The sequence below is a fragment of the Nyctereutes procyonoides genome, unplaced genomic scaffold, assembly GCF_905146905.1.
Source record: "Nyctereutes procyonoides isolate TBG_1078 unplaced genomic scaffold, NYPRO_anot_genome, whole genome shotgun sequence".
Classification (NCBI taxonomy): Eukaryota; Metazoa; Chordata; class Mammalia; order Carnivora; family Canidae; genus Nyctereutes; species Nyctereutes procyonoides.
This window is the reverse complement of record NW_026575136.1, coordinates 17,369,206-17,441,294: the sequence shown is the minus strand read 5'-3', so window position 1 is coordinate 17,441,294 and position 72,089 is coordinate 17,369,206.

Below are 72,089 nucleotides of genomic sequence, written 5' to 3'. Positions count from 1 at the left end.
TATGTGAATTTTCATAACATGGCCATGGTTGATCTAACATAAAAATGGGATTATTAGGAATCTGATGGGTGTATTTTCCAGGGTCTTTTTAGCACCCTACTGCGTATCTCTACCTCAGGAGCATGGAACTAGACTGGGTGTAGGGTCTATAGAGTGCTCTAGTTCTATCAAAGGTTTGGAGCTAAAAACAAAACAAAACAAAACAAAACAAAACAAAACAAAAAAAGGTTTGGAGCTAAGAGACAGACTTGGAGCCAGCCATGCATCTTGGCTCCTCAAAAGTTGTTTTTATTGTGTTCAACTATGAACCTGCCTGAATCAAATAATAAGAAAAGAAAAATCAGTAATTATTTCTGGTGATGCAATTTATCAAATAGCACTAAACTAATTTCTTATCAAAACCCAGTTCACTGGGCTTGAAGAGGCAAGCACACTTTATCATTTATAAAATGAGTATAATCACAGCTGTTTCCTCTATGACCACATGATAATTAAAAAATATATATATAGATATAGATATAGATATCTGTTAGGTACAGGGAAAGCCAAGAGGAACTGTATCAATTCAAGTTGGTGATGGGAGGTTACTGTCCTTAATGCCACCAGTCTTGTAGTAGATTCCAGGTGAGACATTTTCAGCATTAACTATAAACAAGGAGAGTTAAAGGACATACACGTTCCCCTTTTCAAGAAATACCTTGAACAATGGGGCTGGCGATTTAAAGGGCTAGACTATTGGCCTACGCCTGAATAGAGCCACTTCAGGCAAAAGGCCTTCAACAGATGCTCCTTTGTCAGGATGAGGGGCCAAAGCTTCTTTCCAGATCAATTGTGATACTCCAACCCCTGAGGGCATCTCCACAAAACTTTAGGTATCCCAGTGACAAGAGGTGGCTATTGTGCCTCTAATGACTGTGAGGTTTAGGAAATAAAAGGCCTTGGGGAGCAGGGGCAGATTTGCTGTGAAGTGTCCCTTGGCTTAGACACATGAAAGGGAAATTGACTGACCAAGGGAAAGAGGGAGAAAAAAAACAACAGATGTGTGTTCCTTGGCTGAGGGTTACCCAATATCAGTTTTTTCTCATCTTTAGGAACCCCTTACCCCACTAAATTTCTGGGAAATCAATTGTCTCTCAAAGGCAGAAGAATGTAAAGTACTTAGCAATTTCTAGTACTTACTAGGCAGAGGAGGGCCCCTTCTAATTAGGAGGCCAAAGTTATTCACACGCGTAGTAGAAGTGATCCAAATGGAATGTCCCTCTTGTACAGAGGTGCCCCGTACTTCCTTCTTGCTAGCTCTGAACACCCTGGGGAAACTGGGACAGTCGGTCTCCTCACTCCTAGAGAACAGCTGCTTCCTGTCAAATTAATACCCAGGCCAAGGACAGCCTCTTTTCAAAGTCTACAGATGTCTGTGCATTCACTTGACGTGATTAAGAAAGAAAAGATACCAATAAACACACAAGCCTCCTTCAACCTCAACTGCCTTCCCTCAAAACCAGCTGTGGCACAGTCAGGATTTCTGTTGCTCCAAGAAAGAGCCATTTTACACAGCAAACTCAAGTGTAAGACATGGAATTTCCATGGGGAGAAAACAGCAAAAACAACAAAACAAAACAAAACAAAACAAAACAAAACAGGCAGTGCCAACTGCCTACAGAAAGTCTCCCTCTGGTCTCACACTGTCTACTCTTTCAAACTCAAGTTGAAAGTGATGCTTTGTGTTCCAAGTTTTAGAACTGTGGAACACATCTGAACACCTGCTGGTGCCGTGAAATCTACATTTTCACCTGTTGAATGTGTAAAGTAGATAAACGCAAATTAAAAATCACCACTTCGTGTCATTTTCCATGCTCAGTGCAGATTTGATGGGCAACTCAGCAATCCTGGGCTCCTAATGAATATGCTTGCTTAATTCTATAAAGCCCAGCTCTTCACACGGAGAGCTTAGTTCCACCTCTTCTATTAAAATTTATCTACTGCTGACATCTGAATATCTTTCTTAAGGACACAGGGGACTAAAGCACACACTTTAGATCCTAAGCTCAGAAGTTTGGGTGTTCTGATTCCATGCCCAGCTACATGGCTTTTGATAAATTACTCTACCTACCGGTACCTTTCATCTTTCCATTCAAAAGAAGTGGATATAAAAAGTGTCTCCCTACCTAGCAGGAATTCAATGAGAGTATACTGAGAACATTCTGTTTGAAGGGAAGACACTAAGAATCTTAGGGGAATAATGTAATTAAATAGAAAGACTTTACATCTAGTAGGCTGATAATACAGTACAGTTAAGCAGGCCAAACAAATGTACATAAAAAATACAAAGTGACAAATAAAATATTAATATTTTCATAGAAATTAAAGTCATAAATGCTAAAGAGGTACCATTCTAAAAGCTGACTGGCTTGTTCTGAAGGGAAGCTGTAAAGACTAAACGCTGAATGGTGGAAAGGCACGCTTCCAAAGGTATCAGATGACCGATGTCTCTATGCGGAAATTCCCATGTTTGCTTATGATGTTTTCCACCTGGTTTATGCCGAGGGCTTAGAGCAGAAACTATCTTTCCTTCTGCTGCTTGGATTACACCCTCAGCACTTAATTCAGTCCCTGGCACAGGGTACACAATTGAAAAATACACCTGAGACCGTGATGTTAATGATTAATGGGTCTGAATTCAAATCTCAAGATCTAAATTCTTGAATCAGTACTTAGTTGTGAGCCCTTGGACTGGTTGCTTAACCTGTTTAAGTCTTGATCCCCTGTGACAGAGACAGTCATAGCATCTAAATGAGTTAATATTATAGAGTTTTTAGCACAGCCCCCACTCATAGTGGTGCTCAATATACGTGCAAACAATTATTACGCTCATGTCCCTAAACAAGGCATCAACCCCTCTACCAATCTGATCCTTCTCCAAGGCTCCTTATCTCTGATTTCATTGTTCCTGATTACCCACTCCCAAAACATGGCCAGCACAGCAGGAAATGGTGTTAATTCAGAAAGTCAGCAGAAGATGCCACTGTGGTTTGCACTGGAAGACACTCAAGAAGACGGGATACCTGAGGTCAGAGTCAAACACAACAAAGAATCCCAGAAGCAGGGGACCAAGCTCCACTCACCTTGTTCTTGTGTTGTTAGGATTATATTAAAAGAGATGACATATATAAAGCTTAATATGGCAGCTAGTGCAGATCTGACCATCTGGAAATGTGGCTACTATTCTAAGTATGTTTATGATTATGATTACTCTATGCTGTAAGTACAAAAGAAGGGTGTGACAATCATAGCAGGAGACAGGCCTCAGCTGGGTTTCTTGAGAATCTGTGGCTCTACCATGAGGTATGGGAGAAGAAAAGGAAGCCCAGGGCCTTCTTCAGAGCTATAATTAGAGATTGCCATAAATAGCCAGGAGAGACTGAAGAGGTTGTTTCTATGATTCATTCATTCATTCATTCATTCATTCATTCAATAATTTCAGTGCTTACTCTGTGCCAGTAACTGTTCAGGTACCTAGGAGACAGCAAGTAACAAAACAGACATGGATTCCTAGGATAAGAGAGCTTACATTTTAGTGGAGAGAAATAGGCAAAAAAAATAATTTTAAAAATAATACATTAAACATGTAGTATGCTAGATCGCTTCAGTCCTCAGAAGAAAAACCAAGGAAGGGGAGTAGAGATGTGGAGGAGGATTGGGAGTTTGGGAAAGTAGGTCCAGGACAGCCTCACAGAGAAAGTGACATTAGAGCAAAGACTGGAAAGTAGGGAGAAGCACATCCTGTTGTAATATCAGGCAAGGAGCATAACAGGCAAAAAGAAATCAAATACAAAAGCCTAGGGTTGAAATTAGGCCAATGTGTCTGGAGTGTGTCAGCGTGTCAGGAGCAGAATTGCCTGAGTGAGAATCACAGGAGATGGGCTCAGTAATAAAGTGGGAGCACAGATCTGCGGCATCTTTATGGCAATGGAAGGACTGTGGTAGTTACAGACTGAGATGGGAGGCTATTAGAGGGTTTTGAACAGGGAAATGATAGGACCCGGCTTGCAGAAAAACAAGGTAACTCCAGTTCCTCTGTTGAATATACTATAGTGGGTCAGTCAAAACCAGAAGTGAACTGCCATGATTCTGGTAAGAGATGATGGTGGTACTGGCTAGGGTGGAACAAGGCCTGAAAAGTATTCTATGTATAACTTGAAACTACAACCAGTGATGTGTTGACAGATTAGATACGGAGTGGGGAAAAAAGTGGAGTTGAGAATGACATCAAAGTTTTGGCCTGAGCAACTGAAAGGGGAGAGTTTCCCCTCACTCAGAGAAGACTGCAGGAGGAGCATGCTCAGAAGGGAAGGAGAGCAGGTGTTCCGTTTTGAACTTAGACTGATGGCATCAATTAGACATTCAAGTGGGCATGTGGGAAAAGAGCTTAGAGTTCGGAGGAGTGGGTCTGAGCTAGAGATAAAAACAGGCATGTCTTTAGAGTGTAGCTGAAGTCATGAGATGGGATGAGATCACCAAATGAGTAAAGATGGCTAGAGAAGAGATCCAAGGCTGAATCTTGAAGTACCACCATGCTAGAGATCAGAAAGATGAACTATAAACTAACAAGTACCCAATGAGGAGGAGGAGAGCTAGAAGAGTATTACCATGGAAGGCCGGTGAAGAAAGCGCTCAAAGAAAGGGGGAGTGATTTGCTGGATCAGATGTGTGGAGAGGCTAGCCAAGAGGACAACTGAGACTTGAACATTGGGTTTAGCCTCATGTAGGTCACTGAAGACACTAGCAGTTTTGATGCAAAGAATGGGGCAAATTCTGACAGGTTGGTTTGAGAAAAAACAAATAAAAGCAAAAAAGACAAAGGAGAGGAGTTAGAGATGATGATGATGAAGAAGAAGAAGACGAAGACGATGATGACGACGGAGAAGAAGAAACTTCTTTAAGAAGTTTTGATGCACAGAGGAAAAGAGAAATAGGTGACATCTAGAGAGAGAAATGGGATCAAAAGAAGATGATTTTTATTTTATTAGCATGGTAAGATACCAGCAGGCTGAATGTTGGTAAGAATCATCTAGTAGAAAGGGTAAGTTGGTGATACGACAGTGATCACAGCTGTGGGTAAAGGCTAATATAAGGTTTTGATGTTATGAACCTTTTATAACCACAGGGTAAGAAGAGATTATGACTAATTTATGGGATACTTCAAGGTTAAGAGAGTTAAACCACATTCATCGATGTGCGAATCCCATAGTACAGCACAGCAGAAGTTGTTATGTCTTAACTTCCCTTTTCATTTTTAAGGCTCGAGTACCATAATTATTCTAGCCAAAAGCAATAGTAAGAAGGACAATTAAGTCCTTTTATTTTTAATACTCCCTCATCCCTTTCAGGAGTGAGGGGATTTTAAATAGCATACTAGGCTAATGTTATTCTAAAATATTATAAGTTTCCTTACAAGGAATTAAAACAACAAACAAACAAACAAACCAGTATGTAACCAGAAACCTATTAGAGCAAAGATTAATAAGTAAAGGCAATTTAAAATCTTATGTCAGCCCTTTGATATCAAAGAATAAAGTCAGGACATTTCAGTGAAGCATAATTTCTTTATCCTGAGTGAACTACTATTGTTGGGTCCTTAAATTATGTAAACCTGGGTCAAGATGGGGCCCATGTTAAGCATAGGTGAGGAGGTAAGAAAAGAAAATGTTCAAGAGAAGATCTCATAAACGCTCACTGTTTCCTTGGTATTTCAAGCTGATCACAAGGGCTAAGGAGCTTCTGTTTTGATAAGAAGCCTAAGGATTCTGGAAAGAAGAAAACCCAGAAAAAAAAAAAAGAAAAAAGAAAAAAGAAAACCCAGGCTCTGCAGCCTAAGATTCAACAGCCTAGAATAGAGTACAGGACATTCTGTCTAAGTCATGTTATCCAGGAAGTTCAAGGAGTCTCCTGAAATGAAGTCATACACTTGAAGTATGCTAGGTAAGTGGCCCTTACTCAATATAAAAAGTTCATGGGATAAAGTGGTGTCAGGATACGGCTGGTGGTGGAGATGCCCTAGGAGGAGCCATGGTGCCATGGAGATCCTGGGGTAGGGGGAGGGTCTTAGCTGATGTGGGGTATGAAGCAGAATAAAACCCTGGGGTTATGGAGAGCACTCTGGCTTAACCAAGATCCTGACCATCAAGGACATGGAGAATAGGCTTCTGTAAATGGTGTAGACTCGTCCTTGTCAGTGACACCATGTGGCATTATCCAAAGGCTGTAGCAGAAGTGAACAGACAAGGGTACGGATCTTTCCAAGGTTAACGTTTTGAACCAAGACAGGCCATTTTTGCCCTGAATTATTTGTTTCTTCCCTCCCTCCTTCCCTCCTTCCTTTCTCCGTCTTTATTTCTTTTTGAACAGTTGAGATTTGGGAGTGGGAAATATCTTTAAGAGGTTACCTTAGATTTCCTAGTGATAGTTTCCTGGGGGCTGAATAAATAGTATTCAGTTATATGTATAAACAGACAGATATAATGATATATATGTGAATATACACATACACACACACACACACATATATATATAAATATATAAAACGGTAATATATTAAATAGATGGGTGTGGTTATATTTATCTCTCGGTGAAATAGGTCACATGAACTATAATTAACTGAATATTTTCAGTAAAAAGTAGATTTATCAGTAAACTCAAGGCGGATTCCAAAACTAAATGTGATACCTGAAACCATAAACATCCTAGCAGAGAACATAAGCAGTGATTTCTCTGACATTGACCATAAAAACTTTTAGATAGGTCCCCTAAGGCAAGGGAAACAAAAGCAAAAATAAACTTTTGGGACTACACCAAATAATTTTTAAAAATTACATGGCAAAGGAAACCATCAACAGAACAAAAAGGCAACCTACTGAAGGGAGAAGATTTTTCCAAGTGAGATATCCAAAAAGGGTGAATATCCAAAATATATCAAGAACCTAACAACTCAGGGATCCCTGGGTGGTTCAGCGGTTTAGCGCCTGCCTTCGGCCCAGGATGTGATCCTGGAGTCCTGGGATCGAGTCCCACATCAGGCTCCCCGCATGGAGCCTGCTTCTCCCACTGCCCGTGTCTCAGCCTCTCTCTCTGTGTCTCTCATGAATAAATAAATAAAATCTTAAGAAAAAAAAAAAACTTAACAACTCAACAGCAGAGCTAGAAACAATCTGATTTAAAAAAGGGCAGAGGGCTTGAATAGGACTTTTCCAAAAAAGACACATAGATAGCTAACAGGCATATGGAAAAATGCTCAACATCAATTTTCATCAGGGAAATGCAAATGAAAACCATAATGAGATATCACCTTGCACTTGTCAGAATGGCCAAAATCAAACTGACAAAAAATAACAAGGATATAGACAAAAGAAAACTTTGTTGCTGGGAATGTAAACTGGTACAGCAATTCTGGAAAACAGTATGGAAGTTGCTCACAAAATTAAAAATAGAAAAACTATATGACTCAATAATTCTACTACTGAATATTTATCCAAAAATACAAAGACACTAATTCAGAGAGACACATGCACCTCTGTGTTTATTGCAGCATTATTTACATCAGATAAGATACGGAAGCAAAGCAAGTGTCCATCAATAGACAAGTAGATAAGGAAGCTGTGGCATGCCCACACACCGCACATGCACGCGCACACAGAGGACTATTACACAGCCATAAAATGGATGAGATCCCGCCATTTGCTACAACACAGATGGACCTAGGGGGTGTTATGCTGAGTGAAATAAAGCAGAATGAGAAATACAAATACTATATGATTTCACTCATATGTGGGATCCTAAAAACAAAACAAATGAATAAACAGCGACACCTGGGTGGCTCAGGGGTTGAGCACCTGCCTTTGGCTCAGGGCGTGACCCCAGGGTCCTGGGATCGAGTCCCCCATCGGGCTCCCCACGTGGAGCCTGCTTCTCCCTCGACTGTGTCTCTGCTTCTCTCTGTGTCTCATAAGTAAATAAATAAAATATTTTTTTAAAAAATGAATAAACGCAACAAAAAGCAGAATCAGACCTATAAATACAGAGAACAAAATGACGGTTGGGGTGGGGGAGAAAGGGAAAAAAGGTGAAGGGGAGTAGGAGATCCATGCTTCCAGTGACTGAGAATGAATCAGGAATAAAAGGCACAACGCAGAGAAAACAGACCACGATTCCGTGCCAGTGCCGTGGGGGGACGGCTGCTAGCTCCTTTGGTGGTGAGTCTAGAGAAGCTGAATTGCGATTTGTACACCTGAAACTAACATAACATTGTAAGTCGATGATGCTCAAATTAAAAAATTAGGAACAAAAACTGAATGCATTAAAATCCCCATTTAAACAATATCTCTTCGCTTTCTCTTCATTATCACGGTCTTAGGCACATGTTTAATTCAGTCCTCTGACCATTTAATGATACATACTCTGAGGATGTTGTTAGTAGATGTCAGTACATTTATGATTATGAAATAAAATTCCTATGAAATATAACAGAATTAAAAAAATAAAATAAAAATCAACAAAGGTATCTAAATATTTGAATCTTCTTTTCTCTGTTGGTGACTCCCGGTGCCCACCATCTCTAAATTTTGCGCAGTAGTTATATTTGACATATTGCAAAGTTTTAGTATATGGCAAAAAGGTATTTTCCGTGTACTGCTACATCAAATAACTGGGTAACGAATTCTAAAAAAGGACCAAATGCAGTATCTTCATTTCCTGTAGCTTTATGAGACATTGCTCTAGGTGAGGCGTCTGTCCTTTGTGATTTCTCTATAACTATTCTATTGCATTAAATTCCAGTCTTTCGTCTTCCGCCTTTCTTCTGGTACCTCATTTTTAAATCAAAAATTTCATTGATGAATTTTTTAAAAGCACAGTTAGTAATTACAAATGCTTCCAACTACAAAAGTGAAGAGCCTTTTGTGACAAAGAGAGCCAGAAATGAAAAGCTAGTACAAAAAAGCCCCCCATGTGTTGCATTTCCATAAAGTGCAGTATAATAGGGATTCTATTCAATACAAATCAGTGAGGAAATCCTGTTTTTTTTTTTTTTTTAAAGAAGTTTGAAAAATGAAAATGCCAGATAAATTCTCTCTGGGAATAATACTCTTGGGAGCTACTTTTATCCATCAGAAAGATCTGAGACTCAATATTAGGCAACAGCAAAATCTGTCTCTGGATGTATGATTTAAGGCTGGTCACCTACACTCTGAAGCGGCTTCCCTGTAAAATAAGGAGTGACATCAGCTAGTTCTTGAGTCAAGTTAAGGTCTGGGATTCTATGTCATAGACATAATCAAAATACTACCATCAGCTACAAAGAACTTTTCAATATCCTCTACTTGGCTTCCACGTTTATCTCTTCAAACAACAGATCAAAACCACGTCATACGTTGCAGCCTTTTAAAGGTTAGATAGGAAAGGCTGATTTTTTAAGAAAAAGGAGTATCATGAGACTTCAAATTGTGTCGTATAAACACTTCACCTCACACATAATGTAGCTGGTCCACTAACAAAGTTTTCATTAAAATATCCGGTGTGGTGAATGATCGTCACCGTATCTCAAATGCGTGCTGGAGCGAGGGGCTAGTGTCCTCCGTTACCATCCCAGGCAACAACGCTCTCACCTATTTTACATGATGGCAACAGAAAATTTGCAATATTCCTTAATATATACCTGGGTACCTATTTGAGATGAATGATGAAGAACGTAGTATGATGTATAGCTATTGCTCAAAAACGCAAATAATAGCAGTAGTAGTTAACATTATTACAAAATTAATGTAGTCTATTATTAATGTTCCCATCAATACCATAATATAATAGATCACTCATTTAAATCTGAAGCCTGAGTCTTAAGGATAAATCCTCCAGGAGTATTTAAAGCTTTATATCCTTATATAAATATTATCTTCAGAAACGAACGTCAATAATATATTTAAATAAATATAAGCTGGGCCTGTATTCTCAACAAAGAACAAGAAACAGAGCGGCAATTCTCTTACACGTTATATCAGAAAAGAGCCAGTAGGAGAAGCTTACAGAACAATTTGCACAAAGATCCTGATCGAAGCTACTAATTTGGATCACGTCAGGTGATTTTAATGACAAGTCTAGCTATAAGAGCAAAACTAGTTTTTACAGATAAATACTGAATGATGGCCCAATCCGAGGGCCAGTGCTGCGTGTGTGCGTGTGTACAATGAATCTGTGGGCATTGGTGTGCACGCAGACACCTGCCACTTCCCCTCTGTCAACAAAACATATGACTAGCCCCAAATAAGAGAGCAGCGAAGGTCTTGTAGAACCCGACATACTGCATCAGCTCAGGTTTCAGTATTTCAAATTATTCCCTAGAATTAATTCACTAAATAACCCAGGCAGTCGAAGCACAGATCCATTAGGCTCAGCAGAACACATTCTTTAAATGTTAGTGTTGTACAATGAATATTTGATAAGTACATCATTAATAAACCTTGCGCGACGTAACTGGTATGTGGCTGTTTCGTGGCAATCCCAAATGATGGAGCACAAGGCATCTCCCTGTCCCTCAATCACACAGGTCGCCCCTACACCACACGATGGGCACGATTGGAAAGGCAAAATCTGATCTTCATTAGCGGCTGCCCATAAAAGATTTTCATTACAAGACAGATGATTATGGCCTGGCTTTATTAATTAAGCATGCATTTCTGCAGATCAAAGTAATTGAATAAAATGGGCAGTAGCTTTTAAACTACACAAAATATTAATGTTGCAGAAATAGATTCCACTTTTATTCCATGTCTTTAATCTCCTATTATTTTGAGAATGTACAGCAACTGACAGTGTTGCTCAATACTCCTGAGCTTCCTATAGAAGAATATTTTCTTCCGACACCCCACTTTGTGGCTGTCACAGGAAACTTCTTCATCTTTCCTCTCATTCAATCACCTTAAACTCAGCCTGAACGTATTCCCAACCTTGAAAGTGCGTAAGCCCAGCACAGGGACAGGTCACTGTACTCATACTAACAGAAATTAAGTAACTTGTTGAATCTCGAAAGCGAATCGGTGGCCACTGAACGGGTCACTAGAAATCCTTTATTCTCTTGTCACTGAATCACACATAGGAAGTGAGCTAAGCATTCATGCTCAAACATTTCAAGCCTTTATTTTGAGGTCAGGAAGTATGCTTGGAATACGTTCCCTTTCTTGCTCTGTTTTCAGCAAGAAAAAAGACTTCTTGGAATATTAGCTTAAAAAAAAAAAAACACTAGGAGAGGAATCCCTGGAGTTTTTTCTCACTATGACTTTTTTTTTCATATGCACGTTATTTTGGAGCAAAAAGAACCCTAAAACGACATCAGTAAATTTTATAGTGCAATGAAAAAAAAAACACTTTCCAGATAGTTTGATACACTGGTTTTCAGGAAAGCACTCCAGTCCTTAGGGCTCAGAAATCATCCAAGGATAACTTTGTTAACAGAGTCAGAATGTGTGCGTGTGATATGCACCCACCAGGATGTGCCTGAGGTCAACTCTAACATATCAGAGACTAGATGGCAAGGAGTCAGCTTTTAGTTCCTAATTCTGCTATGTACCATTTTCATATTGTAATCATTTGCAGAAATAATTACACTGTTAAGTTAATTCCTTCTATTGACTATGGTCACTATATAGAGTTCATCAACTTACTGTATTAATGTAACAGGAAGTTCAATCCTCACCTTGTCTATAATACTTTAATTTGCAATGTTATTAGTTTCATTTATTGGTAATGACTTTGATCCTTTATGATTACGCTCCTGAGTCTCCAGCAAGCCTTGCAATGGAAGCCTCAGCAAACATTTAGCTTTGAAGGTGACGTTTTAATTTCATTTTCTAATATTTTTTAAGGGCCCCGACACGAACTCTGGCCATAATATTTCTAATCCCCATGAAGAGAAAAAGCGTTCCGTAGTTTATTGTCTGCACTCCCATCGTAATAGCAGAGCTGCTGGCATTAGAGTGCCAGAGAACACTATTCCTACATGAACTAAAAACACCACCACTGGACTATTCAAATGATTCATTTTGCATTTATGCAATTATTTCCAAGTAGGCTTCACTCTACTTTATTTATCTCCGTTCTTTCCTATTGTAACGTTGACCATTAAACTCATACTATGAATGTAACATAGGACAGAAAGTTAAAATTCCTTATTAGGTTATTAAGTCATGTCATGATTTTTATGCTCCTTCTGATTCGTTTTTAAAAACTCAGATCACTAATACAGATGGAGAGATTGTTCCAATTCCATTTATTTATTTATTTATTTATTTATTTATTTATTTATTTATTTATTTTTGTTTTGCTTTTCAAATATGGGAACCTCCATCGACACGTTTCAAAGTATTCTTTCTCTCAGCATTCTAGCTGAGCTCTCTTTGGTTCACATCACCTGTAGCCATCCTACTCCGGGTCCCTGGGTCCTTCCTGAAGACCTACGACTATCTTGAGGAGTTTTCTCTTTCTCTGCCAAGCTCCACACAGGTCAGACTCTGTCATTAACCAGCCACTTGACCTGCAGCACACCCCTTTGTCTCTATGAATAATGGTTTCTGCCAATGCAAAATGAGCTGCTTGGCAGGGACTCTGGGGTTCTAAGTGAGTCAGACCCGGCCTGTGGCCTTTAATTCTCTGTGTGAAATCACCACCCAGGTACAAATCAGGACTTTCAGGGAAACAGTTGAGCATGGCTGGGCTGGAATTCCAACCTGTCTACTTAGTAGTTCTGCGGTCTTGGGCACCTGGTTAACCTCCACGTGCCAATGTTTCCCCAACAGTAAATGGGGTTATTGGTTCCTGTTCCACAGGATTCATGGTGAGGATTAAAATTAGCAAATACATTTGAGGTTCAGAGACAGCGAGGGGCAGCCAGCATTCACTGAATGTTAACCAGTTTTGAAAAGACTACAGTACCACCCCCCTACTTCCTACAGTACCTACCCCTCCACTTCCTACAGTACCTACCCCCCAACTTCCATAGGTAAGTTAAAAACAAAGTTCTGACCTTTCCATATGGTGACTATTAGATTTTAGTTGAAATAATAAAAGATTCAATCTTTTTTTTTTTTTTTTAAGTCAACTTTTTATTTTCCTGTTCCAGCTCTGCTCGTGTTCTACTAAAGCAGAACTTCCTGGGGCACTTGGGTGGCTCGGTTAGGAATCCGACTCTTGATTTTGGCTCAGGTCATGATCTCAGGGTTGTGAGACCCGGCCCAGCACCAGGCTCTGCACTAAGTGCACACTAAGCGCAGAGCCTGCTTAAGATTCTTTCTCTCCCTCTGCCCCTCCCCACCTGCCTCTCTCTCTAAAAACACAAGAAACAAAAAACAAACAAAACTCAAAATCTGCTGAGCACACACTATGTCACATCAGCGTCCTGCAAATCAGCGACAGGTGAGCTGTACCTGCGTGCCATCCCACTGATCTAATTTTCTGCGTGTGTGGTGCTATGAATCACCATTTTGAGCACTTGGATTCTTTTATTTTCTTTTCTTTTTTCTTTTCTTTCTTTTTTAGTTTCCAAGGTAGGTTTTATTGGTATAAAACTAAAATAAGGTGAGGTAATTGTCAGCTATATAGAACTAGGTGAAGAAAAGTATTTTCTCTTAGAATTTCTTCACTTAGGAGAAAAAGAAAATTTTTTTCCCTTATAAAGTAATAAAATATTGATTAGTCTTGGCAATTATTTGACTAAGCAACTTCAGGGCACTAGAATAAAAATAGTTATTTAATTTTTATCAAATAAGTAAAAAGTCAGTAATTTGTTACAGTTTCTGAAAAAATAGGCAAACTGTAAAGCAGAGAAAGATTTCTCAAGCTATCCATGTATTTTTCTCCTTCATTAAGGGAGAAAAAAAATGTCTTCATGATTTTGAGCACGTGGATTCTTATTGCAAAACCTAATACTGGGAACACTGGTGGCCCACGTTTGCCCATCCATGGAAAGGTGACCCTCAGATGTAAAAGATGTAAAAGAATCTGTCTCTTTGCCTCAATCTGGGTAGAGAATTAGGGGCAAAAAGAAAAGGGTGAGGATGACGGATCATTCCACCCATTCAGTAGACACGGAGACACCGCAAACATGTTTATGAGTGAACAATACAGGCCAAGAAGATTGAAGAAGTTACTTTCAAATATTTAGGAAGTAAGAGACTTACAATGGGATAAAAAAACATGCAATGCACATTACAGCGATAGTATTTTATTAGTGCTGTGAATATGTCTGAAGTTAAAATACAGTAGAGTTTTATTTGTATAATATGAATGGAATATATTTCCAACTAGAGCAAATTTTCCAGATAATTGCACTTCATTGAGCTAAATCTCAAGACTTTTGAACATTTATCTACCATTTGGTTTTGTTTAGGTGTCTGGCACAACGTTAGTGGAGTCCTTGTGGAAACAGCTCATCGGCATCTTCTGCTTAGAGGATTAGTAGAATAAACCAGATAACTGTGTCTCCTTGGCTCCCTATAAACCCAAACCAAGGCAGGCACAGGAGATGGCTTCAGAGCTGGCAAGCCATGGGGTAACTGGCGAATTATGCCATTGCCAGTTTTGAAAAGACGAACCAGAGAAACAGCATCCCCGTTCTTTGAATTTTAACAGAAAAACCCAGAGAGAATAAGATAGAAGCAAGAGTTCAAAAGGAATGGGGGCTCTGAGAGCAGGGTCCAAAGGGGTGATGGCAGGCCAAAATGACGGAGGATCAGGATCAGAAAGAAACAGAGATATCACCTAAAATAAAGGCACCGGGACCCACCCAGGAGATAGATGCAATGGTCAGCCCATGGGCTGGCTCGGTCCCTAAGCACTTTTCCTTTACCTGCAACCTGTAATCCCCAGGTACACGTGCCATGCATGCACGCAAATGCATACACACAAACACGCACACACGCACACTTCTCTCTTAGGATGTCTGTAGAGACTCTACTACTTGCAACCAAAAGAGCTTGAGTACAACACCAGCTTTACAGAAATGGATTATAAACTATGTCTTCTTAGTGAACAGAGCACAGTAAACCTGCTCGAACCTTCCTGGATGGCCCAGGGCCACCCTGCCTGACAACCACGGCAAGGTGGTATAACAGGGTGAGGCCTTCTGGGCTGTGGGTGCGTGTGCTCTTTGCCTCCTCCCCAAATGGCCTCGGAGGGGAGGGGATGCTTTCCGAAGCCCTGGCTTCCTTTCTGTGGTTTTCAATCTCCTCCATTACCATAAATCTACTCGCTTCTAACAGCTTTCTTCTTAACTTTCTGCTTCTCGTCTCCTGGAGGCTGGGAAACAAGATAACCAAGCTTGATAGATTTCTGTGTGAAGGAAGAGGACAGCTCACGTCCCCTAGGTCACCGCCTCGAAGTATGATCTCCATATGCGGCAAATCCTGGCGCACGGGAGAAGGGGGAGACACAAATGTTGGGTCCGGGGGCTACCCTGAGAAGCTGCCCACCAATTCCCTCCCAGGGATTCGATCCCTGCCTCACAACAGTCCCACACTAAACACACTAAACAGCCCCACACTAAAATTCTCATGATGCCCATGGTTATTTCAGTGAAAGATGCTGCCTCCCAAAGCTTTAATAATGGAGCAAATTATTTTTATATATTCATGTTTACTTAAAACTGATTGCAAAAGCAAAATAAGTACATTCAGATCATATTTGTAAACTAAAATCAGATAACCAAATAGTTTCCTTGAACTTTTAAAATAATTTTAATTTTTTTGTTGTTTAGGGTCCTGGGATCCATCCAGCCTGCTCAGCAAGGAGCCTGCTTCCCCCCACTCCAGCCCCTGCTCATGCCCTCTCCTCATCTCTCTCTCAAATAGATAAATAAAATCTTAAAAAAATAGGGGTGCCCAGGTGGCTCAGTTAGGGTCCACCTTCAGCTCAGGTCATAATCCCAGGGTCCTGGGATCAAGCCCCGCATCGAGCTCTCTGCTCAGCGGGGAGCCTGCTGCTCCCTCTCCCTCTGCTGTTCCCCTGCTTGTGCTCTCTCTCTCTCTCACTCTGTGAAAATAAATCAATAAAATCTTTTAGAAAATCTTTAAAAAAATAAAACAGATATTTATTGAGTAACTATTACGTTCCAACAATAAGTTAGGCTCAGGGGATGTACTGGTGAACAAAACAAAATTCCTGTCTTTATGAGGCTTATGTTATAATACTACAGGCAATGCTGCTGTACCCTGGGTAGCTCACTAAAACACATCTGGACAGACTGAGTAGATTTTCTCTGAGGCAACATTTCCCCAAATAATCTTATTTATCGTTCAAAACAGGACACTTCTGAGAATCAAAATAACGTCGTGAATAATTACATAGGGTCATTGGACATATGGCGGAACCTTTGAGGGAAACCAGATAGATGGTCAATGTCTGGCACATAGTAGATGCTCAATAAGCTTTACTAAAGAGGCTAGAAAGGTGTGACTCAAAATGACCATCCAAATAAATTATTAATGGAAACAGCGATTATTCCTTGACTAACTTTTTATTCTATCATCCACATAAGCAAATTTAATCAAATCTTAGTTACTTCCTACCTGTCTTACCATAAAAATGATTAAATAACATGGCTGTTGGCCAACACTCTTGAAAGATCACTTAGGAAAATTACATGGACTGAAGGCAGTTCTATTCTATCAAAGGCTCGGTTAGAGGCAAGCTTGTTTCTGAAATTGTTCTGTCTCCCATAACTTCCTTTTCCCAGCTGAATATTAACCCTTCAGGTACGGTTATTCATTTTAACACGTTGCATTTATCAGAGCACCGTCCTGAATAAGGCTATAATTGGAATAAAAAGCTTTCTCCCAACGGCTCTTCCTTTAAAGCTTTGCCAGCCAGGTGTCATTATTTCAAAGCTCTTGCCCTTTCCTCTAAACTAGAAGCAAATGCTACAGTACTGTCACTTCTTGCTGCTTTTGACTCAGAATTATATTATAACTCAGAATTTACCTACACTAAATCATGAAGATAACACTGTTCTAAGGATTCTTTTTTTTTTTTTTTAAAGATTTTATTTATTTATCCATGAGAGGCACAGAGAGAGGTAGAGACACAGGCAGAGGGAGAAGCAGGCTCCATGCAGGGAGCCCAACGCGGGACTCGATCCCAGGTCTCCAGGATCACGCCCTGGGCCGATGGCAGATGCTCAACCACTGAGCCACCCAGGCGTCTCCATTCTAAGGATTCTTAAGTTAGCACTCAGAAATAGGTTTCAAAATGTCCACAAATTCCTGAAATTGAATCTTGTTTATAAGTACGCACATATACACATGTATTTCCCCCACCAAAGGAGATTCCATAACTTCTATCTAATTTTCAAAGGCCTCTGAGATTAAGGCTATCATTCTAGGGAAACTAGCCACATTGCTTGCTCCATTTACTTCCCATGAGACGATTCTCTGAATTCATTTCAGTGCATTTGGAAAATTACCAGGGTCATCATCGAGGGTTACAGGCAAGGACATGAGATGGGAAGGTAAATTCACGAAGAGGTATGGCATTCAGAATAACCTGGATCTCCACTACATAATACTGCATATAAGAAGTATGCTAACTCCATTCTGCTGCCACCATTCTGATCTGAACACTCAGTTTCCCATTTATAAATGTCTATTGAGGGACACCTGGGTGGCTCAGGTCATGATCCTGGCATCCTGGAATCGAGTCCCACATCGGGTTCCCTGCAGGGAACCTGCTTCTCCCTCTGCCTGTGTCTCTGCCTCTCTCTGTGTGTCTCTCATGAATAAATAAATAAAATCTTTAAAAATAAATAAATAAGTGTCTATTGAAATGTAGCCTTCTCTTCCTCCCCTCCTCTACTATCACCACCCATCTTTTAGTCAGTTCTGGGCAGATAAATCTTAAAAAACTTCACTTCCCCAAAGTCTTAAGAAGCCTGCAAACATCTCCATTTCCCTTGAATAAAATTCAAAATTCTTCACCAGTCATTAAAAACTTCCCATAAGCTTACCTAATGTGATTTCCTCTCATCAGTCTTCTATATAAAAGTTCACTCTCTATCCACCTAAATATTTTAATTCTAAGTTTCCACCAGTATATCCTAACAATCCTCAGACTCAAAGATCCTCCAATCTGATGAGCTTGAGCCATCAAGCTCTTCAAGGGTCGAGATGAGTAAAACCTCCTCTGTGAGAGCTGCTCCAGCCACCTGGCCTGCCCCGCTGTTCTGCACCTTTCAACTTGTGATGTAAGTACCGACTGCCCCAGACCCATTTACTTAACACATGCTGCCTTTTATATAAATCCTTTTAAATTTATGCCAAGTCTTCCCAGCTATGCTGAAGAGTTCTTGAAGGCAAAAGCCATCTTATACCTCTTTGATTCCCTTACCATCTTTAGCACTGACTATTTGTTGATGTTGTTTGATGACAATATCAAAGGGTTTGAGGAGACAGAGTATTACAGACCAAAATGAAGGTGATCTTTATTATGAACAAGTCATTTTTGCCTTTTTTTTTTTTTTTTAAATCCTTAGGCACTATAAGGTGTCCCTAGTGTCTCTTCCATCTGTGAGAAATATTTTGTTTTCATGGGAAGACTCGTCTTCCTTTAAAAGGTCCCTTTAAGAATATGGAGAAGAGAATTGCTTCAAAATTGTTCTGAGGCTATTACTGTGGAAGAGCGTAACTCTCTCAGAACTACTCAGACAGAACTGAGGATGGGAACTGGCAAACCGTGCTCCTGAGAATACAACACAAAAATCAATCAATTGAATTCAAATGTCTCTCTGGGCATTATGCTGAATCTAATATAACCCTACAATTTAAAATTGGAGATAAGGGTCTGCTTTACTCACCTCAAAATGAACTGCTGCGGAGATAAGGAATCTCCGTGAGGCTGGTAAGTTTGCTCTGGCACCCTTTTCACCTAATGATAGCAGTACATATATAGGAAAATGATTCCATGACACCTGTATGTAAATTGTCACAATGGCATATCAAAAGATAGTGCTCTGGAAGGAAAATGCTAGATGAGATTATCAGGACACATGAATATAAATCAGCCATATAGAAAGCAGAAAGACAGTGTCATACCCATGATATGAAACCCTACAAAAAGTGTTCTTTAAAATTATCTGCAAAACAAGAAAAGCAGTATTTCAGATACACGTATGTTAAGAAGAGCCAATAAAATACAAGGCCAAAACCAAGGAAGGATCCAATATGATCTGAAGAGGAGGTTGATGGAGTTATTGAAGTCAGAAAAAAAAAAAAAGAAAGAAAAATAGAAAGCAAGAAATTTTGTTTGGCACTGTAGGTTTGGAGGATCATACAGGTTGTAGATAAGCAGTAAACACTTTCAAACATCCTAAAAAATGTTATCATCTTTCGTCTTTTTAAAGATCTATTTATTTATTTGAGGGGGGTAGAGAGTGAGCTTGAGTAGGGGGAGGGGCTGAGAGAGAATCATCAAAAAGACTCTCCACCGAGCACAGCGAGGTGGGGCTCAATCTCATGACCCAGGAGATCATGACCTGGCCCGAAACCAAGAGTCGGATCCTTAACCAACTGAACCACTTGGGCACCTCTTCATCTTTCCTTTTTAATCCAGGTAAAGATGAATTAAAATTAAAGATAAATCCTGGTAAAGACACTGTTGTTTAGGAGTATTAGAAAATTTGAAATTACAGAGTGTTGAGGAGGTTATAGAGGCCATGGTCTCTACATACTTCCTTCCACTGTGAGACACTCAAGCGTTCTCATCTCTTTTTTTAAATTTTATTTATTTATTTATTTATTTATTTATTATTTATTTTTGTGTTTTCATCTCTTAACCACTACACTCCCCTCAACAGATTTGAAACACTAGATTCCCAAACGAAAACTGAGTTACTAGAAAATCAGAGGTTCTGGGTAGATATCCCTAAGGCTGCACTGCATCTTAATTCCCAAGCAGAGCATCACTTTGTTCCAGCCTCTTTTTTTCCTTTCATTTCATTGAAATATTCCCCACTCACATATTCAAAATCTCTTCTTGTGTTAGAGAAACTGAACATCTGAATGTATTATTACCTTAAGGAGAGAATATACACAGAGACACAAGTAGAGAAGTAGCAGATAAACAACATTTAAAATTTGCATTTGAAGAGCACACAATATATGTGAATATATAAAGTGGGTGTATTTATAAGGAATTATGCAGTCTCTTAAGTTTTGTTGCACTGTTTTTTCTCAGTATTGGGTCTGCATAATGATGCTACGAAGAGAGAAGTAAATAAGTACAGCTGCAGGATGCTTTATGGATAATCTTCCTGGAAAATCGAATATCATCGGTAATACTCCCGCTGTTTCAATGCTTACATTTTAAATCAGAGGCTGCGGCAACCACTGCATTCGCTGGAAATTATTATTACTGGTTGTTGTTATTATTCTTCTGTTGAGTGGAGTATGCTTCCACTTGTTAGATATCAAGAACCATAAATTCCCCCTGAAAGACACTGCTATTCAGGGATTCAACTAGAACTTATCAGCTTGCTGTTTTGTGGGTTTTGTTGTGATTATTGTTGTGTTTCCTCTCTTTTTCTCTCCCAAGATAACAGTCTTATTACAGCGTTTAATACCTCTTGCATTTGTCTCTGCCTTGCATGTCCCACCCCCATTAAACTCATCTTGTGTTAAAAAAAAAAAAAAACATTGCTCTTATAAATTAAATTCATAGTCTGCCTATAAAATATCCACTGCCCTCACGAAGGCACGTTATTTTTGAATCATACAGTGATGTTCCGTGTGCTCGCAATTGCTGGATTATTGACCAAAGACATTGCACGCTCTTGACCATTCTTAAGGCTTGGGTTTATTCTAATTTAAAAATATAGGTGGTCAAATCACTCTCAGATCACTCTGCCACTGAGTCTAACTGTCTAGCTGAAGGGTTTCAATGAGTTTTTGAGATGATCACACAGAAAACACTTTGGAGGGGAAAAAAAAAGATTAAATTCCAAAGCAATTGAACACACAAGAATGTGGTTTAATACTACACTAAGCCAGAGCAGAAGGAAAAGTGTCTTTTGACCTTTCCTTCTGTTATAAATGAAGTCAGTTATTCCATATTCAAATGCAAAATAAAATGCCAAACATGTTAAATTTGTACTCTTGAAAAGTCAAAAAAAAAAAAAAAGGACTGTTTGCTTTTGTCTCGACCTTCTATTCTACCTCAGTGCTCGTTAAACCAGTTGAAAAATACTATTGGTCATGTTTGGCAGGCATTTCTTGGCTTTGCTATTGTTTGTTTTTAGCCCTAAAATGTGTTATGCTAAAATGCAATCACTTGATTTTAAGCTTCTTGGCATAAAAGTCTTCAAGTGACAGGGCTATTTCTAATAAAATTAGTATTTTTAGACTTACTGTGTCTGAATTTTCAAAGTCATATTTTAGCTTATATTCGAAAAATGCTCTAGAGAAAATTGGGCAAGACTGTACTTGCGTGGTGAATTCCTCAGGCCACTGACTGGCTTCAAGACTTCCCAGCCTCGGAACAAGGACCCACTTCCCACAAGCCCATCGGGACCAAGGCCAGGATCTTCCAGCAACTTGGTCTTCTCTTTGGGTAAATGGGCCACAGTCATTCCAGACTCCCCAGCCAGAAGCCTGGGTGTCCGACTCCTCCATCCTTCCCTCTTTCTGTCAGCTGATCAACAGCCAGACTCTGAATTCTTCCGCCACAAATTCGGGCCCTTCATTCTTCCAGCCTCACAATGTCTGCTGCCCTCGTCAGTTATAACCTGGAATATTCCTACAGCTGGTCCTGCTTCCTCCTGTCTCCCTCTTTCCCTGTCCATACATGTATCTGAATAATCATTTTAGAATGAGAATGTGCTGCCTTCACCCTGGTTATGATCCTTCAATATCATCCCTACAGTTACATGATAAAGTCCAAAGGCAGCACAGATTTGAAAAATTCTTCATGGGCTACCTTCCGTCTGCATGTCCAGACTAATCTCTCTGTTCCTTCTTCTCTCCATTCTCCATGCTCTCTAGTTATGCCAAATTAACTGAGTTCCTTGATCGAGGACTGATTTTTCCTTAGTCACTTTCTTATATGTGTAGAAGTCACTTTCTTATATAATTTCTGCTTAGAATGTTCTCTTTCTTGCTTGTCTGGCAAACTTCTATGCATTCTTCATGACTCCCCCAGGAAAGTCTTTTCTGAGCAGAGCTATACAAGACTCTTCTTGATAGTGTTGGTGGTGGTGGTGGTGGTGGTGGCGGCCCTAACACCACAGGTACATGTCTTCCTTAGTTCTTTTCACTTTCTTGCAAGTGTCTGTTGTGTACTTGCTCCCCCTACTAGAACCCTCCAGAGTCTAGGAGTATGAGCTTGTCATGCGGTGGAGCCTAGAGCATAGGAGATGCTCAATTAATATTTATTAAATAAATTAATAAGAGTTTGTTAAGGGCTGCTTTTAATGGTGATTGCTGGGCATACTTCATGAATCTAATTCCAAAAGTGATTTAATTTTTTAATGTTCCTAACAACACAACATCACAAGAATGAACGTTCTAGTATTTACAGTAACTGGTGGTACTACCTGAATTTGGCAATGTGTTTAATGCCAGATATACAGTAGGTTATTATTGCTGTGATGAAAATATTGTATTATTATAATTGTTACAGTAAAATTCCTATTTTTCCCATTTCTGGTTAAAAAAAAAAAAGGCCAAGGAATCCTTGGCCCTATTGTCCTCATAGCATACGTCACCTGAAACTATGTAATAGCTGTTCTCTGTATGTGGGAGGTGAACTTCCCAGCTCACCACCCGCTTTCCTCTCGCTATCTGCTTAGCTCCTACAGGCCTTTGCTTTTTGACCCTGATATAAACCAATGTGATGGAGGAGCCTTGCACAGTAGGGAAATTATTTGCATAGAAGTAAAGATTTGTGGATCTTTTATATTCGTTTTGCAATTAGTAAGTCCTGCAGCCTTATTCAAATCTACTGTTTTTGGCCATTGATATCTTAGTGTGTACAAATTTCAAAGATGGGTTGGATCAGTATGTTTCAAAGTATTAGAGATGTCCATCAAAGGGGAGGTGGATACGGAGAGCTCTGGAAGGTGAGGAGGCTGTTTTTCATGTCCTGGACCGTAACATATTTGGTTGAAAAGGGGGCTCTGATAGTAAATAAGAATTAGAAAACCACCAAATTGGATGGTATCTAAAGGACCCATCGGTTTAACCCCTATTGTTGTAGTTATGATTGTTTTTAATCAAGCCAAACGTCCACTAAAAGTTAAATATTTTGCCTGTCTTTGCTCAGCTAACACAATGGCCAGCCTACGTTTCATGAATAGCCAAAGGCTTCTTTGTTGTGTTAGGTATATCATGAGAACTCCACGCGGTTCTAACCGCTCCTGACAGTGGAGAAATAGGAGAAAGTCTCCTTTTATAACAAAGATTATGAATGTCACGCCAAGATGTTCATGTTAGAATAGAGTTTAGTCTTCCAAAAGGGACGGAGGCATAAAAAATCACATTCCATAACTGTATTACATTCCTTCTCCATCACCTAAAGGACAGTGTGATGCGAAGCTCTAATAATGCTCATTTGATTGACTCTGCCCAAACAGCCTTTTATCAGGCACAAGCTACTTTTCTATGATGGATGACTACGGTTTATGGTGCAGATCTCATTTGCAAACGGAGTTTGGAAATTCCCCTTCACTGGCAGATTTGTGATGAAGCCTGTGCCGTCATTATTGCACACTAAACTCATTAGAATAAGAAGCAAAGAGTGGCTGAGGCTTATGGATGATTTGCTAATCTTGTTGTGTGAGAATAATACGTTTAATTTTCCTTTGTGGGACCTGACCCATCTGGAACTTTTGTTTGCTGTTACTTGCTAGATTCCCTTAGGTGCTTGGAGTACCTCCTTTTGTATCTTTAAGGTTAAAGATGGGCAGTAATCCAATCAAACCTAGCTAGAAAATACCTTCATGGATTCAAATTTCCCAAAATGACTATTTCAGGCTGAAGAAGATGAAAATGCAAGTGGTTAAAAATTCAACAGCAAGCTCTTCGGATAGGGGAGGAAAGACAGAGGAATGTTCAAAGAGAAATAATTGTGCCTTGGTTGGTGTTTTGTTTTGTTTTTTGGAATGGTGGTAGGATTTAAAACAACGTTCTCTAGGCTAAAATTAAGGTAAAAACAAAATAAATAACAGCAGCTCCATAACAACATTTCATAGACCCAGAAGAAAGATCACCTTGAGAGCCATGGAGGAATAAAACACAGACATTGTTCTCTTTTTCATGCCCAAATCAATAAGAACATTTCTCACTCCTAATATCTCAGCACTCATCCTGTTTTTGTGGGCCTCCTGTTATTCTCAGTCCTGCTTCAGCACCATGCGGGAAGGACTGCTGTTTCTTAAAATAAATGGTCTCAGACAAATGAACATCGCTCATGACTTTTCAGCTACTCTAGAAGTCAGTGATAAAAATCAGTGATTCCAAATTCTCAGGGATTTTTATAGGAAATTAATCATAGGAAGATGTTATTGACTGTTTTCTTATGTCCATAGCCTCAAGGCAAACTTGAGAAAGATAAATGTGCCCACAGATTTGCCATTAAGTCCCTATCAAGTGATCCCCAGATGGCAGTATCAGTATCCGTGCTTTATAACAACAGCAGTCTATTCAAAGTAGACTTCCATTGTACTATGAAATTACTTTACCTTTATGGTTTGTGAATTTCCACGGAGCACCTACAGAGGATGAGTCTCCTTTAGCTTCCCTTCTTCTGTGCCCTCAATGAACTTCCTTGAAAGAAGAGCCCTGGCATAATTATAGCCAATTCTGATTGGTACAAATCTACACATGAATCATCAGAAAATGACTGATTTCCCCATCTAGCAATGGTGCTTAAGACTCAGAAAGTGTGAAATGAAAAACTTAATGTTCTCCTAACAGTGCAATTTAGAATAATGTCAATACGCCACACGCTATTTTTTTAGACCTTACGTTCAAAAAATAAAATCAAATCAAAATGGCGCGCTCCCATTGTGTGCGAGACATTTACTATGCAATATCACTCTCTTCCAACTCATCTCTCAATTGTTGAGGGCACTGAGCAAGAGAAGCTGCACCATTAAATGTCAGCCCTATAATTCACACTCAATGGGCAGGCAAACAGCCCTTTTCACAAGCCTGGAATGAATGGATGTAGAAGCGCTATAAATATCGAGCTCACTTATTAAAAACAAAAAGAAAAAAAATGATAAAAAGAAAGAAAATCCGGGAGAATCTCCCCCAGCTTCCAAGAACTGTCCTTGTGGATTCTCACCCCGAAGCAGCTGAGCATGAAGGCCCTCTCAGGAGAGATGTTTAAAGGGAGAGGGTGTACAAGTCTCCAGGGAGGCTCTTGAAGTTTCCATCCTCTGTAACTAGCGCTGATGAAAGGCGCGGAGATGGAAGAGGTGAGTGATCCAAATTGGGGTCTCCTGCGGATTCTGCTCCCAGCAGGGCTGGCGACGAGCCACATAAAAGAGCAAAATCCGGGGGCTCTCCACCCACTTTGTCACACTGTCCCTCTTAAATCCAGCCACATTTATGCCTCAGTCTCCAAAACTGCCCCATTGAAACTCCATACCGTCCCCTCTTTCCTGGGCGAAAGTCTGTGTCCCAGTCCCTTCTTTATACTTCTTTCCCATTCATTCATTGGCTCATTCAGTTATTAGCTGAACAACTATTTATTGAATCCACAGGCATTCACCAAGCACTCAGATTTTGTGGAGACAGAGATGATGCAACTTCCTGTCTATTGAATGAATGATCCTGTCCTGTGCCATATCCCTTAGAGGTCTCCAATTTAATAGGTTGAATTAATTACTCTGCGTCAAAGTTTCAGGAGACCTTGCCATCTCAAAACACCAACAAACCTCAAGCCTGACCTAGATCTTCTATGTACCTCTTCAAAAGAATTCAATGTTTCATCCCTGATGAGGGAACTCTGAACACAGCAGGGAGGATTAGTAGGGGTCCGTAGGCCTCATCTGAAATAAGCCTATTTTTCATCTCAACATATATTTGAGCGAGAGGCAAGAAAATATGGGTGATGGTGGGATTAGTGCCATGCCTGAAACTAAACTACCACTAACGTGTTCCTATATTCTGGGTGATAGGTTTCTTCACTTGCAGCTGAAGCTTTCTCATCAATAGGTATTGATAAGATACTAGTTAATCACTATTATAAGAGGCCACCTCCATTTTGTCCTGTGGCTGCAAGAGCTATACAGAGACCTAGAGCACAACTCTTTGAAAGTATTCAAAGAGTGGTGTGTTTACTCGTGTCTCTCCCTGTTGCACTTCCCTAACCAAACCCAGAAAAAAATGTGTATTAATTTTTTATCTAAAAAAAAATTATCTAATTTTCCCCTCCCATCTGGCTCCCACACTTTGTAGTTGCAATAGGAGCTCAATAAATATGCAGAAATTTTATTATTCCTTTCACCGAAAAAGAGGGGGAAAGTATTTAGCCACTGTTCACACCTCTTCAATTAATCTTTCCAAGTCGGCCTCGTATCTGAAGGGTGGAAATTACCGGTCCCTTGGGCTCACTGCTGTTCATTCAAGGCCATAAGCAATTGACCTAAATGTATCCCCATCACCCATTTACTGCATAATACATCTTCGGGCATTCTAGTAGTCAAGTACCTGCTACGTCTAGTGGTAGCGTGTTCCATATGATAACGAAATAGTAAAAAAAAAGAAAAGAAAAGAAAAGAAAAGAAAAGAAAAGAAAAGAAAAGAAAAGAAAAGAAAAGAAAAGAAAAGAAAAGAAAAGAAAAGAAAAAGAAAGAAAGAAAAAAAAAAGAAATAGTGACGCCACTTGGAGGTCTGAAGTGCTGAGAAGATACACAGCACCACTGTGTTAGTGCAGCCTCATTCTATCCAGGTGTGAAGAATCGGCTTTTTAACATACATCTCAATCTAACATAGAAGAATTTTTTTTAAGATTTTATTTATTTATTTGACAGAAAGAGCATGCAGGTGGAGCAGTAGGCAGAGGGAGAGGGAGAAGCAGGCTCCCTGCCAGGCTTGATCCCTGGACCTGGGATCATGAGCTGAGCTGAAGGCAGATGCTTAACCAACTGAGCCACCCAGATGCCCCGAGGATTGGTTTTTATTTTTATTTTATTTTTTAAAGATTTTATTTATTTGAGAGAGAGAGCAAGAGAGAGCACACAAGTTGGGGGAGAGGTGGAAGGAGAGGGAGAAGCAGACTCCGCACTGAGCTGGGAGCCCTATACAGGGCTCCATCCCAGGACCCTGGGATCGTGACCTGGGTCAGAGGCAGGCGCGTAACTGACTGAGCCCCCCAAGAGCCCACCACAAGAATTGGCTTTTAAAGGGTTCTCTCTGTTTATAGCAGTGCCCAACTGTGACTTAAAAGGTTCCATTTTCATAGAAGTTTAAACCTGTTGTATGGAGCGGTCGGTATATGGTGCTCTGAGCCATCTGACTAAGTCCTGCAGATTGTTCCAGGGGGAAGATAGTCTGTGAACTAAGTAGATCGCGCTAATGTGAAAAATTAATAAACTTCTACTTCATGGTTCCAGGTGGGCCATCCAAACGGAAACTACCTTTTTTTTACGATGCTCTCAGCAACCCCCACGTGGCATCTGTCGCCACAGCACACTGAGAAATGGTGCTGCACACCTGTCCTGATCACAGCCGTGGGCCACCCGGGCTGACAGGAGCCCACGCGGGAAGGTCCCGTTTCTCCAAGACGCTGAGCTGCAGCCGCCCCACGACAGCCCGTGACCGCGGGGAGCTCGCTTGAGCCAGGGCACCGCGTCCGGGGCGTGGGGAAGGGGGGCCAGCAGCAGAAGCTGGGGGGGCCCCTGGCCTGGCACCCCTTTTCTGAGATGCATCGGGCAGCGGATCTCCAAGTGCCACTGCTCTCCGGCGGGGCCTTGCTCTTCCCACCGGCTCATCCCACGGGTGGGAGGGCCAGCGGCTTACCACCTGGGCCCTCGGCGCGCCTCTAAAGGCGGCCAGATGGAAACCCCCATGCAGCACCTCCTAAGCAGGTGGTTCTGGAAGCATCGCTGCATTTGCTACCACGAAACAGGGGAGGGGAAAGAGGTTGTGAACTGAAGCCCTCTTCCCGAAGCTGCGAGATCAGACCTCCCTGCGCATGACAGCCGGGCCCGGGGGTCCAAGTATACCCAAGGAGAGGTCAGTGAGGAGGAAACGTCGAGTAAGACTCGCGGGCCGTGGCCTGTGCCTCTTCAGCCAAAATACAGCTTGAAAGCGGATGGCACTGATTGGTCTTCCTCTCTCTTCTCCTGACTCGAGAGCTCCGGGCGGAGGCTGGGGGCCTCGGCCACCGCTCGCCACATGCCTGTCCACACCTGAAGCCCCACGCGCTCCGTTTCACCCGCTGCCCCAAGCACGAGAACGTCTGTGTCCCGGGGGGCTGTGCCACGACCCACTGCCGCTCCAGCTCCCGCCGGCCCAGCCGGTTCCCAGCTGCTGCTCAGGGCAAAGGCCTCACAGGTACCCCCTCTTGCCCCCCCCACACATGCAGCTTGTCTCGCTGCGGCCTCTCTGGTCTGTCTACACCGCGGGGGGCCGTGTTCCCGCCACGCATCCAGCTCGGCTCAGCCCGCTCTGAGACCCCGGCTCCTAAAAGCCCTCTCCCAGTTGGCAGTCTGACAGCTCGCAGACCCAGAACATTCGCTTTCCTGACATTCACTGCACCCGAAAGGAAACCCGGGGAGGCCGGCTCCAGCGGGAGCGCGGGCCTACTCGTGGCCCGGAGTGCAAGGAACGGGATCTTTAGCCTCTGTATAGACGCGCTCGATTTCCAGGGACAAGGCCCTTCTCCATCACGCAGGAGCTCGGTCTCCGCATCTGTAAACGGGAGACGCGACAAACACCTGAGGGGGTCACGTGGAGGATGAAACACAGTGAAAGAACAGGACGCCTTGTCCCCGGCGGCCCGCGCAGGCCCACAGGCCGCCGGCACCTGCACACCCTGACCCGGAGGTCGCAGGCTGCATCAGCGACAAGGCCCCGACGACAGGTGGTCCATGGACCAGGAGGAATGACGAGCGACACGGGAGGCGGGTCACAGCGGGCGCCCGGCCCACCGGGGTCTGGAGGGCTGTGTCCACTACCCGGCTGGCCGCCTGCACGCCCTGGACACGTCACTGGCATCTTCCTCCGGGTTAAATAATAAATGTGGGAACGGCCTTTACAGAAGACGCTACAAAGAATATGCCCGTCCCTCGGGGGTGTCCTCGGGGGTGTCCTCAGGGGTGTCCTCAGGGGCATCCTTGGGAGTGTCCTCGGGGGTGTCCCCAGGAGTGTCCTCAGGAGTGTCCTCGGGGGCGTCCTCGGGGATGTCCTCCCAGGTGTCCTCGGGGGTGTCCTCGAGGGTGTTCTTGGGGGTGTCCTCGGGGGTGTCCTCGGAGGTGTCCCCAGGAGTTTCCTCAGGGGTGTCCTCTCAGGGGTCCTCGGGGATGTCCTCGAGGGTGTCCTCGGGGATGTCCTCAGGGGTGTCCTCGGGGGTGTCCTCGAGGGTGTCTTCAGAGGTGTCCTCGGGGATGTCCTCAGGGGTTGGGGTCTGCACTGGCCCTCTCCCCCTCCATGCAGCCCAGGAGGGCGCGGGGACACGGGCCAGGTACCAGGATGACTGGGCTGGGCTCGCCACTGGGCACCAGCTCTGAGGGTGACGCGGAGCCAGCAGCTGTGGGGAGCAGCACCTGTGAGCACTCGGGGCACATGTGGCCGGTGGACTCTGGGTTTCCAGGGAGCGCTCCAGGCCCGAGGGGGAGGAAGCACGGGAGGACGACGCTGCCGTGGTCATTGCAGCTTCGCTGTACCCTGATGCCCAGGCTGGTCACAGGTCGTAGGTGCATGACCCCCGGCCCTGGGGGGGGGGGTGCAGGGGATGTGCCACGGGGGCCCGAGCATAGCCAGCCATGCACACAGCCAGTGTCAGTGGCCAGGGGCGCCTGGAGTGGGGGGGACGGCTCCCACGGGTCTGCTACGCGGGGGAAGCAGCTCCACTGCACACAAGGGGGTCCCCAGAGCATCCCAGCTGGGTGGGCAGCCAGGCAGCTCCGAGCGGCCACCAGGCCGTGGCCAGTCCTCCCGGGTGACATGGGGATGCAGCCCCTGCAGCAGAGGCTCTAACGGCTCGGCCGGCCCCTGAGCAAGGCAGCTCAGAAGCAGAGAGAAAACAAATGCCAGGTGGGGGTACACGGGAGCTGCCAAAGGAAGACAGAGCTATTTAACACCCCCCCCCAACACACACACACACTCACTCACTCGTACACTCACGCAGGCAAATTGGGCTGGGAGTTTCTTGGTGCAGAAAAGCAATCAGCAAGGTAGCAGGGAAAACTAGTGAAGGAGAAATATTATAAATGGCAAAGGCCTGACAGGTTAGCCAGGCAAGAAGGTGAACAGATTAGAGAGGAATGGAAAGGCCTGGGCACCAACACCGGCCGCGTGGGGCCAGAACGTGAGCGCGCGCACAGGAAAGAGCTGAAAACACCCCACAGAGTCATGTTTGGAAATAGTCTGAGATGACCAAGACCCCCTGGGCGCAGAAGGCACCATGACCACACAGATTGACTGCGATGTGCAAGGATGACCCCGTACATGCCTAGATTCACTGGGTAAGGAACACATGCTGAGGTTGCGGGTGGCCCGTGCCGTGTGCCACCGGGGAAGGAAACGCTCCCGCTGAGTCAAGGGCTCCCCAAGAGGCCAGGGAGCCTTGATGGCAGTGCAGTGACCAGGCATCTAATGCTTAAGATGGCAAGAAAATAAGTTGGATATCACCCCACGTTTATACAAAAACTGTTAGTGACGCAAGTGGCATGCAGTGAGCAAAAAGGTCACAAATCCCCTAGAATTATTTTGCCTTTGTAAAGGATCCCTAGTTGGAAAAATTTCGAGATCTTCTGGGTCATGGACACTGGAACATGTGCACGTAAGTGCAAAGTGAGACGGAGAATGGATTTAATTATCTAAAATAGTTCATGGAGCACCTCACCACTATTTTATTCGCGTATTTCCTCAAAAATGGTTTTGCAGGGAGTTGAGTTTTATGAGTGATTGTAGCAACCTAACGTTTTATCTAATCGGGGTATCTCGAACAAGACACTAGTGACATTTTAGGTCAGATCATCCTTATTTATTTTTTTTTTTAGAGAGAGAGAGAGAACATGCAAGAGAGGGGAGGGGCAGAGGAAGGAGCAAGATACATTCCCAAGCAGACCTTGCACTGAGCAGGGTACCCGACGTGCAGCTCGCTCTCGTGACCCTGAGATCATGACTTGAGCCCAAATCGAGAGTGGGACACTCAGCCAACTAAGCCACCCAGATGCCCCTGGACTGGATAATTCTTAGTTTTAGGTAACTCATGTGCACTGTAGGATGTTTAGCAGCGTCTCTGAGCATGACCCACCAGCTCTCAGAAGCACCCCTGAGCTGTGACCACCAAAATTATGTCTAGACATAGCCAACAGCCCCAGGGTGGGCAAAACCACTCCCACTGGAGAGCCAGCAGCCTAAAGACTCTCCAATTCTAGCTCCTACATGGGTAAATCCAAGGGTGATCGTTGTAGAAAAATAAAGGATTTGATGCATTGATCAGAGGATGGGCTATAAAACCACGTAACACCTTCTGAGGATTTCCTAAGAGTATCTGATCCTAAAAGAAACTCTGCCAACCAATCATCAGGATGGCTTCACCACACACACTGGATTAGTAGCCCTGGCTTTCATTCACTTGTTTCCCTGGACCTACATGTGTGACCCTCTGTACCGCCTTAGCCTTGTGTGGCTGCCACACTCGGGCCCAGCTGTCATGGCTCATGTCACAGGGCACCGGACAACACTTGGGGCTCAGCATGGAAGCATTATCAAAGCCTATATCCTAAAATATGAAAGGATCCCATTGGATTGGTTGTGAAAGGGACAAAAATAGGACTGACCGAGGAGAAGAGTGTTGATTATTGCTGGGGACAAGATGAAATAACCAGATTCAGAAGACGAAGTCCAGAATTACATTTTAAAGGGCAGATTAAAAAATAATAATAAAAAAATAAATTAAAAAAATAAAGGACAGATTAAATCAAGCTCTTAAAAATAACTAACTAAAATAAAATAAAATATCGATCTCTTGATTGTTTACAATGGTTCTACCAATTTTGTAGTTTTGCTTTTTAATTAAATACCCAAAAACACAAGCCTAAAGTATTATAATTCATGCAGGGTTCTCTGTGTTTTTTGTTGTGGTGGATAAACAATTTTTAGGGCATCTAAGAAACTATTTTTACCCAACTGTTGTGCACGGCAAGAGATGCAAAATTAGACTCGATATGTTATAAAGAGCAATGAATCAGGAGCTCAGTCACAGTTTCTACTGACCTTTGAGCCTCCGTTTGCTCATCCGTAAGATGGGAATTCTGGTAGTTACCTTGCCTTTCTTACCCAGATGAGCTTCAAATGAATGGACACATACAAAGTCAACAGGAGTACTGTACACATATTAAAAAAAAAAAAATGGATACTATATTCAAACACGATCCTGCAATTAAAACTTCCTTCTACCCAAGGGTCTTAACGAAGGCAAAAGAGCGTCATTAAAAAATATTACTGAATGGGAAATAATTCTAATTAACAGATTTTCTATAAAACTTTCTAGATATGTATATCTCAAATATCCAGTTACATGAATTTGGGGATATCAAAAATGAATAAAATCCACGTATCACCCATAAACTTCATTAACAGTCATAGCTCAACTGACTGTCTCATCAGTAAAGGGGAGTCATAAATAAATAAATGAATAAATCTGTGATTTGTTTCAGATCCTTTTGTGTTTTTATTTATTTGCCTATGGCCCAGATGAGAGGCCTACAGAGCTGTCGGCGGCCGGGTGTCAGGCAGCTCAGGGACGCGGAGAGACCGCCTGTCGGGGTCGAATGCCGCCCCCCTCCCTGGGTGAGCTCTGACACCCCTGCTGCACCTGCGGCCTCGGAGACCGTCCACGAGTCCTTGTATCAGTGACATCGAGCATTCAACCTCGTCTAGAACCTGACTTGTTTTTAACCTCAGCCAGCTCTCCTTGCAACGTGAGCAAAGGGGACAGGTAAGGAGCCGCCTGCCACCCTCCAAACTGCACTCAGCCGGCCTGATGGGGTTTTCCTCCGTGAGATCACCCGCGGACTGTGGAAAGAACCGCCCCGTGGGGCTAACAGCATCACGCAGGGTGCTGGGCCAGGTGTGAGGAGCAGGAGGGACAGGTCTCCACTCAGTTGCTCTCGGGTTGAAAGGGGACACGGTGTGCAGGGGATCAGGAGAAGGGATGTGCATCAGCTGCGAATGTCCTCCTGCGTCCAGGGAGGCCCAGGGACGTCCCCAGAGCGGCGGACCCGCGCCTGGCTCCGGTGTCCCAACCTGGGCCTGCCCGGTCCCGGCATCCTGGGAGGGTGGACATCGAGGCTGTCGAGGCCGGGCGGGCGGCCCGAGGGTGTTGGGGACACGAGATAGGCTGGGAGGCCGCACAAGGGAGACAAAGAGGAGGAAGGGGCCCGGCATTCGCAGTGCTGACACTTCGGGCACTTTCTGCAAAAGCACTGGGTTCCAGGGCGCCAGGTGGACAGGACGGAACTCCCGCCCAGCTCCCTCCAGGGACCAGAGGCATCAGGGGGCCAGGACGGTGCTCCCGCCCAGCTCCCTCCAGGGACCAGAGGCGTCAGGGGGACAGGACAGTGCTCCCACCCAGCTCCCTCTGGGGGCCACGAAGCCAGAGAGATGGGGGGCTCAGAGCCCCATCAGGGCAGCAGGCCAGGAGCCCGAGGCCTCGGTGTCTCTGTCACGGTGGCGCCAGAGGACGTGGGGTGCGCGGGGGTCCCCGGCAGGCCTGCCGCAGGGGGCACCCAGGAGCTCAGCGGCTGAGGACCACCCACCGGCGGACTCCTCCAAGTCCCCCAGACCCCATGTGGTGCTTCGCCTGCAGAGGAGCTTTGCTTTCAGAACACTAATGAAACACAGAGGTTTGGGTGTTTTGTTTTGTTTTTCCTTTTGAATATGCCAAACCTAACTCAGTCCCTGGCATTCTCGACAAACATTAAAAAACCAAAGCAGAAAGCAAACAAAACCAAAAACGCCTCGATACACGTTGAACGGATATTGCAGGTGACGGGAGCGTAACTGCATGGCCCCAAGCTGGTCCGTCCGCTCTTCAAAAAGAAGGTGAATACTGACTTTCCTTAAAGTTCTTCTTCTTTCTTCTTTCTTCTTTCTCCTTCTCCTTCTCCTTCTCCTTCTCCTTCTCCTTCTCCTTCTCCTTCTCCTTCTCCTCCTTTGGTTTCCCCTCCTATATACTTTTTCCCACCACTTCTTACCTCTAGGTAGGGGGCAGTAGCTGACAGACGGCAGGAGGCAGTAGTCTTCGGAGGACTTCGGGACATACACCTTGCCGGGGCCTATCCCCAGCATTTCTGGTTTCAGATTTTCCAAGCATAACGGAATTAGATTTCTGATTCAGTCGGTTTGCAGTGGGTTTTTCTAGGCTGGTCCCCAGAACACGTGGGAAACCACCGGTCCCCAGTATCAATGACAAGTCAACGTGTGTAAGGCGGACGTCAGTAGGCGGCCGTATTTTGAGGAGCTGAATCCCTGGGTTTTCTGGGATGAACCTCAGCCACCCATTCGGATGAAAAAGTCATTTGTAAATTCTAGAAGGCATCTGGCATTCAAAGATGACCAAGATGGTTTGTAGAAAGTGCTCTGAAGAGTCCAATTAGAGCAGTAGAGCTCCCAGCTACAGGCTGGCACGTCCTCGGCGGGAAGATTAATTATGAGAAAGTGTTTTCCCTGTCACTGACTTCACCGTGTGGGTTCCTTCAGCATTGTTTTATTTTTTCCCGAACAACCGCGCTCCACGCTAAACGAGGATGCCCTAGTGGAAATCGCACAACGGGGAAGGCCCACACATAAGCGCACCTACTCCACGCAGGCTTGGCACAGCTCCTCTGCACCCTCTGCATTACCCAGCGGAGGTGAGAATTAATGAAGAGTCTTACTATCATCCTCCACACACTCCTACCTCAAGCCCGGAACACCCAACCGCATTCATCACCTACCTGGCTTGCTCACTGTCCCCAGCCAGCTCTCCCACAGTCATCAGGCGAGAACCTCGGCATCATATTGGACTCCCTCCCCACACTCCCAACCTGACATCTCACGCCCAACCGGTCAAAGTATGATTTTTTTTAATTTTACTTTTATTTATTTATTTTTTAATTAATTAATTAATTAATTAATTAATTTTTTGAATTTTACTTTAAAAGCATGTGACAGGCACACCTTTTTGCCTCCCTAACCATTGGTGCTTCGGTCCAAAACGACATACGCACCCGCAGGGACTATTACAGCTACCCCCTGATTAATCTCCCACCTTTGCTCCATTTTCATTTTTCCTTTCATCCTGCTATCAGCATCCTATCACCGAGAGATATGTTCCTATTGCTCTCATCCCTAAAACCTCCCAAGGATTCCTACTACCTGGGGAATGAGGCGGGGCTTCTCACGGAAGCTCAAGAATCCTGTCAAGCTCAGCCTGGGCCCAGCCCACCTTTTTAGGTAGAACTTTTGTTCCATGTATACAACTGACCCTTGAACAGGGTAGAGGTTAGGGCCACTGACCTCTCACACAATCAAAAACCCATGTTTGACTTTTGACTCCCCCCAGACTTAACTACTAGTAGCCTACTGTTGATCAGAAGCCTTACCAATATCATAAAGAGTTTACTAGTACATACATTGCATACTAGATGCAGCATACACTATATCCTCACAACGAAGTAGGCTGGAGAAAAGAAAATATCAAGAAGATCATAGGAAGGGAAAATACATCTAAAAAACCATGCTATATATGTACAGTATGGTATTTATATATATATATATTTTAAATATATATATTATATATGTATTTATGTATATATAAATATATATTTTAAATATATATATTTTTTAATTCACATAAAAATGGACCTGTACAGTTCAAACTCCTGTTTTTCAAGGGTCAATTGTATTTTACATATCCTTTATGCTCTGCAGTTTGCATCCTTTTCCCTACTTTCAATATTCTTGCACACCTTATCAACCTCTCAAATCCTATAAATCCCCCCATGCCCAGTTCAGAAGTCATTATTCTTTCATAGCCCCAATACCCTACTCACTTCTTGACTGGTTGAGCAAAATCTGCTTTTCTTTCTACTCCATAAGCTTCTTAAGAGCAGAAACCAAGTTTTAATTACTTTTGGATTCCCCAAAGTAATACATGTTGTAGCGCATCTACGACACTTACTGGTAATAAACCAATGCTGCGTTCAGCTGGATGGAATGAAATGGAGATTTGTCACAATGGAGCTCTGTCTGGATGAATGTTATTCTGATGGAACAGCAGTATTCTCAAATCAGAGATTTAAAACAACAGCTAGTCTGTGTTTTAGATTAGGCTTAGTTGATCAAAACGGATCAGAAGAGCCTTGGGTTGATATGTGTTTTTGAAGCACACAAACAAGAAATTTGAAGAGACTCGTGGTAAATTCATTTGATTATGTGGAACGTGTTCACGCCACCAAATAAAGGAAGTAAAAAAAAAAAAAAGGCTTTGATGGTGAAATCTCATTAATATGCTTTTATCACTCTAATATCAAATTTTAAGAGTGTTCACATCCTAAAAAGCAGCAGCTGCCTCTTTGAAAATTAAAGGGGTGATACGTGAGGGAACCCCAGCTTCCGGTTCACACATGCCTCAATGTGCGTCTCAGCTTTGTCATTTACCAGTTGTGTGTTTTCGAGAAATTTATTTAATCTGCATGTGCCTCAGTTTCCTCGCTGTAAGACAAGAGGTAGTAACACCTGCCACACAGGTTAATGACGGGAATAAATGAGCTGATGCGTGTAAATGCTTCGTGTGGTGCCTAACCCACTCAAGGGATGAGCCACGAACACAGTTATGAGGACACAGGTGAAAATTAGTCACTCTTTGTGTTAGATAAATGGGTCTACGTTGTGGAAAGGCAATGGGGACATTCAGGGAGCCTAAGTAAAAAGCTAAAGAGAGAATAGGAGTTGGTGATGATGGCAGGAAGAGATTGAAAAGTATTCACCTGTCTGCATCATTTTCTCTTCTAAAACAGGAACAATTCCATTGAGGGCACTTCAGAGGCAGGCTGCTGCCTCCGCTAAGGTCATATGCGTGGCTTTACAGCCATGGTGTTAACTCCCATTGTTCGATGACACAACTAACTCGCCATCCTCTAAGTGTTTCCAGGCGTTAAAAAAAAAAAAAAAAAAAAAGTGGTTGGATTGATAACATAATGAATCACTGAAGATCCAGAGCTTTTGTTAGTTTGTTTGTCTGGTGCTGTATTTCAGTGAGCTATAAAGATTTTTTTTTTATTATAATTAATTATCATGGCTTCTTCTGTCTCCCACAGGTTTTTACTCCTCAACAGTTTGGTAACAACTAGTACTAAGTTTATATGCTGCAATAGTTTGGTAACAATAAGGCTAATGATGACAATAATAATTTGCATCAGTAAATGGCTCAATTAAAAGCACATTTGATTAAATCCTCCATTACAATCTAAAAACAGGTGTATAATTTATTGTTGTTAGGCTTCAATCCTCCATATCGAAATATAAATCTTTTCTGAGTCAAGTGCATGGGTCTTCGGCTCTACCTAAGACCATTTCTTTCCAAGTAGGTAGTAGACTTTGAATTTCCCTACTAATTATAATAAGCACTGCTTTTTTTTTTTTCTGCTTAATTTACTACGGCACAAAAACAGAAGTTTATTTTTCTACCTACCTTGCATTAACATCGCTGACCCATTCCCTGAAATCTTCACATAAAGGAGTCAAAGATAGGTTTGTGGAAATATTTGATTAAACACAGTTCTGCTCACCAACCTGCCATTAAGCAGGGCAACTATGGATACTCTCAGAGAAATAAACCAGGGAGCTGATAAAGATGCAGGGAGGTAATGCTGGTGGAAGCAGAATGAATGGAAGAGGAAGGGGATGTAGAGAGAAAAGACAAGATAGAAATGCAAGTAGAGGGGATACCTGGGTGGCTCAGAGGTTTGGCGCCTGCCTTTGCCCCAGGGTGCGATCCTGGAGTCCTGGGATCGAGTCCTGTGTCCTGGGCTCCTGGAGCCTGCTTCTCCCTCCTCCTGTCTCTCTCTCTCTCTCTCTCTCTCTCTCTCTCTCTCTCTCTCATGAATAAATAAATAAATCTTAAAAAAAAAAAGAAATGCAAGTAGATTCTAGACAGTAATTGATAAGGGCATTTAAATGCCAGGCCAAGGGGAATGAAGACATGAGCAAAGAAGCCAAGACAATTGGGCCCTAGACATGTGACTTGGATGAACAAGAGCTGGTTTGGCCAAGTGTTTGCTTCTTGGTTCCTTATCAGCTGTGTGAGATCATACTCTGAGCGTTTTACAAAATGTGAAAAAAAAATAGCTTATATGTTCTCTGATTTCCAGGAGAAAGGAAAAGCACTGAACTATGAGAAGATGGAGAAAAACAGAGTAAAGGTATCATGACGTAAGCAGGTGATCTATGGGAACCAAGCAATAAGTACAAATATCATTCCTTACAAAAGAAGTCATGTCTAACAGCAGACTATTACCTTAGAACACGAGTGCATTTCTCTTCAACACCTGCAGCCACACATCCTCTGGCTCATCGTAAAGCTAAGTCGGAGGGCTCAGACTCCGGTCCTCCACCAGGTAAACCCAACATTTTATTCGGTACAATTGACTTGAATCTGAGTCTTATCTTTCTTCTTTTCTTTCTTTCTGCCTCCCTCCTTCTATCACTTCCTCCCTACCCCTCTGTCTTCTTCTACCCTCACCTCCCTCCTTGGCTCCTTCCCTTTCTCTTTCCTTCTTTTTTGTTAAAACATCATGTTAAAAGGTTCTCAAGAAATGACAGAAAATAACCAGGGAGAAATAACCATGGGTGAAGTATAAGACAAAGGAATATTGATCTTGAAGAGAATTAGTAGATCTGAGTTCTCATCCTCAATTTGTCACAAGGCTGTGTGACCTCAAACAAATCACTCCTAGCTCTCTGGGCTTTAGTTTCCTCTTCGTTACAATGAGGAGGTGATATGAGATCATCTTTAATTCCCATTCCATTTGTAACTACTTAGTGAAAGGGTCAAAAACTCATATTTGGGAACTAGATTACAGTACCAAATTCACTATTAATTTACTATATGATCTATTTTAGAACCTCAGTTTCCCTATCTATAAAATGTGACTAAAACAAGCATCTACATCATAGGGTCACTGTCAGGATTAAGTGAGATAATCGTGTCAAGAATTCAGAATGTTGCCTAACACACAGCAAGTGCTCGACCAACCTTAATTATTATTTTTAACCATAATGGACTTTTACTATTTTTGCCATTGTCAGGGGTAGTTCCTCATCTACAAATTCGATTTCTTTGAAAGCAAGTAGATAAGGTTATATTCCAAAAGCCATTTGAAAATAAAATATAAAATAGCACAAGAACCGGGATATTTGCAGATCTCTCACTACTCTCATGTTGGCAACTCAGGCCTCTTAAAAGACTAAAGCAGATCAACAAAAATTCCCTTCTCAAAACCATTAGTGGATGTTAGATGTTTTCAGGTCTATTAATCAGGTATTTGCCTTGTGGATTTTGTGTTGGTCATTGCTGGTGTGGTTACTGATTTGTTTGGAAAACTGTTGACTTTACTGTTGGGATTTACTTCTTAGAAAACACAGACTCTTTCTTGGTATAAATAAAACCGACCATGTTTTCTGTTCATCACTTCAGTCGAAATATGTCCCTTGTCCCCGTTGGGCCCCTCTACCGTGACCTTTGTGTTCAAGTTTACAAAAGGAAAAGGGAGATTCTCAAAGATGTCAGCTGGGGCATGGCTTTAGCTCAAGCTGTCAAGATGGAGTAAATGATACAGATAAAAAAGAAATCCTGGCAATAGAGCAAGCTTTAGTAAGGAGCTCAGCTTCTACTTTCTTCTCTGTTCTTCTTGAGAGAGAAATGAATGTGGTTTACATGATTGGCTGGAGAACAAAGCTTTTTACCAACACCATAGGGCATAAGTGCAGTAGTCAGGTTGGCCTGCTGCTCAGGAAAAGCTGTCTCAAAAGCGCATTTTAAACTCAACTCTAAATCCTAGATAATCTCCAAGATGAATCTGAGAAATAGGAATTGTTGAGTGCTTCTGGGTGAGTATGAAGCAGTTAAAGAGAACAACTTCACTGAGATAACAAGTGGGAGATTTTTAGCCCAATATCTAGAGTAACATCTGATAGCAGTCAACAGGAAGCCACGTGGTGATGGAGAACATTAACCTTTGTTGACTACACTGTATATGTATAGGCAATAAGCATTTATTAAAGTGTCCCAACGACCATGGGGGATAAGTATTATCTCCCTTTTATGTATGAGGACTTTAGGAACCATAAGCCCAAAATCATCACATAATTGCTATCCTGTGGAGCTGCAATTCAAACTCAGTCTACTTACCTCCAAAGATTCTGCTTCTCTTTCTGGAATAGCAAAGGGAAAACAGAACCTGCTAATGATACATGATGTAGTTGAAGTCAAAAGTCTTTCTACTGTAGCACTATTCTTAGAAATCACTGCAGACAACAACTGGGACTCTCTGCAATTCAAGCATTAAGTCTGACTAAGGAAAGGGACCAGTATGATGCAGGGAAGTATAGATCATCATGGTATCAAGAGCCCTGTGACATTCAGAGATCCGTCTGATGACGACAAAAGAAGCAAAGAGAGAAGAGGACCCCAGCTTAGCCACAACTGGCTGTCTCTTCTATCAGGACATCATTGGAAGGGAATTGATAAGTAACATCAGAACTACATCTATTTTGCTAGTATATTATTTTATAAACTAGTTTAAGCTAGTGGGTTCTTAAGTCTCTGATGCAGGAAACATCTAGACTTACCAGCACTATCCGAGTGGTAGGAAACAATACGGGAGAAGAAAAGAGAAATGGGACATAACAGATCACGGGAGATGCGTGAGAAAAAAAAATGGAAATAAAAACTATCATATGTTGGCAATGATCTTAGGTTTGACATAAGGAAGGAATCTCTCCACCTACTGGTCTAGACCGAATCCCACTTAGGTAGTCCATGCTAGGGCTTCCAAATTCCTCAGCCTCTAGTTTCCCATTATGAATTGGCACTGGTAACTTGGTAAGGACTTTGAGCAGTTTAGAAGTGAGACAGGGGAACTGAAGGGAGCCTCATGAAAAAAAAAAAAAAAGTTGTTCCTTTTCCATCTTCTATTCTTGCTAGGACCTGCACCCTCCACCCCATTCTAACATGTCTTATAATGAAAATAGCTTTTGTCCTCCTTGCAAGGAACAAAGAGATAAAAGGACCTTTGGAGTCTTCCAGCACAACAAATAGCATCTAACGAGTGACTGGTCTTCGCAAAACTTCTCTAAGATCAAACACCTTGAGGCCAAGACCCCTGGCTTTAGGAAAGGAGTGACTTATGAAGGACTCTGGGACCCTGTCCTTATTTTGACCAGTCCTGGATGCCTATGAGGACATGTGCATCAGACCACAATTACCAATAAAAACCCCAGACCCCAAGCAAAGATGAGACTCGTACTCTTTTCCTTTCCAAGTTTCCCAGACACTCTGCTTATATCTCAATCTCACTCTCTCTATATATTTAATTTCCATAAACTCTGTTTTCACTTTCAGCAGGCTCACGTTTGAGTTCCACCCTGCCTAAGTCAAGGATCTTCTTGGGCTAGTCATGTGGGATTCCCTCTCTGGACCCTTGGACCCAGCCTGCCTGCATCAGAAAACACTGTGGCCACTTTTGAGTAGGATCTAGGCAGATCGTACAGCTTCCCTATGAGTTGCAGTGATAGATTGGAAGTTGCCAAACTCTGATTTGCCTCTAACACCAATATTACTCTATGTGGCTCAAAGCAGGTTAACCATAACTTAATTAGGAAAACATTAAGAGAAAAACCATGCCTTAAAGAAAAACCATGCATGCCTTCACTGCATACATATTCTTTAAAATATAGATTGAGGGGCACCTGAGTAGCTCGGTGGTTGAGTATCTGCCTTTGGCTCAGGTCATGGTACCGGGGTACTGGGGTACTCCCTGCAGGGTGCCTGCTTCTCCCTCTGCCTGTATCTCAGCCTCTCTCTTTGTGTCTCTCATGAATAAATAAATAAAGTCATTAAAAAATAAATATATAAATAAAATACACATTAAACAGACCTAAAATAATTTATGGCTTTTCCTGTTGGATACTTGTCTATTCCCATAAATTTTCTGCAAACTTGTCTCTTCCTTTACAAATTTGATCCCTTAGAGGAGAAGGGTTGGGGATTAGGAGTGACATGAGACAATATGGTTTAGTGGTTGGGGAGTATTAACTTTAGAGTTAGCAAGATGTCAGTTCTGTCACTGCTGTGCTAGGTCTAGGGTGCAAGCAAATGCCTCAGCTCCAAGCCCCTACCCCCCATCCCCCGCCCCAATCTTATCACCTTATTTGTAAACTAGTACTAAATAGTAACCAACACGAAGCAATATCACTACCTGATACACAGTGAGTGCTTAATAGATGGTAGCCCTTTATATAATACTTAGCAATGAGGCCAATTCCTCTAGAATAGGCTCCAATGCAACTCAAATCCAATTAGAAAGTTAATAAAATTAGCAAACAAATTTACATACACATAAAAGTTCATCAACATATATAAAGGAGCCCTGAACAAGAATCTACTGAACTCTCACCACCCACTGAGCCGCCGCATCTGGACCTCACAGAAAGGGTGAATAAGAAATAAGTCTTGGACAGCATAGGGTGTCTGGGGGAAAATACTCTTGCCATTCATAGCGTTACCAGAGGGTTATTTTTAACATGCAACATATTACTCTCTTCAAAAAGTTAACTCGTTTTTAAAGATTAAAAAAGGTCTCAATTTAAACGTGTTCAAGGAATGAGTTTCAGCCTCAAAATACATTTTGCTTTAACTTTCCTGCTGTGCATTACTTTTTTTTTTTCCTTTCCAAAGCAGCTCTTATTCATCACTGCTATACACCGTAACAGTTGGAAGACAGATCTCAGAAGTTTAACGTGAAAACAATCCATGGCACATATGTATGCATAATCAGAAACTAATTATCTTATTATTTTTTTAACCAGAATTTGTTCTTTCATCCCCTCTGTCCACTGACAGAATGATTTTGTTGTTCCCTAATGGGAAAAGAACATCATGAGGGAAAGTGAATCAGGAGGAGCCCCGAGGAATTCACCTCAGCCACTTCATCTGCTGCATTCATCTAGTGGGGGGGGGGGGGGGTTAAGGGTCTGTACCATTTGCATTCTTATGCATTTTCTCTCCAAATACGTATTTTCTAATGGAATAAATGGAAGAAGGAATCTACAGATCCCAAAAAAGCTGTAGGCTCAAGATGAACTTTCACTTTTCGGACTCAGCATATTAAATAAATTAATGTCCCTGGGAGGCTCATCCTTTTGGCTCAACTCCGTCTTACCTATCATAGGTTTGCAAATTTAAGGTCCTACTGCTGCCTGGGCGAGGACTCCAAGCAGTGGCTAAGAGAGCGCTACAGGACAGACCACTCTGGAATTGGCTGTTGACTTTCCTTCTTCTTTTATCTCTTATATCTGCTCACTTGCTTGTATCCTTCTCTACCTTCTTCATGTAGCCCCCTTTTCGGGAATTTCGCTCTAGTTATTAATGAGCCTCACTGCCTCTTTCTCTCTTCTGCCTGGCCCCCAGCTGTTCTCCTCCAGCCTCGGGTAGCACTTGCCTGGAGTGTGAGCCTGATAGGAGCTTGGGTCATCCTGAAATGAACGTGAGCAACCACATTAGGAATGCTTATTCCAGGCTGTACCTCGTCCTTCCTCACCTTGGCACTATCCATAGCTTTCTCACCTGGCACCTTATAGATGAAATGTGAAGAGGGACAGAGGGGAGGTGGTACAGCCACCGCTCTGGGCCGTGTCCTGGATATGTGAGCCAATAAAAAAGAGGGGACAGTTCTACTGTGATTTCCAGGGGACCAAGTTCCAACAAGAGGTGAAATATCTCTACCTATGAGGTTATCACAAGGCTCGTAATTATTTCTACATTTTTTAGAGAAAATATATTAGTATGTTGTTACCCAGAATGATGTCAGGTTTCTTCTCAAATTAGCCAATATATCACTTAGCAGGACTTCAAGGAAATGAAATGAAATGAAATGAAATATTCACTTGTATTTGTCTCTGTATATTCATTCATATTTTTATTCCTTACTTTCTTTTAATCTTACAAAGAAAAATGTACTTTGAAATAAGAAATATACATGTGCTTATAAGTATTTTCCCTTTTTTTTTTTCTGTTTTCCCATGTTTTCTGTAATGAAAGACAAATGGTGATCACACAGGTTTGTCAAAAATTTGATGGGGAGAAGGTATTTCAGAATGTGTGAAACACTTGGCTCTATCATGAATGGTGGCGGGGTCTCATGGCAGCTACCACTGAGGTCTTGGGCATTTAGGGTTAACGCAAGGGCTTGGTATGTAGTAGAGGGACCATCACGGTGGAGGGCTAAAGAAAGAGGCCGCACAAGGGTGAATGAGTACTTTTATCACTCTGTTGATCTCCTTCTCCTGTGTTTGGCAATCACATGAGACCGTCAATCTGGGGGATTAATCAAGAATGTGTCTCATGCCAGAACCACTTGGTAACTCTTCAAAGCAAATTCGATAAAGCCCCAAGCACCAAGACCAGCTGATTTCTCTTCCTCTGTCATGGTGGGCTCCACAGAAGTACAGCAGGTGTAATGCTGTGTGCCAAAAGGACACCAGACCTCAAGAGAAAGGCCAGAGGTTGGGGCAGGGATTCAAACAAAAGGACTTTTGGCACCTGGACTCTGGAAACCTCCACTGTGCTCCCATTTAGGGGATAGCTATGCCTCATAGTTAGCTATGCACGCTGTCATTGGGAATTTAATCTGACCTACGGTCCCTCATCCCTAATGGCAATAAAGGCAGCCATCAACTCATTTCCCTTTTTAATTCTGTGTCTGGGCATTTTGTGTAACTGGCTCCACGGTTCCTTAGAGGAATGTCTGCTTTCCCCCCTCTCTCTTTTGCAAGCCCTCTGCTTCAGCATTTAAATTGAAAAGCCATGGTGGCTCACAAGAACATGAAGTTTACGATACAGAAATAGCACAGTTTTCAATAACTATTCTGTTTCTTCCCTCATTTCACATCATAGCACTAATATAAGAGGTGTCCACTGCACTGTGGAGTCCCTGCTCAATACAATGAAAATGTAACTTGGTAAATAGAGCAACACCAAGGCTCTGAATTCACTGATTTTCCGGGCTTACAAATCGGTAGCACTGAACAGAAATTGATCTGAATCGGAGTCTTGAATTTCTGACTTATTTAAAATACTCCCACCATATTGACTCTGCCCATACCAGATTCCAGCTTTCTCCCTCCTCGTCTCAATCCTCTTCAAACCCAATTTTTATCCATTTTGTCTTGGCACTCTGAGCCCTATCTTTAATCCTTGATTTGCAGGTATAACCAAACCAAGTTGAAACCTCTATGCCCAGAATATTAGTCCTGGGGATGGGGGAAATTGCAAATATTGAGTACTTACTAAGAACTCGATGGTTTTCATGTTATCTTTAATCCTTACAATAACCCTACTAATTAGCCTTAAAAAAAGATTTTATTTATTTATTCATGAGAGACACTGAGAAATTAGCCTTTATCAGTACCACTTTCCAAGTGAGAAAATGGAGATGCAGAATGGTAAGCTTGTCAAAGGTTATATAAATAGGAAATGGCTAGAATGGGATTCAAACTTCAAAGTTTATGGCCTTTTCCATTAAGCCACACTGGCTTCTCCTTAAATGTTGTCATTTTAGGCCTTTTCTCCTTCCCCAAAATGCTCTCACTTCTTCCCTAAATAAAATTCTTCACGTCTCTCCAAATGTGCTCTGACCTCTTCAGCTCAAATTAATCTTTATTCCTCCTGAATTCCTACTGAATTACTATCTGACCCAATCATTTCTCATGTCATATTTTCGGCCTTGTCTGGGTCATTGATTTTCATGTGTTCATTTCATCTGATGATATAAATGAGAGATTCAAACTTTAGCATCCTTAAGATTTCCACAGGGAAGAGGTCTAAACTCTCATCCTAAGGTACACAGTCAGACCCGGGGCTGGGTAATTTTACCAAGGACCTTGGGGGTTCTGATGCAGGGGGATGGTGGACAATCCTTCAAGAAATCCTCATCTCAACCCTAGACCTTTTAAGAAGAAGCATAATGATGTGGCCTGCCTGGCAATGTACCCTAAGCACCCCCCCCCTACCCCCCCAGCAACAGCACGGCAAGCGCAGTCTGGGCATCCTGGACAGTAACGTCACGGGGCTAAGCTTATCTCCTCAACTGTGTCAGTTCTGGGCCTTGCTCTGCACTCTGCTCCTCCTGACTTCCACCTCTAGACCACATTCTTCAATCCCTGTGACATCTTCATCTTGGTGCTTTGACCCAACATTCTGTCCTCACCAACCTTGACCCAAACCTGGGCCTGCCCCCCGTTTCAGGCACCTTTGGTCCACTTGGAAATAAATGCTCTCCCAGAGAGCGCTCCATACGTTTCCTCTTGTTCTCCTCAGCCCGACAAACCTTTTGCCCCTAGTTGGGTCCCAAGAGAGGTGCCACTCAGCTTGCTCCAGCCTCAGAGACGTGACTGATACTAGTGTAATTATCTCTGCCGTGCTTGCTGCAGACATTCCAACATTTAGTGTTTTATTAATTTATTGTTGAGGTCCAGGCACTTTCACTAGGGAAAGATGGAGAAGAACTACATTCTCAGGGGACACCAGCGGAACTGTTTTTGTGTTTATTAGGGAACTAATGGCAGGTGAATATAGGCTCTTTCTCTCCTTCCTTAACTTTGCAGTAACGTGACTGCTATGTCGCACAGTATTTAATGAATAAAGTGAAGGGAACAAACTTGGGCCAGTGTGTTCAGCCCCTGACACTATTTTTGTTTCTAAAGACCTTCTAGGTCCCAAACTAAAAACAGTGTCTGACCTTTGTCTTTGTTCATGTGTCCTCAGTCCTTGATCAGTTGTCTAAGTCCTGTGAAACCTAGAAAGGAAGAATGCAGGCTAGAAGATGCAGATGTGGATGCGTGTTTCCCAGAAAGGGCTTCACTTTCCAAGGAACTGTGTCCCCACTACCAGTTCAGTCCTGCTTCCCCAGGGGGCAGGACCAGCCTCCCTGTCACCAGCCTCAGTATTCCTCACGTCCTCCCCCATCTCTCCCTTTGTGCTTCCTCCAGTGTGTGTACTTCCCAGTCTGCCCAACTCCCTCCCCTCTAGATGGTAAACTCCTTGAGGACCAAGCCCCTGCCACCCTGGTCTGGGCACAGCATGTAAAGCTGGCACGGTATCTTGCTTGTGGAACGTTCTCCATAATTGTGTGTCAAATGGAAATTAGCATTGACTTTTTGTACTTTGCTTATCATTGCTCCCTTGGAGCTCAGAATACATCACAGGAGATGGATGCTTTCCAGAGATTCTCACCACTTCTGAAATCAGAGGCGCCGTGCCACGCTGAAATCCAACTTCCTCAAGCCATCACATATTCTAATTGTTAACAGCCAGGCACCTTATGCTTTTTATGCCAGATGGGATGATATTTGACAAAATATACAAAAAGGTTATGAAGGGTCCAGATGGCTTGTAACAGGGCTGTAAACAACCTGACATGTCCACAAAGGTATAAAAATATGTCATTTTTTTAAAAAAACCCGTACAATGATGATAGAATAATCTCAGAAATTCTGGCAATGTCAGAAAAAGCATTCGGGGAAGCCCTTGTCAGTCTTTTAGCATATGTAGTATGTAGACTCACAGATTTTATTTCTCTCCCCACACTTCTGAAATTGCATTTGTAATTCACTGCTAGAACTAACGAAAAGACGAATTTCTTGGTGTATAATCCTCGGCAATCAGAAACATGCCAACTAGTTTTCCCTGTCTCTTGCAGTCCAAGATTGTGTTAGAGAGAAGCATAAACCAATTAAATGTCAGGAGCAATTAACTTCTGCATTTTTCACGCAACAGAGAATGAGAAAATTTTATAGTGCTCCTATAATTAAAGTTAATAAAAATGAATACAGAATTCCCCAAAGGCCTATAAGTCATGCAGGTCCCTATAACCACAACATACAAATATTCTGTACCTTTCAGGGCTCTCCTGGTTTCACTGAAAATATCATGGAGAATGGGTCTCTTGTTTTTTTTTTTTTTTTTTTTCAGCTACATATGCAGTTAACCCCCCCACCCCACCCTTCTTCTGCAAAAGATAATGAGAGGGGAATCCTTCTGGACTCATAAGCAGGGTGGGCAGCACTAGCCCACCTGCTCTGGCCATTCCAGAGACAAGGCTGTGCCCACTGATAGCGAGGCAATGGGATGGGGAGTAAAAAGGATGAAGAGCCGGGGATCCCCGGATGGCCCAGCGGGTTAGCGCCTGCCTTGGGCCCAGGGTGTGACCCCAGGGTCCTGGGATCGAGTCCCAGGTCTGGCTCCCTGCATGGACCCTGCTTCTCCCTCTGCCTGGGTCCCTAATGAATAAATAAATAAAATCTTAAAAAAAAAAAAAAAAAGATGAAGAGCCAATGAAAGCTTTGAATCAGGCAAAGAAGTCATATTAAAGTTTCACTCCAAATCCATTTCAAGGTAGAGGTAAGGATTTATAATCAAGGAAGGACTGTATTGTCAATGTCTTCAAGAATCTAAAAGACAAAAGGTGTGTGAGACACAAATGGCTATTTTTAAGCACAAAGATGCATGTGCGTGTAATGAAAAATTATTCTATTTGAGGAGCATCTTCCTACCAAACAGTATGTGTGTCTGTACATAAACATCCTGTGCTTTGTACATAATTATAATGGTAAAAGAATACTGTTCTAAAGAGAAAAAGTACTGAGACTCACAAACACTTCCCTCAGATCCCCACCAAAACCAGATACAACAAATGCTCAAGTCCAGAAGCGTGACCGTAGCCTACACTACCATGTTATAAAGGAGTATGCATATTCCCTTCCCTTTGAGGCAGATTAAGTAAACCTTCAAAGAGAGCTAAATGGACTAGGTTTTGTTAGACTAATAAAAATATGTTTGTTAAATAAAAAATAACCAAAGCTATCAGAACAGAGGATTAATAGAGTTACAAATAATTACCCACATGCTATCCAAGAAATAACTTCTATTACCATCTGATGAAAATAACCCCCTCTATACATATTTATAATCAGAAAGGATAATAAATAGATGATAAATACAAAGAAAGAAAAGACCAAAGTGATTTTGCAAACTATAATCCTATCGTACATGCTGTTTATATTAAGTAATGCCTTAATCATTTAGACATGGCTATAGAAAACGTTAAAATCTAGTTTACACTAAAACAAATACTAGCTCTTTTCTTTTTCTTTCTAGTGTAACCACTTAAAAGTTCTTAGGTTGAGGTTTGCATAGTTCCTTTAGTAAGATATTCAATAAACATTTTTTGGTTCTCTGCCCAGCTTCTTCACTAATCATCTGGGTAATATGAATGTACCATTTTGAAGCAGACACAAAGGCAAATATCTTTCTAGATAAAAAAATATAAGCCTCTGAACAAACTCAACTTTTCTACTAAGATCTACTGAAGGTAACAGAAGTGATAAATGTCAAATAATACAATCTAGGTAAAGTCAGCCTATCATAGGACTTATTCAAAAGTAAGTTTAATTGTGCATAAATGCATTATAACAATCCTATTCTATTGTGAAACCTGGATGCATCATTTCTTCTAAAACTATCTGTGAGAAGTTGTACTCCTGGACCCATTGTTCCACAGGAAAAAAAGGACAGGAAGTTATCATCTGCTAAATGCAAAAGAAGAAAAAATTCTGCTGAAGAAAAACATGGCAAAGGTTATGGAGAATGATTTCAGTCAACACAGTCTGTGAAAGGAGTATGAATAGTTGGGGAGTGAGGCAGAAAGCGGGAGATGCCATCAGAATGGGAAAGCTAGAAAATGTAACTTTAGAACCATGTAGTACTTAGGGATGAAAAGCTTGAGGCACAGTGCTCGGTTCTGTTCGAATACATAAAAATGAGAAAATGATTTGTTTGTTAATCCTTACAGCAGATGTTGGTTCTGAAATAAAATTAGCTTTTGGAAATTATCTTTAAAAATTGTTTTTTCAGGGCACCTCGGTGGCTCAGTCAGTTAAGTGTCTGTCTTCAGCTCAGGTTGTGATCCCGGGGTCCTGGGATCAAGGCCACATCTGACTCCCTGCTCAGCAGAGAGTCTATTCCTCCCTCTCCCTTGGGCCTTCCCTCCCCGCTGCTTGTGCATGCTCTCTCTCTCTCTCTCTCTCTCTCTCTGTCTCTCATATAAATAAAATCTTTTTTTTTTTTAAATTGGCTCTTCCACAAAGTACAGTTGTTATTTGTTAATACCTGTCTGTATAAGTACATATTTATAGGGACGCCTGGGTGGCTCAGTGGTTGAGCGTCCATCTCCGGCTCAGGCCATGATCCCAGGGTCCTGGGATCAAGTCCCGCATCGGGCTCCCTGCATGCAGCCTGCTTCTCCCTCTGCCTGTGTCTCTGCCTCTCTGTGTGTGTCGCTCATGAATAAATAAATAAAATATTTTTAAAAGTACCTATTTATATGTGTATATGACAGACAGGTAGTGAATAACCGTCACATAAATTAGTATATAAATAGACCTACCTATACAAACACACAATCATAGACACATTTAACATGTATATACTCATTTAGGTACATATGAGCATAATTATATACACTTAAACTTATTTAGGCGTATATAAGTGCCATTATGCAGTAGAGTCTAAGTGCTATTATAGTGCAAGAGCTTGAGGTGCACAAAAGAGGGAGTATTTCAAAGAGGGAGTATTTCAGGTGGATCTTGAAGTATAAGTAAGACTTTAACAGACGGAGAGGTAGCAGGAGGTAATTCCAAACTACAGGACACCTTGAGCAAAATCTGAATACATATCAAAATCTAGTATGGCTCCAGACTTAGTGCTCAAGTTTTCCTGGTTTATCAATGAGCCAGACAGATTAGCCTAATGTTCTAAGTATTTTTCCTATTAATCTATTCAGTTTCATAGAACTCCCATCAGGATGGTGAGCTATTACTCTCGTTTGACATGGAGACACAGGAGCCCAGAAAGTTGCCTGCAATCATCTAGCACGTTCAAGAAGCCGAATTCAAAGCCAGACAGCATTGGGGAGACCTCCTGAGAAGTGCCATGTTCTTTCACTATTTTGGTGGAGAGAGATGACAAGACCGAATGAGAGTAGAAGTCATCCTGAAGAGGGTCATGGGAATTCCCTAAAAAGGAAACCTTGAATGAAATCCTTGAACACTGCCAACAAACCATAATAAATCTTCAAAGTCTTATAAGGGAAATTTAATGCTTAGAATATAGAGAAAATGATAAGTCAAATAAGGGGCAGGGGAAGGTCGATAGGGAGCGTCATATATAAATTCCAAAGTAAAATGGCTTCTCTAGAACTTACCCTTCTAGAAAATAGCCTAGAACCAGAAGTAACGCAACTTAAATAGTTATAGGTGCTTTACTGTGGATTAAGACTGAGTCTTTTTCTGAATGCTGTCTATACCAAAATTTAACTGCATTCTCTATCCAAATGAATATTTACTCTAGCATCCAATGGTAAATATTGACTTTCACTGTATTCAGTTTTGATCCTACTCATATGCTTATGTTACCACAGAATAACGTTCCACTGTATGCATGTACATTTTGATTGCCTCAACCAACTCTCTAGTGTTGTGGGTTTCTTAAGTCCAAAATGAACAAATATAAAGTCTTAACAGAAGTGCAAGCTTTTGACTTGGATGGAGCTGGGTTTCCTCAAACATGTATACTCTTATTTGTGAGACTTCGGGCAAGGTACTTTAATCCTTACTGGGTCTGTTTTCTTAGCCACAGAATGGGAATGACAGCAACTACCCTTCATGTTAGCAATGTGGGGGGAGGAAACGGACTCAAATTTATAATACATTTTTTTTTCAAATCAACTTTATTTTATAAGAGAAGCTTTAGGGTCACAAAAAAATTGAGTGAAGCCTACAGAGATTTCCCATATACCTCCTGTCCCTGTTAATGCATTGCCTCCCCCAGTATCAAGATCCCCCACCAGAGTGGTACATTTGTTACAACTGATGAACTCATAACACAGCATTGCACCCAAAGTCCATGGTTTACCTTATGGTCCGTGTTATGGATTCAATGAGTTTGAAGGAATTTATAATGATATGTATCTACTATTAGAGTATCATTTGGAAGAGCTTCATGATCCTAAAAATCCTCTGTGTTCCCTCTCCCCAACCCCTACCCCCTGACAACCACTGATCTTTCTACAGTCTCCATTTAGTTTCGCCACTTCCAGAATTTCACACACTTGGCAACAGACAGTGTATGACCTTTCAGATGGGCTTCTTTCACTTAATAATATGCATGTGAGTTTCCTCATGTCTTTTCATGGTAGATAGCTCGTTGCTTTTGGTGCTGAATAATATCCTGTTGTCTGGAGGAGCCAGTTTATTTACCCACTCAACTGCTAAATGTCACCTTGGTCTTCCAGAGTTTGGCAATTAATACATTTTTTGAGGGGGGGAAAGATTTTGAAAGGAGTTTTCAGGGACTCCAGCATCCTCACGACTGTGCAGGGCAATGATGTAGCATCACTGAGCCGAGCCTTCTAACTGGGATGTCTTGATAATGCTTCCATAATCTGCTGAACTATCTCCAGCCACCTAATACTAAGAGGGTCATCATAGGGTACCCATTAAACAGTAATAGTATCTAGGGATTTAGCTTCTACTCTCAAGCCACAGAATCACCACAGCCTCCTTCATGGAATTTCCCTACCTTTCATTTTCTCCAACTATAAAATAAGGAGAATGATGCCTGCCCATCAACCCTCAAAATGTTTTACCAGTGACCAGTAATAATATTAATAATTATTGACATTTGAATTGTTTGTCAGCCTTTCTGTATACATTATAGCATTATACTTTCATACCACTGTGAAAAAGGCTTTCTATATAGTTACCATTAGTCAAAAAACTGAAAATGTCTCTTGAATTAGATTCTTCATAGTTTTTACATGTCACTGTTCAATCTCTAATGGATTTCTAAAGGTCACCCAGCAGGCAAGAGGCATCACTGGGACATGGACCCAGGCCACTGGCTCTAAATCCAATGTGCTTTCAACCATGGCGGGTGGCCTTTCAAAGGGGAATAATAAATGTGGAAGTATTAGATTGAAGTACACGAAATTCCAGTTTCACAAGAAAAAACAGTTGAATATAAGCTATCAGCAATTTCATATGGCTCAACTTAATACTTCACCAACGTATAAAGGTTTATACATATTCAAGCTATTGTGACAAATTGCGGCTGATTAGCAACATCTCCAGACGACTCTTACAATGGAATCAATTGCCTTTGAATAGCATCTCCACGTACAATTACGTGCACCATATTGTTACTTGCCAACATGTGCATTTGCTCTTATGTAGTTATATTCTATATCCGAGGCAGGTGCAATGCAAATAAAATACCCAATACCTTCCAACAGCCCGGGAAATGTGCAAACTGCTGTTGTAAGCAGACAGCTTTTTTCCTGACACTCTTTCCCGCAATGATGAACCAAAACATTCCTCTCTGTAACAAGAAGTACTTTGTGCCAAAGACACAGAGTTGTCTTCGGAGACTTATCTCAAAACATTCATTTGACCTTAATGAACAAAGGCGGGCTGCCTTTAGATCTATCTTATAAGGATGACAAGAGCCTTATATTTCAACCTACTAAGACCAAATACCAGTCCCCACACTCTCCGAGATAATTTTATCCACCCTTTAAAGAAAAGTCGTAAACTTCAAATAAAAAGATTCTTTAAAATTCATTACAAAATGCACAATTATTTGGTAAATACAATACTTGTTAAAATGATCAGTTAGGCTGAGGAATGCTTAGAGTATGAAATTAAACTTTTGTTAGGACCATATGACTGTAAATCTAAGATTCTCTGGAAGCTCTAGATGCCTGATGCTTCAGAGAGAATATTAAATAACAAACTACACATCCAAACAACATCGATGTGCAGTCAACTTTTTCGTCTGAACTGAGTATCTGAGAACCTGGGGTGTAATTATATACAAATTAATTTGTAAGCCCCAGTTGTTTTATGGTCCACATCAGAAATTCTCATTGCCAATAGGGGCTCATAAAAATATATCTCATAGTCCTAAGATGAAATTCAAAATGTATAATTTCAGTTTATAATTCTTCATGCATTCTGAATTCTGTACTTGTTATTGTAGAGGCTCCCTATGAAAATTCAATGAAAAATTTCTCTTTTAAAGACTTTCCCCCAGGAAAAAATAAAAAAGAGAATTAAAATATATTCTAACAACTTTTCCGTATAAACAACCAACATTGAATCTAATCTTATTTCAGATGTAAAAAAACCCAAAACAACAAAAAAACTAATCTCTGAATTTTTGACCCCTAGACCATCTAAACTGTTTGCATATTTGTATATTACTTAGAACATCATCTATAGTATGTGGTTATGTAATTTATAATAAATACTAGGTAGTTTATGTACTTCTCACAAGTTTATTTGATGAAGAATATATTTTACTAAGACAGGAAATTTATTACTATTTATTCCCCCAAAACCAACAAAGATTCACAAGTAGATACACATTTGCCTAAGTGAGTCCTTTATTTTTTATTTTTTTTAAATATTTTATTTATTTATGAGAGAGAGAGAGAGAGAAAGAGAGGCAGAGACACAGGCAGAGGGAGAAGCAGGCTCCATGCAGGGAGCCAGAACCCCAGGATCATGCCCTGAGCAGAAGGCAGACGCTCAACCACTGAGCCTCCAGGCATCCCTAAATGGGCCCTTTAGATATCAAATCCTTTTAATTTATCTCATTGCTTTCCCAGGATGGACTCCACTAAGTATAGGCCATGAGTAAACTTGACTCAAGTTTAGAAAGGAAATCTATAAACAGGACCTGATGCTAGGTTAGAAACAAAGAACTTTCTGCTCTAGAAATGTCTTATGTTCTGACTTTGGAGAAAATGTTTAAATGTCTGCTTTCAAACATAACCCTTCATTCATTCATCCATTCATTCACTCAACAATGTGCATCTTGAATATACATAGCAGATGAGAAAAGATGGGAAAATGCCAAAAGAAAAGGAGTTTCTGTCCTGAAGAGCCATTCTTTCTCTCAATTTAACTGAAAGAAAACATAAAAAGCTGAAATAATTAAAGAGCACTCTTAAGAAGATCTTACAAATAAGGGCATAAACGTTTGTACGTACTCAGAAAGTCGAAATCAGTGAAATAACTAGAATATGATCAGCTTCTTGGTATACTTTGACCTGGGTCTTGAAGACAAAGTTCTCTTTTTAACTTGGACAACTAATAATATACCTTTTGCTCATTTATCTCTTATGAGATTCATATGTTCCACATCACTCCCTTTCTTTATTTTACTATGTTTCTAATAAAACTATCCCATATTTGGCTCAGGAAAACTCTTCATTTTGAAAGCCAAGATATAAAGCTTCTCTTTACTCTTGTCCTTAAACAATACTCACTGCAAGACAGAATCAAGATGGGTCAGTCTCAATGTTTGGGAATTTAAATGACAGCAATAATGTAGCAAAAATAATTGGTTGCTGCCAATCAACCTCAGGCTGTAAGAGTTGCCATTGTTACCAAATAGTCACAAAGGGAAAAAAAATAAAACCCCAAAAACTGAGGGGAGTGATATTTGATCAAGCCTACCCATTCAGTAGGAAAAAAAAAAATCAAGAAAAAAATTGAACATGGACATTTTTTTAAGGACTGAGGTGATCCCCAGTGATTCTAAAAATAAGAAAACCTGGCATAGAATACAACCACACAAGACTCACACTAGGAATTCATTAAATGAAAAATAAATAATCACTAGTTCAGCCTGTTCTAAATCTCAATTAACCCAGATCGGTTCCTAACACCAGGACCCAGTGTGATGTTTATAAACATACAAATTGTAGGAAATAGAGAGTAAAAAGTGACAGTACTATCTAGCACTTTTATCATGTTTGAATATTTATTTCGACCGGAAGGACACCGAGAGCAAAGAGGACCAATCCAGACTGTGTAAGAACTGGTAGCCCATCAGCCATAATCCAAAGTAATAATGCTGTCACAACTTTAGACAAAAATTCTGACAACTCCAATCTTGACTGCAGGCTGCAAAGCAGAAATCTATCCATTTATTACCAAAAATCCAAGGATAAGAGACAGTCAACTCTTTTTTTTTTTCTTATTTTTGCTTTCTGGTGACAGCAACATAATGACACAGGTCTTCTGCGTATGCTCTAGGAAGGATCCTTTCTTTTACCTATTTCAGCTATGCAGATACGATTTCAATATGTTTTTGCATTACAAAAATGCCTACTCTCCAAGCAGAAAGAGGGATACCATCAAAAACATCACATATCCTCTTATGTTATCTTTCAGGTTGAATGTCAGATGCTTCCCATGTTCTTCATAGCACTAACTCATCCTCTACAACAAAAAAGTACAATATGCTTGACCTATGAAATGACGAGTCGCCTAATGATGTCTGTGCATTTTCAATTTACTAAAATTCTACTTTATGAACACCATCATTGCCCTCCTTAATACATGATAAATTATGTCTCTAGATTGTAGAGGCATAATGAACTGGTATCATATTTTTGCCTAATCAGTCCATGCATCATAGAACTTCTGTCTTCAAGGACCCCACCCTCTACCCGTCAAAGGCAGTGAGAACCTTCTGTCTACCCAGAGGACCTGCCCTGTTGGAAAATACTCCTACTCTTCTGGAAAATAACCATTTGGAGCCCATGAAAAACAGTGTAAATCATAGTGAGGGTCAATGCTTTCTAATTGTCCATGACTAAAGCTCCACATAATGTCTACTGACACAGAGAATTCCAAATAATGCCTCATCTCTCAGTGCACACGCAGTAATCAAATATACATTAAAGGAGGCCTGCTTTTAAGAGCACAAGGGTTGGCATCAAGTGCTGCTGAGGAGGCTCTTCCCAAGTGTGAACCATGTTACTAAGAATTAGCAACAAATGCATTATTTAGCGAAGGGTTATGCTTTGAACATTGGCAAAAACACAGACGCATTGCTCCCTCCCCTACCTCCTTAGCTGGTCTTTCCTGAAGAATGTTCTCTTTCATTTGCTTCTCATCAGTTTTCCACAGAGTCTAGCAAACAATTGTAAGGGATGGGTGTGTGTGTGTGTGTATGGGGGGCGGGGGGCGGATAAGGAGAATCAGAGAGAATAAATAGCATTTTTCTATTATACTCTTTCCTCTAGAAAACATGTCCTACATGTTCTCACCAATAGCTCTTTAGGAGAGACATTAAAATACATTCTAACCGTGAATTAGAACACAACTGGGATGATTACCAGCTTTTCTTATTTAATTCTAGACCCTCAAGTCTCATTTCTCAGAATCTAATTTCTGATTCCTAGGCTACTGGTCAACGCCCCTTTTTGTTTACGCTATATGCCAAACGTAGGGCAGTGGCCAAAGAGATGGCCAAAAATGGTCAACTGTGTCTGTTTCCTTAACCAAAACTTTCCATTTGATGCTACGGTCCTGCGTCACTCCCTCTGCGCAGGAAGCACATACATCACCAGCTTAGCCTATAATTCAGTAACTGAGCGTCTGTGTCTGCTCCAGGCGGACCTGGACACTGACTATACTGTTTTAAGCATAATCCTATAGGATGATAATTAATTAGTGCTTCTTTCAACTACTTTGAAGACAAAAGGCACTGTGTGAGTGTTCAGGATTAACATCCATTAGTATTCCTCTTCCTACCGGCAACCCAGGTTTTCTGTGCGTCCCCTATTATCATTAAATGCTGTCTTGCAAACTCTTCACAAACACTAACTAATGAATGGTGACTCTAGCCCAAATGTACCCTATATAAAGGAGTACTAAAGAAAGGAGATAGGGACATTAGTCTCATTAGTTAGCCATTCTGAAATTTAAAATGTAACAGGAAAAAAAATGCAGCTTATTTTATAACAGAAAGAAAGAAATAAAAAGAAAAACCTTTTAGGAGGAAGATTCAGGACTAGAGCCAGCTCTTACAAGAGGAGGTGGAATAATGATCCCAGGAAATTCTCAAGTCACAGTTTGCTGTGTCCTTCTCTGGGCTGCTGAAAGGATAGAGAGACTAGAAAGGAAGACAAAGGGAACAACTACAGGGGGTAAAATCAATCGGTAGAATGGACTGCAGGGACTTGAACATGGGCCACAGAGGCCCGTCTCTGCACATCATTGACTCCAACGCATTCTTGCCTCATGTAATGAAATATTCTGATTAGCTGAAACAAAGTCAGATGCACAGCTCCAAATCTGCTTCGAATGTTCAGAGGGTGAGTTATCACCCTTTGCCACCTCCAAGGAACATGCTGCCACACGTACCATTAATATCAGGTAGTTACTTTTAATCTGTGTGAAAGAAAAGCCCCACAGCTAAGAGGATCTCTAAAGTATAACGCAGCCAAATACTCCCACGGATCCTGAGCTACACATACCACCCCTGACAGGTTGCACGCTTGCTGACTAGAAGACAAACGCAAGCCAACCACTGAGGTCAAATTTCAGGTCCTATTAAGACTATTACGTTAGGATCTCCTTCTTGAAAACATCTTCCCTTCTATAAATGTAACAAAACCGAGGAGCAAAATAACTGGAAAAAGAAACACAATTTTATTCTTTTTACAGAATGAGGCAAAATAATTTATGACAGAAAAGCTATGCCATAAATATCCCCTTTTGGAAACTCTTCAGCATGGGCCACTTTTGTTAAGCCTTCTTAAAACTGAATGTAATGAAGTTTTAATTGAAGAAACCTTGTCTTTTCCTGGTAAATCTCACTCTTGAAAGAATACTCATAATTCACTACTCTAGGACTTAGAGCAGCATTCAAAATTAGATCCTCAAATTATCACTGCTCAGGCTATATGCATGAATGTACCTGAGAACAAACTTCAAAAGACAAATGCAGAGGAAGGCACTATTTTCAGTAACTTTTTGTTCTGATGGTAACTGCAGGCTGAGTTAGCAAAGTCAAGAATTCCTAGGAATTTTGGGGCGCCTGGGTGGCTCAGTCAGTGAAACATCTGACTCTTGATTTCAGCTCAGGTCACGATCTCAGGGCCTTGGGATGGAGCAATGTGGAATGAACGTCTCCACGCTCAGTGGGGAGTCTGCTTCGGTGTCTCTCTCCCCCCAGAAAAATAAATAAATCTTTAAAAATATAATAATTCCTAGAAATTTTAAAGTCATAGCTTGATGTGGACTTTTATTTACTTATTTTTTTAGGGAATTTGAATGGTTTGTCTACATTGCCAGGTACCTTGATGAAGGTCAGCTTTGTTCAGCCATTAAGTGATCATAATGTGAATTTTGCTCTATCTTTATTCTGGAGTTTGTAAAAGCAAGGGGTCCAAGTCAGGATGCAACCAGCTGGATGCTATAAATGCTCACTTAGTAAAGGTGGGGAAATGGGAACATTTGGTTTGGTCATATTCTGTGCCATGCAAATTCAGGGGGCAGTCAGGACATGGATGTGGTCAGACTCTACCCTGTGGGAAGATATGTTGATGACATTCTGTGGAATTTATCCAATCTCGATAAATAGCCCTTTCTTCTGAGCTTCAAGGGCCACCAGAATTTATCTGCTTTTGAGTCACATGCATTATTCAGTTAGGCCAATACGTTTATGACGCATTATTATTTTTAACTTGCTAGATTCTATTTTTCCCCTAAAATATAACTGGTTTATAAGGCATTTTGTCTAGGAAACGTTAATGTACTTGAGAAGTCGGGCACATTTTCTTGGTGTCTGTCATGTTACTGATTTCAAGATGGCCAGTGTTAGTAAAATACAGTTCTATATTTTGTATTTATTTCTGTCCTTATGAATTAGAACCAGTACTGGGATGCCTCGGTGGCTCAGTGGTTGAGCATCTGCCTTCGACTCAGGGCGTGATCCCAGAGTCCTGGAATCAAGTCCCACATTGGGCTCCTTGTATGGAGCCTGCTTCTCCCTCTGTCTCTTTCTCTGCCTCTCTCTGTGTCTCTCATGAATAAATAAATAAAATTTAAAAAAAAAAAAGAATTAGAACCAGGACGGATGTTACTTATACTAGGGTCAAGTTGAAAACTGTCAAAATGAAAGAAGGCATATTTGACTTTGAAATTCGTTTCATACATTTTGGTTGGGCTCTGAACTGCCATGGACGGGTATGTCACTTTCAAATATATTTCCATCACAACATAAAAATATGATCAGAAGAAAGTCCACAGCATGGGATTTGGCACAGTCGTACTTATTTATTATCCATTCATTTGTCCAACAAACATTTACTGATTTACTGTTTAGCGCTAGGCGTTAATTCACTCATTTATTTAATAAATTAATTCATGCATTCATTCCACATATAGTGGGCCAACCAACCTTGAGGAATTTAGAGTCCAATGAACATTAACAAAGATGTAAATTATCACATTAAAGTAGAAAAAACCCACTATAGTATAACCATATAGAGCGATTCTGACAAGACAGGAAAGTGAGAACAAATATCTCTGTTTCTAGAAGTTTAGGAGAGTTTCTCAGAGGGTTTGACATTTGAGGTGGGCCTTGAAGCTGAAGCAGAGATTCAAAAGGCAAGGAGAGCTAGGTGGGACTCTTAAAGAACCTAATGTTTTAGGAATTCTGAGTAGATCAGCAACACTGCATCATGGGGGACGGGGTATGATGAAGCAGGCAAAGGAGTCAGAAAATCATGTTGTGCTTCATGATGGTAAGTCTTCCCTTCCCATTCTTCCAATAGAAAATTATATAAACATGTGTAAATAAGGAAAGGCATACTTTACGTAGATATGGAGAGAATAAGTAACTATCCAATACCTGTTGTTTATAAAACAGTGTGCAAGCCCAGTGGAAGAACAAAGACTTCTATAGACTCTACCTCTAGTGTTTGTTACTGATGTATTTTGGTGAATAAAAGTTGTTTTGTGGTATTTGTGTGCATAGGTGTGTGTGTATACACAGCTTGTCCTTTCTACTAGGTCATTAATTCTTGAAGAGTCTGAATGTAAGACCGTATATTCTTCTTATTTTTATTCTTCCAGCATCAATTGTTGTGCCTTATACGAAGTAGATGCTGAATAATCATGTAGTTAAAGAGGGGATGAGTAAGTCTGTAATCTAATTGAGGAGACATTGTTTATGCATATAGAAACTTAAAAAAAATACCCAGGCTGTCACATAGCAGTGCGTATGCGGATGCCAAGTGAATATGGAGGCAGTAAGACCTAAGAGTTCACGATGGGAGGAAACTAAAATACTGAGGACAGAACAATGAACTTTTCCTTGAAGGATGAATCAAGTTGTGAAAGAAGAGTAAAGATCATTTGAAGAGGCTCTAGGATGTCTGGATGAAAATTTCCAAATACCAGGCTCATTTAACATGACTCAAAAACTTTGCCAAGAGAGGCTGCCTGGGTGGCTCAGTGGGTTTAGCGTCTGCCTTCGGCTCAGGTCAGGATCCCAGGGTCCTTGGATCCAGTAGAAATCCAGCTCCCTGCTCAGCAGGGAGTCTGTTCCTCCCTCTCTCTCTATCCCACATCCTCTCTCCCTCTCTCTCTCTCTCTCTCTCATGCTCTCTCAAATAAATAAATAAAATCTTTAAAAAAATACTTTGCTAAGACAATGTGGGTTATGGGGGTCCAGGCTGTGAAATTTACCACCTATCAGACGAGATCAATCAATCAGCTTCGTGCTCTCCAATTCCTAATTCACGTCCTCACAAAGTCAAACAACAACAAACAACACTACAATTAGTGCTATTGCTGAGAAAGAAAATTAGACGAGGGCAGCCCGGGTGGCTCAGCCATTTAGCGCCGTCTTCGGCCCAGGGCATAATCCTGGAGACCTGGGATCGGGTCCCGCATCGGGCTCCCTGCATGGAGCCTGCTTCTCCCTCTGCCTGTATCTCTGCCTCGCTCTGTGTGTCTCTCATGAATAAATAAATAAAATCTTAAAAAAAAAAAAAAAACAACAGATGAGGAGCTGTTGACGAGGCCTTGTGGCCCATCCCATTACTGAAAAGTGAATAAATCAAACACCCCAGTCAAAATACATGGCACTCCTACCCATTCTTTTCATAAGAAGTTTGTTTTGTTCTATGTTTAGCCTAATCCGATGTATCCAGAGCCACCTAGAATTAATAGCCTGTAACTGGAAGCAAATAGAGGTGGGGAGACTTAATGGAAACAAAAATATCATACAAATGTAAAGGTGGAGAGCTAGTCAATACCACTGGCAGGATTTCAGGGCAACGCATCCTGTTATCCTGCCAGCCCTCCTGTGCAAGGGCCTGCTGAATCAGATACGCAGCTATAGCAACCGTGGGCAGCATTAGCAACAGGCAGAGTTAGGTTCCCAAAGAAATTAATATACGTCTGGGTAGAGCCCTCAGAGCAGCTCATCATCACATGAAGTAAAAGAGAAAAAAAGAAAAAGCCAACAGACAAAACCTGACATGCTGCCCTTCACAGGGGAAGGACCCCTGTGCGCCAAAGCCATCAAGGCGCAGGGTAGCAATGAATTTACACTCCCTAGGCCAGGCTAGTAAGGCTAGTACTGCTTAGTGGCCAGCGAATGTTTGCCAGGTGCTTTCCACGGGCGAGGATCTGGGCTCCAAGGAAGAATTCACCTGCAGATGAATAAATGGGATCTGCCACAGGGGCAGCGTAGGCAGAGGCTACAGGCCAATGATTCCCAAGGTGTCCCACCTAAAAAAACAGCATCAAGGCCCCCCAGGAGTTTAGAGATGCAAATTCCCAGGGCCACAGCCTCAAACCAACTGAATCCTGGTGATTTGGACTGAAGCTGAAGTTTGAGAATCACTGCAATTGAGGGGAAAAAAAAAAAAATAAAGAACAGGTCTTTTTCAGATCACAGCATCCCTGGTGAGGAGCACCATTCCCTGAGAGGCGGCTGCAATCAGCAAAATGCTACATCCTTTGCTCTACGGGAAAATGCTTTCCTATACATTGATTTTATTTATTAACTTGTCCAATCTGGCAAACAATTATTGAGTACCCACTACATGCCTGATATTGTTCTGGGCAACAGCTAAGGAAAAATGAACAAAACACAGCTCTCTCTTTGAGGATTACAAAGCCTAGTGGGGGAATAGCCTTTTGGCTCTGCATTCCAGGCATTTATTTAATATGTTTTTAGTTACTGTTCATTAAATTGAGAAGACCCATCAGTTACAAAACAACTGCTTGGTTCAACTTATTGATTTTTAAATGAAAATTTACCAGTGTTTGCCCATTCATTACAATATAATGCACTATTCTATTTTATTGAAATTTTCCATAATGAAATCACAAGGCAACTGCTCTGTTGATTAAATATCCATCCCAATGGGAGTTGTAAGAGCTACAGGAATTAATATTGAGCCACAAACTTTTTTCCTACTAAGGGATGAAGAAGTTCAGGCCATCTCAGGACTTTTTCCAGGTGGCGCAGGCCAACTTTCGGGCACTGACGATTGATTATTAATTAACCTGAAGGTTTTCCCTGTATAAAGGTCACCGAGAGGGTTTTAAGGAGCTAGTAGTGGGCAGACCCTAATGCTGAGGAGCAGCATCCCGCAATCACCTGATTGCCAGGAATATGGGGGGGGTCCCCCAATTGTTGATTTTCTCTGCTCTGCGGAAAGCCCTAGCTCCTTCACCGGCCTGGGGCTTGTGCCCTTGCTTCGTGCCCTAAGTGTTGGGTGCGTGACAGCCCTATTGTCTTCAGACACAAGTTCCCCTCTCCTAGCCAACCGCAGATTTCAACCTAAACACCAAAACACTCTGTTTTGGTCTGTGGCGTTGGTCCCCTCAAAGCTCAGGTTGGCAACCTCAGTGAAGAAAAAATCCACACGAAGGACTGTTGTCGATTTATCTACATTGATAGTTTTGGCTCTCACAGCTGATAGATGTTAGAGGGTGTTGTTTTTCCCTCCCCCGTTTCCCTGTTTATTTTATTTCTGATGACTTAGCCGCAGGCTGTGTGTCTGGGAATTGGAAGGGAGGGTAGTCTCTTTCTCAAAGTGAGTTGCCAATCTGTCAGACATCCCTGCAGCTCTCAAAGATTTTCGTTAACTATTTTGCAGACAAATTTTCACTTGCAACAGCTCATTTTGGCTGCTCTCTGTTTGATGCCACTGTGTCCAGCCTAAACTTAGGTTGAAAACCAGTGTTATTAGGGCTCCTCAGGTTTACCCAAAAACCAGTGTTCACCAGGAGACACAGGGCCAATGTGACCTAACACAGGTGTCACCATTTGGATGAAGGTCTGGGAAGCTGCAGGGAATAATTCTTAAAAGCCTGGCTTCCAAAGCCTATTGCCCACTGACTCTGGCTTTAAAAAAAAAAAAAAAAAAACTGGAAGTTGGATCGTTCCAAATCTCTTACAAACAATATCCAAGTAAGTGAAACCTGAGCTAGTGTGATTCGACATAGCCAAAGAGAGATTGGACCACATGCCTTTAGAATAGGAGTGGCTCTAGCAGGACCAAGTCTTTCTAATACAGACGAGCTCCTCGGTCTTTTATTTGTTGGTTTTCATTCACGGTCTTATAGAAGGTGCTGAATATAGTCAATGAGGATATAATTGATGCCTCCTGTGAGTCGAACAGAACGAGTACCAGGCAAATTGAGAAGGATGCCATGTGTCGGGAGCATTACGGCAGAAGTATTCTAAAATCAGGGAACCCGGGAATCCCTGGGTGGCTCAGCGGTTTAGCGCCTGCCTTTGGCCCAGGGTGTGAACCTGGAGTCCTGGGATCGAGTCCCACGTCGGGCTCCCTGCATGGAGCCTGCTTCTCCCTCCTCCTGTGTCTCTGCCTCTGTCTCTCTATGTCTATCATAAATAAATAAATCTTTAAAAAAAATAAAATAAAATCACGGAACCTGAGTCCAGAAGGGACCCTAATGATAATCCAATCCAGTAATTTTCAACACTGGCTGCACTTTCAAATCTAGGTGACTGGTCCGTGGTTGGAGTCTCATCACTGGAATTGTTTAAAAACTCCTCCAGATGTCAATGTGAACTCACTTTGGGAACCACTTGTCTAGAACACTGTTTTCTCACCCCCAACTTTAACATATTTTGGAGTTTCCTTGACAGTATGTCAAAACATAGACTTCTGGGCCTCAGCCCCAGAGATGGTGATTTAGTAGAACATGGGTGGGGACCATGAATCTATATATATAAGATGCTCCCTTGTAGTGCTGACCCAGGTGGTGAGGGGACCACACTCCGGGTCCGCATCTGGCTCAGTGGTACTCAAACTTCATTGTGCACGGAAATAAAAATAAAACAGAGGTTAATATATGAATTTCTGGGTCGCATCACCAAATCCAAGAATTTGCATTATAACAAGTTCCCACATGGGCCTATACTCTAAGAACCACTGATTTGGATCATTCGAGGATGAATAAATACATTTTAGAACCATCTAAAGTAGGTTTTTTGTTTGTTTTGTTTTGTTTTGTTTTTGTGAAAGTACATTTGCACTCAACTTTTTGTGGGACTCCATATGGTCCAGGTTAAGAATCGGTGATATAGTGAATCTCTATTACAAAGAGCATGTCATCCTTCCCATTTAATAGATAAGAACATTAAGGCTCAGAGTGGAGATGACTCGACCATGACCACATAAATATCAAGAGCAAATCTCTGCTCCACAGTTGCCACTATCCCATGTCAGAGCGAAAGACCTGGCAAGAGTTCCAAGGCATTAGGTGGAAAACTGATTTCATCACTTCTTAGCTCCTGGGGCTGGCCCTGACTTTGGCATGGATAATTCAATAAAAAGCAAACAGCTTCCCTTGCAAAGAAAAATTATAACAGCTACATAAGACCAGAAGAACATCCTGAAAGGAAGATGATGTAATTCTCTTCCTCCTAGATCCCCATGCCTGAAGCAGATGCTACTGGTGTTACATAGTCTGATTCCAATCCTGTAAAAGACTGGAAAACAGAAGGCAAGTCTATAGTCCTCCCATCTTGTAATTTTATCATGTTGGTCTTTCTTTCCATAAACAAAAGCAAGCATCACTAGGTTAGCTGGGTAAGTGGAACATACCAAATCAAAGAATGTATCACCAATAAGGGAGGCAAAACAAAGGTATCCAGCAGGACTCAACAAGGTACCACCCTGCTGCGCACACGGTAAAGTTTTGGGACCCCTGATGTGTACCGTGAAGAACACACTGCTGATTAGAACTAATCTTTTCTTCTCCCATCAGTTCACATTATGTACAAAGGGAATGTGAATTGAGTTTATACATATACTACCCATACATTTTTTGTGACTATGAGTCATTAGACTTGACTATGACGTTTCTTTTTTTTTTTTTTTTTAAGATTTTATTTATTCATTCATTAGACGCAGAGAGAGAGCAAGAGAGGCAGACACAGGCAGAGAGAGAAGCAGGCTCCATGCAGGGAGCCCGACGTGGGACTCGATCCCGGGACCCCGGGGTCATGCCCTGGGCCAAAGGCAGATGCTCAGCCACTGAGCCACCCGGGGATCCCGACTATAATGTTTCTATCATAAATTATGCACAGTCATTCTGTTAATAACATTGACATGTGGAAATGTAGCATCCAAGGTTCCAATCAGTTCAGTCCCTTTATTTATTTATTTATTTATTTATTTATTTATTTATTTATTTATTTATAAGAACATGATAGTGATTCATGCAACTACCACCGTTTCCAGCATGGATGGAGAAGTTCCTGTTATTAGGCTGAACAATACCCTATTTCGGTTTACTAAATTGTGTATCAAGAACTCCAAGACAATTACTCTACTTCATTCTATTACTCATCTATCTGTCTTCTACAGCCACTTACCTAGAGCTTCACGTTGATTCTAAAGCATAATTAACAGACCAAGAGTGTCCTTATTCACACATAACCAAATGAGCATGTGCGCCCTAACAGGTGGGCAGTCTGTATGACTCATAAAGCAGATGTGATTTTTACTTATTGGTGTTTATGCCAAGAATGTGAGGAGTCGAATAGTTGACATATAGCACCGTACTGGCAGCTTTAAAGCGGACACACAGATTTGTGCCTGACGTTAGCTACCCCGGTGGAGCAGCCCCTAACGCTTCTGAGCCACGCATCTGTAAGTCACTCTCCAAAGATATGCTGAAAAAGGAGCATGAGTGTATGGCAGCATAAACACGCTAAGTAGGTTTCCAGCCACCTGACCCACAAGGGATCCAGACATAAAGCCAGAGAAAGCAGAGTAGCTTCATCAAGATATCAACCCCCAATCACAACATGGCACCCATTAAAGTTTGAGCAGTGTCCTCTATAAATAACCCAGGTATTTCATTCCCTCTGGGCCCTCAAACTGGAAGAGTATTGGAATCTATGGATCCTTCTGATTCTGGCAAGACGACAGCATTCATTGATAACTAGTGGTCAAAGCAGACCACAGACCGTGGTATTTCTATCTGGTCTTCATTTCTCAGCAGGAAAAGCAAATCTGAGTTCCTCAGCCCTGACAGGTCCCTTATTCTCAAGCTAAACCTTCCCACACTTCCAGTCAGACAATTTTGACTTCTTCTGATGTTTAAACTATATATTTCTGTTGAGGTTGTGCAGAGTTAGCAACAGGATTGAGTCTGTCTTTACTGTCTTCTGTGTGCGTGTTGGCTTTCCTTAAAAATAAACACGACCTAACGTTAGAAATTGAGATCCATAAGCAACTCTTGAAGGCCCTCACAATCGCCCGTTATACGGACAGAGAAGAAAAATCCCTGGAAAGGAAGTTGAGTTCCAAGCTGACTCTGCCAACTAACAAACTTGTGAAGTTTGAGATGTGCCAGTTAATGTCTCCAAACTCCTGTTCCTTCATCCTACAAGGTGGAAAAAATATTACTCTACAATACTGGTTTGAGAATCGAATAATGGGATAGATGTACACAGAAGACTAAAAGCACAAACACGTGCGCGCACACACACACACACACACACACACACACTGTGATAGGTTGTTCTACTCATATATTAAGCTGAAAAGAAGGATGATTAAACGTCTATCTAAGGGGAGGATAGAACCCACAAACTGGCCTATATACATTCCAATTGCTAAGGCAGCGAGCGGTCACTATGTGTGAGACACTGTGTGCTGCCCAGGGAAGTACAATTAAAACAACTTGACAATTCCTTACTTTGGCAAATTAGGAAAAAGAAGGATATAGAGAATAACTAATATTTTACCTAATGTGCCAAGTAACCATGATCCTTGGCACCTTAAGCAGGTGCCCGGACTCAGGATGCTGTTTTCCTCATCTCCCCCATCACCCTAAAAAGCCACCAGTCTCCTTGGAGCTCTTGGAGCTCCTCCTCCATGTGTTAAGGAGTAGATGCCAACCCCGGGCTCTGCAGGGCGGAAGGACTGAAGCCATTCTGCTCATCAGCAAAAGCAAATGATCAGTGTTAAATCTGATCCACATATTTAAAATGAACTATTTGCAAACTTTTTCATTTTAAAAATTCCTTAGGGGGAAAAGAATAAACCGCAATGAATCCTAATAAATTGGAGTGCCTGTGGGCAGATCAGCCTTTGCCAGCTCCCCAGGAGCCCAGCAGAGCCACAGCTGTTCCTCCTCCCTTGCCGACCCTGGTATGTTCGCTAGAAGAATGACAGAAGCAGCATGAGAAGTTATGGGGCGCCTCCCAGCAGGTAGAGTTTTGGAAATAGATCCACCTACTTCCAAAGTGATCTGCAGTCACTCTTCAACTACTGAGAAATTGGGAAGAAGCAGAATTAAACTCATGGGGGGAAAAAGTCTGCTGTAGAGTCAAAAACTTGAAAACCAAACACAGGAGCCTCATAGAAGAAGAATATTTCCCTTGTTGAAGACATTTTGTCTTCATTTTGCCTGGGCTTACTGATTCTCATGAGGAAAGAAGCTTTAGGAGCAAAACATCCTGGACCTAAATCCCACCTCTGCCATTTTCAAGGGCTATGAAATAGGGCAATAAGTTCTGAAAAAAATTGGGATATGAAAATGAATTGGGATAATAACAAAAAAATGGGGTAATAAATCCATGTGAAAAAAATTGTGATAATAATCTATCTCCTTGTTTGGACTGGAAGTAATATTTTTGAAGTAGTGAGCACAGAGTTTAGCACTTAATCTCCCAACGCAAGGAAGCTTTTGTTACTTAAGAATCAACCCACAATCATCCGCAATTAGATGTATGCTATAGACTAGACTTCCCTGAAGGGAAGGGGCTCTCTGTTCTAGAGAAATCTATCAAAAGGGGAAAGACCTCAAAAGGTGCACATGGGTTTTCAAGATTTCAGTGATCCCACGAGAGAACAGACTTATTATCTAGGGTCTGCCAAATAACTCTCTTTCTTAGTTGTGCATCAAAGGCCCACAACAGGAGCATTTTCCTTTACAAGTCACCCATTTCTTACTTAAATCCATACTGTATTTCATGTAACTATTTACTCTGTTACCATAGAAGATAATTACAATAGTTTAGGGTTTCTCAACCAGATCACTCGTGCCATGTTGAGTCGGATTAGTCTGCTGTCCTTTGCACTGTAAGATGTTTAGCGACATCCCTAGACTCTAGACACCAGATCTCAATAGCATAGGGCTGTCAGATTTAGGAAATGAAAACACGGGGCACCCAATTAAATTTAAATTTAGAACAAACAATGAGTAATTTCTTAGTATGTGTGTCCCATATAACATGTGTCTATGGGACATATACTCAGAAGTAAGAAATTACTCAATGTTTATTATAAGTTCAAATATAACTGGGCATCCTCTAATTTCATCTAGAAACTCTACTGTATAATCTTCCCTATGCTGACAAGCAAAAATATCTCCAGATATTACTAAAAGTCCTGTGGGGGGGGGGGGAGACAAACTGTCTTCTACTTATGAGCCACTACAAAAATGGATTCATCTGCAAGATAAAACAGAAACACAGACGGATGCTTCACACGGGCTAGCCAGGCCCGGATACATCAGAGCCTGGGTTCTCCTAGAACAAAGGAAGGAGATGAAGCTGTGGACTGTCCTCTGTACTCTTAGGGCAGAGAGCACACAACTGACACCTAGGAGGTGACGTACTGATGATGGTTGAGTGTCCTTATTCCTAAATGGCCTCTGCCTATTAATAATATGAGCCTCTCCAAACTTGTGGTGTGCAGAGACACTGTTGCCCAAAGATAACCCAGAGGCACGGGGGTTTGCATCTCAAACTTCCATCTCCTCTTCCCCGTGAATCATGCGTTGAGGGACACAACTGAAAATGCTTGGAAAACTCCTTTCCAAAAAAACCCAAACAAAGGAACCTCTGTCTATTTTTGTGTGCTTCCAAAGGCTACTGCAATCGGCACATGGAGTCCTTCAAGGAAAAAAAAAAAAAAAAGCCCAGAGGACACATTCTCCCTTTTTCTCAGTTCACCTGCAGGAAGCTGACCGGATCTTGACAGCCCAAATGAAAGTTTTGCTGAAATACTCGTACCAAAGGGGCAGCTTTCACACAGTCTGAAGGGAGTGGACATAACCGTGTGAAAGACCGCAGGGATCGCACCGAGGAAACGAGCGGCCCTCCTGAAAGAAAATGCGTCTGCGGTCAGAGTTTGATTTGCAACCAGGAAACATGAATTTGGCAAAACCTAAATAATAAGTCAAAAACCAATGCTCTTGTCAGGTCACTGAATTTTGTGAACTGTGTTCTGACACAATTGGGGGGGGGGGCATTGTATGGGTTGCAGCCACAAAACAACTGGTTGCCAGGAAGATGCACAGCGTATTCGTATTCACAGAATCTTAGAGGTGAAGAGACTTCAGAGACTCTCTCCTCCACTGTCCACTCCCAACACGTGCACTGTCCACAAACTATGTGTGGGTTTTGATATATCAGAAATTGTACATTTCTGGTGAAAAGTAGTTTTCTCCAGATGCCTCCGCTCGCTGAAAACATAGATAAGTCAAGGGTTTCGCCCAAAGTCATGGAGCAAGTTGGTAACAGGAGACAGGGGCCTCCCAAGGTGCCTCCTCAGTCCCTGGACCCGGCTGTAGTTGCAGGTTGCTGTGCCCATTGACGCGGATACTATTACAGGTCACTGTGGCCAACACGGGATGACCTTGGCAAACAGTGCCAGGGACAATCTCTTGCACAGACGCTCACAGCAAGGTGAGTGGCATTCCCTGGAATGTGCTTACCCTGAGGAGCCAGATCTAAACGTCCCAGAAGAATACCCAACAGGGTGGCCAGGGATCAGCTCCGGGCTGCACAGCATTACCAGTGTCAGACGCAAATGAAGGCCTTCACCTTGACTAGGTCTATCAGCTGGATCTTTAGAATCATGTACCATGTTCACATATAAAGCAAAGTGTAGAGAGGAAAGGAGTCCTTTTGGATTTAACCTGCTAAAACCTTGTCTACGGCTATGGAGTGTTTGAGGGAGGTGGGTACACAATGAGGCCAGAGCGAAATGGCTGTGCCTTCCCCTGCACTGGAAAGATCTCCCGGGAGCTTTTCTCCTTGCTCGTCTTGCTGCTGGGAAGGTTGTGTCCAAACACAAAGCAAGACTTTTTTCAGAATGAGGCTCCAGCAACCTGAACATACGTGCAAACACACCA